The 60,948-nt window shown below is 45.5% G+C and overlaps 7 protein-coding genes across 9 annotated transcripts; 3 read left to right on the plus strand and 4 right to left on the minus strand.

The window, feature by feature from the left end:
- Positions 1–909: 909 nt before the first annotated feature.
- Positions 910–4,733, plus strand: LOC142898648 (protein lifeguard 2-like). The gene is made up of 12 exons (XM_076041694.1): positions 910–1,088; positions 1,652–1,742; positions 1,873–1,961; positions 2,116–2,180; positions 2,266–2,319; positions 2,409–2,459; positions 2,547–2,586; positions 2,864–2,901; positions 2,981–3,068; positions 3,193–3,288; positions 3,526–3,579; positions 3,686–4,733. The coding sequence occupies exons 1-12, from the start codon at positions 1,074–1,076 to the stop codon at positions 3,833–3,835; spliced, it is 831 nt and encodes a 276-aa protein (XP_075897809.1). The 5' UTR covers positions 910–1,073; the 3' UTR covers positions 3,836–4,733.
- Positions 4,734–5,699: 966 nt separating this feature from the next.
- On the plus strand, positions 5,700–12,789 carry senp1 (SUMO specific peptidase 1). Of its 2 annotated transcripts, none has more exons than XM_076041690.1 (19): positions 5,700–6,292; positions 6,500–6,558; positions 6,712–6,860; positions 6,967–7,042; positions 7,357–7,549; positions 7,639–7,777; positions 7,865–7,983; positions 8,267–8,550; positions 8,699–8,762; positions 8,913–8,951; positions 9,036–9,120; positions 9,217–9,357; positions 9,468–9,599; positions 9,999–10,202; positions 11,319–11,398; positions 11,490–11,574; positions 11,765–11,860; positions 11,954–12,017; positions 12,108–12,789. In XM_076041690.1, exons 1-18 carry the CDS (start codon positions 6,159–6,161, stop codon positions 12,014–12,016), a joined length of 2,142 nt encoding a protein of 713 aa, XP_075897805.1. In that variant the 5' UTR covers positions 5,700–6,158; the 3' UTR covers position 12,017; positions 12,108–12,789. The 2 variants fall into 2 exon arrangements, with proteins under 2 accessions (XP_075897805.1, XP_075897806.1); XM_076041691.1 differs by having other exon boundaries at positions 12,243–12,789.
- Positions 12,790–14,626: 1,837 nt separating this feature from the next.
- Positions 14,627–37,824, minus strand: LOC142898728 (RNA-binding motif, single-stranded-interacting protein 2-like). 2 transcript variants are annotated; one of them, XM_076041885.1, is made up of 14 exons: positions 37,576–37,824; positions 30,713–30,918; positions 27,182–27,240; positions 26,382–26,473; positions 22,293–22,450; positions 21,979–22,058; positions 21,666–21,775; positions 21,530–21,576; positions 21,322–21,415; positions 20,850–20,900; positions 20,646–20,756; positions 17,866–17,946; positions 17,649–17,739; positions 14,627–17,478 (listed from the first exon to the last, which is right to left on the minus strand). In XM_076041885.1, the coding sequence occupies exons 1-13, from the start codon at positions 37,648–37,650 to the stop codon at positions 17,662–17,664; spliced, it is 1,242 nt and encodes a 413-aa protein (XP_075898000.1). In that variant the 5' UTR covers positions 37,651–37,824; the 3' UTR covers positions 14,627–17,478; positions 17,649–17,661. The 2 variants fall into 2 exon arrangements, with proteins under 2 accessions (XP_075898000.1, XP_075897999.1); XM_076041884.1 differs by having other exon boundaries at positions 30,713–30,921; positions 37,576–37,820.
- Positions 37,825–39,689: 1,865 nt separating this feature from the next.
- tas1r1 (taste receptor, type 1, member 1) lies at positions 39,690–50,179 on the plus strand. Its single transcript, XM_076042014.1, has 7 exons — positions 39,690–39,704; positions 46,023–46,210; positions 46,289–46,598; positions 47,063–47,833; positions 47,981–48,199; positions 48,412–48,532; positions 49,257–50,179. Exons 1-7 carry the CDS (start codon positions 39,690–39,692, stop codon positions 50,177–50,179), a joined length of 2,547 nt encoding a protein of 848 aa, XP_075898129.1.
- On the minus strand, positions 40,482–44,247 carry rprd1b (regulation of nuclear pre-mRNA domain containing 1B). Its single transcript, XM_076042015.1, has 7 exons — positions 43,593–44,247; positions 43,321–43,450; positions 43,062–43,195; positions 42,776–42,894; positions 42,288–42,414; positions 41,970–42,145; positions 40,482–41,367 (listed from the first exon to the last, which is right to left on the minus strand). The coding sequence occupies exons 1-7, from the start codon at positions 43,741–43,743 to the stop codon at positions 41,218–41,220; spliced, it is 987 nt and encodes a 328-aa protein (XP_075898130.1). The 5' UTR covers positions 43,744–44,247; the 3' UTR covers positions 40,482–41,217.
- A 3,478-nt stretch (positions 50,180–53,657) lies between the features above and the next one.
- her12 (hairy-related 12) lies at positions 53,658–54,807 on the minus strand. The gene is made up of 2 exons (XM_076041905.1): positions 54,731–54,807; positions 53,658–54,575 (listed from the first exon to the last, which is right to left on the minus strand). Exons 1-2 carry the CDS (start codon positions 54,797–54,799, stop codon positions 54,156–54,158), a joined length of 489 nt encoding a protein of 162 aa, XP_075898020.1. The 5' UTR covers positions 54,800–54,807; the 3' UTR covers positions 53,658–54,155.
- Positions 54,808–59,236: 4,429 nt separating this feature from the next.
- LOC142898925 (transcription factor HES-5-like) lies at positions 59,237–60,610 on the minus strand. Its single transcript, XM_076042223.1, has 2 exons — positions 60,460–60,610; positions 59,237–60,334 (listed from the first exon to the last, which is right to left on the minus strand). Exons 1-2 carry the CDS (start codon positions 60,523–60,525, stop codon positions 59,915–59,917), a joined length of 486 nt encoding a protein of 161 aa, XP_075898338.1. The 5' UTR covers positions 60,526–60,610; the 3' UTR covers positions 59,237–59,914.
- Between the last annotated feature and the right edge of the window lie 338 nt (positions 60,611–60,948).

A 60,948-nucleotide genomic window follows, 5' to 3' on the forward strand; every position in this document is an offset into this window, starting at 1 on the left:
TATCTGTTCTCAACACTTGATTGTATTAAAGCGTGCATATTCCACATGACAGCATTTCATTTATTTGAACATAATGTATCGTGTGGCATAATCTATGAAAGTGCACATTCAAAATGAGAGAGAAATTATGTATTTTTAAATATTTCATGGGTTCAGCAACAGTATGTTCACATAAAACACTGCCCAAGCATAATTGTGTTATTTTTTGCTTTCCACAATACCATTAACTTTCTTCCGATTAAAATCTAACATTGTGCCACAGTCCTGTGCACATGATTTTTCAGATTCTAATTTTCCATCCCAAAGTAAAGTGGAGCTGCCTTGCAGGATTACTTATGAATAAATACATAAACTTACATGGCCCTTCAGAAAGCAGGAAATGTAGCCCTCAGTTTACAGCTTTCCACCACAATGCTCAGTTTTTCTGCTTTTACATATTTGGATGAGGCCCAAAAAAAGTTGTTGTGGTGGACAGAAGAAGAATCATCTGGGATGTTATCACTAACCAGGCAGAGGCGTCAGTGTCAGTAAGTATTGGTGCCCTCTCTGACATCACAAAGGCATCGCTTATTGAACTGCATGTTTTAATTGTGTAAAGTGAACATCTCTTGGCACAATGATGCATCTCTTGATGCATCATTGTCGAGGTGCATTTGCATAATGAGAGCGCTTGATCCTTTATGTTTTACTAGAATGCTGTTTAATGAGCGGACAGTTAAATTACACAAGAGGCACAGATTGACTGAAAAAGAATCAGCACCTGCAATTGCTCTCACCAGTTTAAACTCAGACAATGTTTCCAGATTTTTCTGGCCCAATCTGCCATCCTCCCCAGCTGCCCTGGTGCTGTGGTACAGTCCCAGCTTTTTTTATCGATGGCTCAGCTCCTCCTGGATGCTGCCAGAACAGCCCACTGTGGGTCTGGGAGGGGCCAAGCGCACGACTCCGCATCGTTTTTAAAGCGACACCACTGCTTAGTCACCGACTACATAAACACCGCAGGAATTCAGGCAGGCAAACGTCACAGTCTTCACGAGCTGTCTGCTTCCACGCCGAGGCCACCTGCTGCAGCCATGACGCAGGGAAAGGTAGGAGCCCGCTTTTAATGCTGCTGCTTCTCAGCTCATCTCTGTCCCGTGCACGCGACCCTGATTTATGTCAAGAAGCATGAGGACGGGTCTGCGTTCACTCTCGAGTCAGACGGATTCTGGAGTGATGGTCATGCCATCAGTGATCAGTAATCACTTAAAATCAGCGGACAATGCACCGTTTTATTGCTGCTGGTGAATTTAGGGTTATTTCATGCTTAACTGTGAGCTTAGGTCAAGGAAGATGCGTCACCAGTTTAAGTGCCCCCCCCACCCCCCCAGGTTATGTCATTATGTCTTGTCATTATATTATTATTACAACGTAATGTTATGCCACAATGTGATTGCATGTTGTATCAACAAAAAAAAGAGTTGTGCGTGCTATATTAAATATAGTACCTGGGCACACAGCACAAGAACACTGTCCAAAATGAGACGCTCCTGCTGCATGACTCAGTCATCACCCTTCTGATCAGAGGCTTAATGATTTAGTTCAACCTATAATGGGAACAAAGTCCACAGACGGCATCATAACCTGAATTTCTTGTTGTTTGTTGCAACAGCTGCCAGTTGCAAACAAAAACACCAGTGACTCCCTCAGTGGGAAATCTCTGGTGTCGCCTGGTCCTCCCAGCTATGAGGAGGCCACCGCAGGTATAAAAACAGTCCATTCTCCTATTTTCATTGATAAGGTTTTGAGCGTGACAGTTTTTGTTTGTTTGCTAGACCTTTTTTTTTTTTAAATATATATATATGTATATATATATGTAAATGTGTTGTGTAGGCACCAGCTCTCCTTGCTACAATGATGTTGAGATGCTGACAGAGAATAACTGGGATGATTGCAACATCAGGAGGGTCTTCATCCGTAAGGTAAAAGCTTCGTTAATACTTTGTAGTACTGCATTAATCCTTTTAGTTGAGCTGTACTTCACTGTAAATTAATTCATTTGTTCTTATTCATTTGTTAATTTAGGCACTATTGACATCTGCATGCAATATTGTTCTACGAATGTCATTATTTCAGGTGTACAGCATCTTGATGGTCCAGCTTCTGGTCACACTTGTGATTGTTGCACTGTTTACTTTCTGGTAAGCTTTCTATCAGTACATTTTTGGATCATTTATTTTAAAACGTGATAGACATTGCTATTAATAAATGCAATGCAACTTTTAGTGACCCAGTGAAGGAATACATTCAAAACAACCCTGGATGGTACTGGGCCTCTTAGTAAGTATCAGTCCTCAGTGGTCTGATCATTGCTGCACATACTTTGGTTAATGTCACACACATTCCTATGGTTTTCTATTGTTTTACAGTGCAGTGTTCTTTGTCACATACCTGACCTTGTCCTGCTGCTCTGCACCAAGGTCAGTTCATCACCGCAAAACCAAAAACCTTTTTCCAACTTTTGATATAAATCCTTTTTTTTTTTTTTTTTTTTTTCATTTCAACAGGAGGCAATTTCCATGGAATTTTATCCTGCTTGTCATCTTTGTAAGTACAAGGAAGATTTCTGTTGAATTGTAATGCATGTTTTCACATGAAAGCCACGATTTACTGGTTTCTAACTAGAATGGAGAGGCTTGTCTTACGCTCATATTTTGGTTATCATGCTATAGAATATAGTTATTTTATAATATTTAATCAATACCTTACAAACAACTGTAACTTGACGGTTTGAGTGGACTGGGAGAAAAAAAATCATAACTGGGTTTTTATCCAACTAGCAATGTCAGAATAGATTTCCACCAGTGCTTTCATCTCCCTGCAGACCCTGTCGCTCTCCTACATGACAGGAATGTTGTCCAGGTACACTTGTATTTGTTGATATATTTTACTGTTAATTGTGTTGTCTTGCAACTTGACAGTGTTTTACTCCTGATTTTAGCTTCTACAACACCAAGTCAGTGGTGCTGTGTCTGGGCATCACAGTAGCAGTCTGCCTCTTGGTGACTGTCTTCAGCTTCCAAACAAAGGTTTGAAAAACACACTCTTTTTTTGGTTCTTCTTCTTATTTCTCACAGAATGATCGAAACCACTTTGTGCCCAATCATCCTATTGTGCTGTGACAAACATCTGATGCGTTTTGTCTTCATCCAGATGGATGTGACGTCCTACCAAGGTGTGCTCTTCATCTTCTGCATGGTCATGTTCCTCTCTGGAGTCGTGCTGGCCATCGTCCTCCCCTTTCAATATGTAAGTACTCCAGCATAAATGAACCCAGCGAACCAGAAGGTATGAGATGGATATAAGTAAGATTAGAGGCTAGATAGCTGCATCTTCTTCTTCTTCTTCTTCTTCTTCTTCTTCGATAAGTACAGAATGAACAATAAATTAAGGTTGTCACAGCTCCAGTATGTGTCATTACAATTTACTTAGATGATTTATTGGGGTGATATGTAAAAACGTTCATGTGCAATCTTTTTTGTCGAGGTTCCCTGGTTGGATTCCATCTATGCTGTCTTGGGCGCAATACTGTTTACCATGGTAAGAGTGCAGACACTGTTGAGCTGTTTTGTATTGTATTGGAACACACCAAGCAAAAACAAAATACAAGAAGTCCTCTTAACTGCTCTTTGCTTCTTTGTCAAAGTTTTTGGCCTTCGACACCCAGCTCCTCATGGGGAACAAGCGCTACGCCATGAGCCCAGAGGAGTACGTCTTCGCCACTCTCAGCATTTACCTTGATATCATCTACATCTTTACCTTCTTTCTCCAAATCTTCGGTAGAAAGCCTGAGTGATCCACCTTTGACACAAAGACAAGAGATGTGTTATTATATTAGCTTAGTGCTACGTAGCAGGAATCTCCAAACATTTCCCTGGAATGACAGTGCTTTGTTACATTGTTCTTTTGCATGATTAAATATCTAATTTGCCTGAATTTGCTTGAGTGCAAATAGTTTGGTAATTACTTTTAAATAGTTGAGCATCAACAAGGGTCAATGTTCACGTGCATGCTGTGATGTTAGCTCTCCATGATGTTGGCTCACAAGAAACGTGAAGTCATCTGTGATCTTGTCTCTACAATCTAAGAGGAATTTGATCAATCATAAAATTATGCATGACACTTCAAACAGTAGTAGCCGTGCCGAATAGTCAACCGGTTACTGTACCAATGCTGTGGGTGTTTGATTTGGTGATTGAGAGTGCTCTTGTTTTCAATCATGTTTTGACTATGATGTTGTTGTTGAATGTTTTTTATGTTCAAGACACCACATTCAAAGTCAGGTTGACATGTTTGTCAGACCTCAAGAGAAGTGCCAAGTTTTATTTCTTTTATTCTGCTGTCATCTGTTACTGTTTCGAGATGTATTGTGCATTGTATTGTCATGTTGATGTTTAAAACATTTGACTGGCCTTCGCGTTCCAGTTATATTTAAGAGAATAGAACGCTACTTCCCAATGCTAAACCCTTTGACTGAAGATTGTCTGAATACATTTTCTGAAGGAAGACTATTTTTTTCGAGGATAACTTTATTAAAGGCATTTGAATTATTTATGTGATAGAGTCAGTGAGATTTCATGTCACTATTATTATACATGGACTCACACTATTTTTTGACAGAATGACAAAGGCTATTTTAGAGTATGGTATGAAATGGTGACTATAAATCTTCAATAAAGAGTCTTTGGACCACATTTATTCTCCATGCTTTTTTATATTATTTTTTATTATTACTTTAAATCATCATTTACGATTTTATTATATAAGTCTATTAAATTGTTTGTTTGGATTTGCTCATAGGATCTCCTTCATCGTTGATGCAGACCTGCAAACACACGATGACTGACTGCGATGTTGAATGGCAGACAGATGAAATTAGACAGAAACAGGACTTAGATGTTTGCAGTGAGAGCAAGGAGTAAGTTGAGATAAATCTAAAACGATGGAGGTGTGCCATGGAAAGGAGAGGAATGAAAGTTCATTATGTGGTTTGGCTTAGAGATGGTGTGTAAATGTACAATGGAGGGACAGTGAGTATATTTGTAAAAGGATGGTGAGGTCGGAACTGCCAGACAAGAGGTTTACAGGAAGGCTAAAGTGGAGATTTGTGGAAAGAGGAAATGCAGTTTATGGTAAGAGAGAACAGGAGGACACGGTCAGATGGAGGCAGATGATGAGCACGTGCACATCACTGAAGGTAAAAGTCCAAAGGAAAAGAAGTAGAAGATCTGTCTTGAATTGTTATGCAGCAAAACCAAACAACTGAATGATCAGATTCTAGGATCTTTTGTTGGATTTGAGTGAGTTTAGATTAGAATTATGTCTTTTCCCGTTTAAGGTTATGTTAAACACAAAAATTGTTGAGTAATTAAATAAGAGGTCAAGTGCGCCAATATCATTATTAGGACATTATTTCATTTTTAAATCAATATCATATTTAATTCTTTATTCAATTGTGGAAATCTAACATTTAATGATAATTATTTGACTATAAATTTAATTTTGATGCTACGTTTCCATATGAAAAGAATATAATTTTTATATACACGTTGATGCCGGCGAGCGTGACGCGATGTTAAATCGTCTCCTCCAGTTCGCAACCAACCAGTAAACGTCGAGGACACTCCTGCTTACGGCATCCAGCCATCCAATCAGAATGTGCGATGGTCGGGCGTCGGGTTCAGCCATGTTGTGGTTTTGAATGAGGAAGAAGCGGGAGATGATTCTTTTCAACGAGTTTATATGCAATTTAAAGTCACCATAGGGATACTTAAAGGGGCTGGGCAGAGGCTCAAAATGCTAACATTTTTTTCGACCGCGCTGGCTGCGACTCATCGCATTCCTTTTGGATTTTAAGCACTAGTCAACAAATTAGCCGAGTGGCTAACAACGTTAGCTAACTAGGTAGCGTAGTGTGCAAGCTAGGCAACTGGCTAATTTGTAGCTGTTTAGCTAGCTGTTAGCGTGTTTCGTGGGGAACTAAGATGATCTTTGAAAGGACCGTTAGCCTTTGAAGTAGCGCCAGCTAACCTGTCTCGTTGTATTGACAGGGAGACTGTAAGCAACCAAAGCTATCTATCTTCAAAAACCAGCCGCGTCGTCAGCAAAACTTTTGAGCCATGTTGAATAAAATCTACGAATGGATTGAAACGAGCTTTACCAGCCTTCGCAACGGTGAACCAGTTGCGGAACACACGGATGCAAACCGGGCATCGGAAGATGGTCAGAGGAGAAGGAAAAGACCAATTGAATGGTATGAGCGGTAACGGCGTTGTTTGTCGTGCAGTAACACGCGAAGCGGTTAAAAAGAACGCACGGAATATTGTGTTAAGTTTTGCCGAGCTTTCGTGTTTTAACTACACAAATAATAATAGAGTCCATTCGCTCGATTCCTTTATGCGGCGTGTATGCAACAGCAACTCCGGTATGCTTACTGAATTGCGCCTGTGTGTGTTTAAAGTTTGGAAGATGGACCGAACCTCGAGCAGGATGGCTTGACGATAAAGAAGTCACGAATGGGTAAATGCGATTTTCCACACTATTGCATAGAAGAAGAAAAAAAATCAAATGGCCAAGAGCTGTGTAAGTCAGTCATGAAACCACGACCACTGTAAATAGACGACTTCCGACTGTTTGTTTGTTTGTTTGTTTGTTTTAATTGAAACCTTGTAGGAGACCTCATTGACTCGGTAAAAAGTCACAGCTCGACGATGGCGTCGTGGATGAGGAACACCGTCAGTCCCACCCTGAGGACCATACTGCCGGCCTCCCCTGGTCCTCCACCTGCTGAGCCCCAGCCCTCAACATCATCAGCGATGGCGGTAGGGATTAACAACTCTCTGACGGTATGAAGTTCTCATGGTTTTGCCATCCCATTAGTCAACTGGATTTCTGTTGTTTTGTTTATTTTTTTTATTTTTTTTTAAGGCTGTTGAAAAGAACTTGCTGAATGAGACTTTTGCTGCTCCCTCAACCACGTTTGCTTGGAAATCATCCAAATCAGGTATGACTGTTGTGGGTTTATTCCTCCTTGTTTTGTGTTGTTGAGGTCTGTAAAGGAAGAGATTGCACAAAAACATAGAATGCAGTTATCAGAAGTATAGTTCATCAGTAAATTGGGGAAATGGAAGTAGCAACTCTGATGTTGGTCCTTTTTTGAAAAAAAAAACAGGTTGTGTGTTTCTTATATTTATGCAACATTCATTTTGCTTGTTGGCAAATATAGAATGAAACTTTTCATCTTTGACAGAACGTTACTTTTTTTTTTTTTAGAGTTTGAAAATTTACCCTCAATTATTGTTGTTTCCCATTGATTAGAATGCCTGCGGAATGAGAGGACGGTGATGGGATCCAAAGTTTACAGGCGACAAGCGTGCATGAGTCCAGTGCATCGTGAAGTGCCAAAAACAAATGGTCACTCTCTCAGTCTGCCAACCTCAATCACTCCTGAATTGCACACCACTCCGCGACTGGGGCGCCCCCTGAACCTCAAGTCTTACGGAGCTCCCAGGTATTTTTTACACTGCGTGCTGGATGAGTCAAGGTTTTATTTTATTTTCCCCTTGTGATCGTGCCACTTTCCTTTTATTATGTCTTTAGCTTGTTCACTGGCACGGCCAACAGCTGTTGCACCCGCATGTACGAGAAAACCTTCCCCATCAAAGTGGTGCAAAGCCCAACGCACAGCACCTCGTCCGGCCGCGCGCACAGTGTCCGGCAACGCTGCACCGCACAGGAGGTCGGTTGTGAGGACACCGCAACAATGACTGCGATCATCCACGTTTGTTTGTTTCTGTTGACTTTGTTTTGTTTTTTTTTTCTCCAGTCGGTCCGCGAGGAGGAGAAGGACGTCTACCGGCTGCTCCTCACCATGGTTTCAGGTGGTCAGTCGTCTTTTGTTCACAACGGCAGCTCTCACGCCATCGTGAGGTCACACAGAGATTTGTAAGTGTGTATATAAACCTTGTTGTTGTGGTGCAATTTTATTCAACGTTTTCCTGAAATGGTTAACAAAATCACAAATGACTGCGTGTCATGCATCGTTAATGCCACATGCTGCCCTCTTTGCAAGGGCAACGGAAGTAAAGGTTTCATATTATGTAGAATTTACTTCACAGTTGTTTTACAATGTATTTCTAACGCGTCAGTGAACTCCAAGTAATGATGTCACAAGGTGGCACTGATACCTGGAAATGTGTGTTTTACTGGAGCTTTCTGTCACCCTCAGCACCAGCTTCCTGACCACCAGTCGCCGGCTGCTGCAGTACTCCACCCCCAACGGCTCAGCCGCAGGGGAGCCTTCAGGGACCCCAAGCAGCCCCACCAGCCCACCAGTACTGTCCAGCCAGAGCTCCAGCAATGTTCCAAGCCCAGTGCGGGCACCAAACCCACCGGGAACCCAAATGTGGTCACTGGACGCGGACCTCAACTCCAACAGAGCAGCCACTCTGTCCTCAGTTCCCTCGCCCTCTGCTCTGCAGGATTCCTCTTCTCAGGACACACAATCATCAGGTAAGCTGCCACCGCCCCCACACTGGTGTAATGAAATGGAATTATTATTATTATTATTATTATTATTAGTAGTAGTAGTGGTAGTAGTGGTAATATCATTATGACTATTTGATGATCATTTGCTTTGTTTGCTTGTCCTTCCTTGCAGCTCAGGATGGCGATTCTGTAATTATCGTAAATGAGCAAAAGGGCAAAAAGCAGGAAAGCGCAAGGTTGGTTTTCATCTGTCCTGACTGTGTTTTACAATACATTACATCCTACTGCTAAAGGCTTGTAATGTATAAAAGAAGATTTTTGATCAACAAGGTTGACCTTTAAAGTGCCATATATTAAATTTCTTGTTTTGTTTTGGTTTCTTTCAGTGTCCCGTGCTTCAAAGCTGATCTGTGGATCAAAGAATTGTAAGCAAACTTTCATTGCTCATAATCACCTGAAGGTCTTTTGTGAGACCAAGCTGAAGAGTAAAACTTTTGCTGTTGTTGCAGGACGAGTATGTATGACTCTTGGGCGAGAGAGAGACGGAGACAGATTGAGGAGCAGGAGGCGCTGGCTGCTCAGCTTCTGCGACAGGTCAGCAGCCTCTAACTCATCATCTCAGTGTAATCACAGTGTTTCTAAACTCTGCTCTCCCTGACTAATGCCTGCCATGCCGTGACTGGTTTTTAGCGCCTGTCTGAAGAGGGGCAGCGCGGCCCAGACGTGGAGGTCCACGTACGGGTCCCCTTGGAGAAGGAAGTGCCTTTAACCGCCTTGTTGGTGGAGCCCAAGCTCTCGGAGGAGAAACCCGAATTCCCCGAGCTGACAGAGGTGTGGTCCTTAATGGCCAGTCCATGCCACTTACAGCAGCACTGTATTTAAAACAAACTGCAGTACTCAAACTGAGCACCACACTTACTTCTGCCTCTCTGTCTGCGCAGAAAATGGATGCTGAGGTGTGCAGCGCTCTGCGAGGAGGCAGCTCTCACGACGTGCTGAGCGAAGGCTTTGGCCTCCGACTCACTCGCAAAGACCTGCAGACACTCAGTAACCTGAACTGGCTCAATGACGAGGTGAGTCCACGTTGTCCAGGAGGTGGAAGCGCTGGGTGGGTCTTCCTGCGGGTGTGCACACAACTTCAACATCAGCAGTGTGTAAATATTTGGCTTGATTTCTCATTTTGATTTGGACGAAAGCTGAACAAACGGCCCATAAAAGCAAAGTGTATAATTGCAGCACAATAAAAGTCATTTGCTTTTCCTCCCCTGAGCATGGTTTTCATATATATGAGAATATTCATCGAGCAATAAGGGTCTTGTTTCTAGTTTGGCTGCCATTTTTTTCAGGAAGCCCACCTCATGCATACGAACGGTGCTTTCAGGCTTTCTTTAAAAGTTTACACACTGACTTTTAAGACTTTCCTTTGGTGCCTGGCCAAACAATTACATTTCCTCTTCTCCTCAACGTCTCAGGTGATCAACTTTTACATGAACCTGCTGGTGGAGCGCAGCGCCGACCAGAAGCTCCCATCAGTCAACACACTCAACACATTCTTCTACCCCAAGCTGTGCAGCAGTGGCTACTCTGCCGTGCGCCGCTGGACCAAAAAGATGGACATCTTCTCAAAGGACATCCTGTTGGTTCCCGTCCACTTGGGGGTGCACTGGTGCCTCTCTGTGAGTATGAAGTGTGTTTTTGCCTTTGGGAATTTGGCCTTGTTCAGACTGCCAGCCAAAGTCTGATTTTTAGCCCATCCGGATTGAAAGCGCACGGCTCTGTTGTAGTCTGAACAGTCACAAAACACACAAAATCACATTTGTGCAAGACGGATTGAGAGCACATTCGGGAGGTGCTTTGAGATAACATTTGGACAGCTCCAGTGTGAACAGCTCCAAACACCTTTCAAGCCAAGCTCCAGGCCATGTATCACGGAAAACAAGTGCCGCTGTAGCAATTACATGACGCCACACACTACACGCGCTGGATGACGCCTCCGCTTCGACGTCGTTGCTACAGCAACCTGTCAGATGGGGCAATAATGTGGCCCAGTCTGAACAGAGCCACATCCCATTTGGACATTTGCTAAAAAACAGTGTAGACAGTCAGCCCTAAAAATCAGAAGGAAGGAATCTGTTTGGTATTGGATCCCCCTGCTGAGGAAACTAAACTCCTTTTGATATCAGCAGACATGTTTTATCAATCTTTTATTGAGTCTCTTTGAACTTTTTCTTTCATCTGCTGGTTTGGAGGTCTGTCCATGAAGGATGAGGAATGTCTAAATGACATAACTAGAGTGTGGTCCAAAATGACTGGAGTCCATCTTGCAGACCTCGGCTCCCTCTGGAAGATACGGGTGGTCTAGAAAGCAAAAAGACGACTCTGACCCAAGTCACATTCTGTACAGCGACTTTAAGATCCTGCCCTCGGGGCGGCAGTGTAATGACGTGCCGGCGTGGAAAACAAACCGCTTTGCAAATTCTTTTATCCCGTCAGCCGTAAGGCAGCTGAATGATCTCTGAATTGTGATGATTGCTTTGTACTTGCAGCCAGGTGAGCTGACTGTGGATGTTAACTGTGTGTATCTCTTGTCTTACCCTGCATCGTTGTGTGGCCTCGTCTTGTCTTGTTGTGTCTCTGCTATGGACAAGTGACTGTAAGAGGAATTGCCCTTAAGGGATAATTAAAATACTCTGAATCTGATTGGAATCAGATTTGCCTGCCTTTTTGTTGCTGCTCCTAACTGCCCAACATTTCTTCTTCTTTTTTTTTTCTTTTTTTTTTTATTGGTGCAGGTGGTGGATTTCCGGAAGAAGTCGGTCCTCTACTTTGATTCAATGGGTGGAAACAACGATGAAGCGTGTCGGAAATTGTTGTAAGTTCATCGACACGTTTGTTTGTATAAGGAGAGTTTTTCATTAGCTTGTCAGATGTGTGACCAGAGGAAATCATTTTAATTCCCACAGTCATTACCTGCAACAGGAGAGCAAAGACAAGAAGGGCAAAGAAATGGATACCTCAGGCTGGACTCTGCACAGCAAAAAGCGCAGCGTGAGTTGCATTTTGGGCAGGTTTTACAACTGAAGAGAATCTCAATTTCAAAATAAAATAACATTTAAACATAAACACACTCACACAAACGGTGAGTGTGTGTAACTACTATGATTATATATTCTATTCTATTCCATTCTATTAATCACACTTTCTGAACAATGCCTGCTAACGTCTCTTTCTCCTTTAGGAAATCCCACAGCAGATGAACGGTAGTGACTGTGGAATGTTCACCTGCAAGTACGCAGATTACATTACCAAAGACAAGCCAATCACATTCACACAGGTACACAGAAGGACTGCACAAACATTAGATAAGATAAGTCATCGCCACAATGGACAAAATAAAGTCTCACCTGACCTCTGCTTTCATTTCCAGAAACACATGCCGTACTTCAGAAGAAGGATGGTTTGGGAGATTGTGAACCGGAAGCTGTTGTGATGTGAGACGTGAACTCATTTTTGATGTAAAAAAAAAGAAAAAAAGAATTAAACAAGAACTTAAACAAGAACAACGGTGCTACGTTTGACAGGACCGACCTACTCACCAGCTCACAGCATCAGGACTCACTTCCTCTCCCGCTCGTCGTTGCTGATGTGAAAACCATACTCGGTGGCAATGTTCAGTTTGATGCTGAAGTACAGTTTACATGGTTTTTGTCTTACAGGGAGCTGAGCACATGATGCTGCAAAGTTACAATGACTGCACAATAATTACTTTTTAAGAGAGTGGAAAAAACCCACCTGCACGACTGGAACAGCATTTTGGTCTAGAAATCTCTGTATTAGGCTGTGGGACTTTTTTTTTTTTTTTTTTTTTCATACCAACGACCAGAAAAATTATTATTTTTGTAGACTGTCTTGATTCCAATGCACAAAGTCTTCAAATGTGACATTGCCTCAGAGTATGTTTCATGATGAAACACCATTACATTGCAACAGACATTGCAGCACCCCAAAACTGCAGGATTAAAGAGTTGCCATGTCAGTGCTACCCTCAACTGTTGTAAGAATGTAAAGTAAAGTGGAAAGTTTATTTTGTGTATTTTAAAGTTAATTTGACAGCAACTTTTAGGAAAATTCAATATATTTTGAATTTTGTACATACTTACAAAAAAAGTTATACAACCTCTTCAAAAATGTAAAATACATTTTTTTCATATTTCTTATATTTTCTAGTTTCATGTCTGTTTTAGTAATAAATTTTCATGTTTGTGTCTGTTCTTGTTATGTTCTCCTAATAGAGATTAGCAGGTTAATCAGCAGAAGAGCCTCATGATGTGCAGTGATGGGGTGGTGTGGGACCAGTTTAACACTAAGCCAAGATGGAAGTTGGGCTTGAACATGGGAAAGCAGTGGATTGTTGCACGGACAGATATTTGGACGTGTCACTTACAAGTGAGCCAGCTCCTCTCGGCAAGCTTGGTCTCTGTAAAACGAAGCAGAATTATGTGGTCTTTGTGCTACTGCTGCTGTACACATGCAGTGGCTGAAGATGATAAAAATGCTGATAGAGTTTGGGTGTTTTTTGAAAAGGAAGCAACTGTTCAAAAAAAAAAAAAAAAAAAATCGAAAGCATCGCCTGTAAATGTCAAAGATCTTTAGCCTTTAACTTCAAAATGTTTTAAAATTCCTTTTTATAGGGGGAATCCAATTAGAAAAAAAAAAAAAGCAGCACAATCACAGGTGATTAAAACAAACAAACCATACATTGCATCAATATTTCTCAAATTTAAACACTATAAGATCCTGACAATGACCTTAGCAGGGCGAAATACTCAGGATGATAGAAAACTGACATGATCCACATCAACCATTTGCCATTGCCATGCTGACATAAATGCTGTACTTACTATTATTATTATTATCAATAATGACATCAGCTGAATCAAGGCTAATTTATTTACGAATACTATAAAGTAGCACTAATTATGGCATTTAGTTTGGCTGAATATCTTATGCATTATTCATTTGTATTCATATTGCTGAACAAATTAACCTTTTACTGTTCTCATTCGTTAAATTCGATAGATAAACAAATTTAATCAATAGACACCAAAGCTTCAGATCAATGAGTTCAGCCTCATCGACCTTTTTATTTCTAAAAAAAAAAAAAACCCACCAAACTATTACTTACTCTAAAAGACACACCGATGTCCCCCAATGGCCACACATGGTATTGCAACAACAGAAATCCAATGTGGCCCAAAAAGTATCTTTCGCATTGGCCGCAAAGGCAAAAGAGTACCAAGAAAGAGAGAGGGCAATAAAACTGTTTGCTGGACTTCTTCAGATGCAGAACACTAGTCTTTGTATTGTATATTTTTGCGCCATGGACCTTGCGTATTTCCAAAAAGTGCAGGAGCCCCCAGAAAAGTGTGATATCCGCTGTGACGTCAGAGCTGAGCACATTGACTGCCAAAAGCGCGGTCGCGGTCTCGTGAGCGAGGATGCCAAGGATAATGATAGGCGCCGTTGTCAATCCTGCATTGCGGTTCATGTGACACATCCACGGTGCGTACAAGCAGGGCGACATCTGCACGCCTGCTGAGTTTTGCATGCATTTCGCGGGAGCGCGCACCGTTGTATCGCAATTGTGCTTCGGCAACACAGAGACATCATTTATTTCTTTTGTCAATTATCAAACATTTAACACTGTCAAAATATTGAGTCATCAGTGTTTCGTTAAAGTTAGAAGCGCATAGTTACAATGATTTATATTGACTTAATTATATTGATTGATATTTAAATGTTTCCCCCCCCCCTTTCCAATACTTCAGTACCAATGGAGAATGTGGTTATTTTAGCGATATGCGCACACAAATTATAACTCAAAGTGAATCTTAAAAATCCACACAGGTAAAGTGAGGAGCCGTTTGGGGTCGAAGAGCTGACTCTTCTTGGTGAGTTGGGCCAAATGGCTCAACAGGATTTTCACATCACTTTTGTTCTCTGTATTTTACCCCTTTTTTTAAAAAACATGTGGGACAGTTTGATAAGCAGATGAGATCCAGGATGTAAGTCACTGATACAATAAAATCCACGCAAACCATGATGAAAAAAAATGTATTTAGGATAAAAAAAAAAAGAAGAAAAAAGACAAGTTCAAAATCAAACCAAGATGAAAAGTTTGATAGATTTGACAAAGGGAACAGATCATGGCACAGACAGACATTTACTGAGGAGAAGCAGTTTGATGCACAAACGTGACTTAATACATTGCATGACAGCAAAAAAAAAAAAAAGATCTCTAAATACTAAGCAATCCAAAATTAGCAGCAATAGTTCCTTAGACTCAATCAGACACCATTCAGTTATTCTTCAACATCTTACATGTAAAATAGTCATTAAAAGTTGCAAATATCTCAGCTTCATAGATCTATTTTCCGAGTAGCTTGGTGTAAAAAAAAAAAAAAACAACACAACTTTTTTTTTTTATATCTGCAGTGCATGAAAAATATATTCCAGTCTGAGGTCAAGCCCAACTAATCTGAGTAGCACTTCACTGTCCCTTTCAGTGGAATCTAAGGCATTTCTGTGAAGTTGAGTTTTCTCCCGGAAACGAACTGTCTCAAAAGTTTAAGACAATAAAACGGAGCAAAGAAGCAACATGGGACAAATTCATTGAAAAAAAGAAGAGGAAAACATTGCAACTGGATGGAAGAGACACCTAAACTAACAGTAAGAGTTTACTGGCAGAGTCTGTGACTCGCCTTCATTCACGTAAAGCACACCTGTGATCACTTTCTCTATATACATTAAGAAAGACAGCTCCACAGTCACTGTAACACCCATGTTTTGGTATGAAATAGTTCCCTTTTAATGCAGCAGTTTTCCTGACAGTGGAAGGACAGATAAATGGGGGACAGCTGGAAAAACAAGCCTTGGCGTACGGTGAGGAAAACTGAAAAGCCGTGAGGCGAAACGCCATCAAGACGTTCGCTGTCTCTTGGATACCTGTCGTATTGCATCTACGAGGATAATAAATTAATTGCATAGAACTCCAGACCTCAGGCGCGGGTTTTATTTTCTACAAGTGTTGGACGGAAGGAAGAGACACAGAACCAGCTGTGAACGGCCGTGAAGCTCCCCCCCCCCGCCCGCCGTGGGGTTGCTGTGTCTGTGGATCCTGACGCACAGACTGAATCTACGTTGCTCTAAGCAGGATGAGGTAAGTTTGGATCCGTACGCCTCCGACGTTGGCAGTTGTGGCCCACTACTTCTGCAGGGGCGACAACTTTGGAACCACGCGTCTGCAAACCAAGCCGACATTTCCACGTTACGTTTCGCAAAGCCACGACTTTGCGGGACACGGACGAAGGTGAAATGTCTTTTGGAAACATTAAAGCCTCTGACACGCAAACACATGAAAACGCAAAAGGGGGAGATAAAAGTGAACATATAAAACAACTCACAAGTGAAGAAAAAAAAAAAGAAAGTGTTGAAACACACTGCACACTATCAAAAATAAAACCGTAGCTTCTTTGAAAAAATAAGATCAGTCTTACAAGGTATTACAAATTTTCTTGAAACAAACAAATAAAGAAATTGCTTAAATTAGACTTAAAAGACACACACACACACGCACACACACACACGCACGCACACACACACGCACTCACTCGGTGGTTGAAGAGAGGATGCAAACAAACAACACAATTGCCGATACTAATGAATCTCTACACTGGCCATTTTATAGTTTACCTTTATAGACTTGTGTGAGGTTAAAACGGGGGCAGAGCCACACTTTCAGCTGCTGATCTCCACATGCACGGAGTCATAAAATCCTGCTTGCCAGAGTGGATCATCCAAATCTCGCTTCGGGAAACAGGTTAAGGATTTAGAGGCAATTCGTCTTCACCCCCTTTATAAAAGAGGGCAAAAGAAGAAAGCGCAGCAGCGCGCACAATGCCATTCTGGAAACAATTTGGTATTGTGATGTGTCTAAAATCAGCTGCACGCAGAAGACAGTCGATTGAAAGGCCCAATAAATGTACATCTCTTATTTACAGGCAGCTCTGTTTGAGACGCGATGCCCCCTTCAGCAATTTTAGATTGCTCCACCCAGAGAAAAGGAGCAGCTCGACCAGCGTATAGAACTTTCTGGAATGCTAGGGATCTCCTGTCGACCATCATCTGTTGTCAACGATCACCTCTGAGCTACGTCTTATCTCTAATCACCTGATTGTCTGAGGCTTTGTCGAGATCCTCGGTGGGTTTTTTTTTTTTTAAGATGACCAGTGCCGAAAAGGACCACGCCTGTCTGGTTTCTAGGGTTTTATACCTGATGGGACTACGACTGTGGCAGAAGCTAATCCCTGTCAGCACCATATCTGACCAAAATAGGAGTGATCTGCTCTGCGAGCAGCTTCAGCTGAGGCTCCTGCATTTGAAATCATCACAAACAGGACACAGAGAGAGACAGAGCAATTATGTACACGAGAAGGCAGGTTCGACGCCTGAAGGTATCGGACGACAAACAGAGCAAAAGGAGAAAAGAGAGAGAAAGGAAGAGAGGAAAAAAACTACCTTGGAATAAATGTGTTTCAATGTCCTTTTGAAAAACTGCGTGTGTGTGTGTGTGTGTGTGTGTGTGTGTGTGTGTGTGTGTGTGTGTGTGCGGGATTTGTTTTCCTAAATGGTTATCAAAAGAGATGCCCATTGTTCCGGTCTTCCATTTCCCCCGGCCTGGGGGAGGGGCGGAAGAGTTTTGTGTTTGTAAAACGTGAGTTTGGTAGAAAACATTTGTCCGTTCTGTGTAACAGTCCACGCTCCTTCTCCAAGTTGTCCGGTGCCTGGGACTCCTGAGCGTCAGCACCTCGGAGGCTCGCGCACTCTCCGGGAGGGGGGTGTGGGGGTGAGGGTGGTGGAGGGGGGTGGAGAGGGGTGGAGAGGGGAGGCGACCTGGCACAGGGACCACAACACAGGGAGCCAATCAGACGCGACATTCCTCTGCTGCAGAGTCTCACTTGGCAGCAACGTCGCGGTATGAAAGATTTGATTAGTGTTTGCAGAGCCGCACCTCCCCCAAACACACACGAGCACAAACACAAACGAGGGAGACGATCACCCACCACTGCCACCTCTTCACTTGTTATGCTGGTAGGAGTAGCTTGTGTGTTCCGTGGGCGTCTCGATGGCAACGGGCTGTTGGACGGCGCTGTCCTGAAAGCAGGGAAAACAACAAACTGTTAAAATTATTAACAACAACAACAACAACAAAAAAATAAATGTATTAATGAGGGATTTTAGTCCACCACTTTGGGTGAGAGCAGCGCAGGAGGAGCCTACCTCGACTGAGATGTTGGTCCCAGGCACTTGGGTGTACTGGGGGATGTAGGTCCCCTGCATAGATGTGTTTGCAGGCATGTACTGCAGGAGGACGGAGACGCACGTTTTATTAGACGAGGCGGCTGCAAAGGCAGAAAACGCTGGCAGAAATGCAGGACCAAGTCGGATGAATGCGAGCCGTATGTGTGATCAGGCACTGGTAGGAGTGGGCGAGGTTTTTTTTTTTTATAGCGGTGCTCCATTCCCAGTGAAGGCGAGTAATCCATTACTAAGTAATCCACTACTATAATTAAAACGACTTTTTTAGTAATAGCAAGTATTAGAGTAATGTAACTGGATTACTGTGGCAAAACTGGTAATTATATCACAATTACTTAATCAAGTGACGATTCCATTACTTTTGAGAAATATTTTGCATGCTCAAAATATCTTTTTATCCACAAAATGTCTGAAATTGAGAAAAACAACCGAAAACGATTGTCGTAGATTAATGATGCAGCCGTGCATGCAACACCAATGATATGCAACAAGGCACCAAAATAAACATGGCAGTAGTTGGACTACTTTTATGGAGTAAACCCAGCAACACTATCCATTCCGTCACTGCTGCTTTTACCACAACCGGGAACCATAGTCGCTTCACGTGTTGCACGGCCAAGAAACCTTTTAAGAGTCTAAAGCATTCCTGACTAATGGAAGCTGCATGTTGGGCTAGTGTTGGGCTAGTGTTAGTGCTAGTGTTGGGCTAGTGTTGGGCTAGTGTTAGTGCTAGTGTTGGGCTAGTGTTGGGCTAGTGTTAGTGCTAGTGTTGGGCTAGTGTTGGGCTAGTGTTACTGCTAGTGTTACTGCTAGTGTTGGGCTAGTGTTACTGCTAGTGTTACTGCTAGTGTTGGGCTAGTGTTAGTGCTAGTGTTGGGCTAGTGTTGGGCTAGTGTTAGTGCTAGTGTTGGGCTAGTGTTGAGCTAGTGTTGGGCTAGTGTTAGTGCTAGTGTTGGGCTACTGTTGGGCTAGTGTTGGGCTAGTGTTAGTGCTAGTGTTGGGCTAGTGTTGGGCTAGTGTTAGTGCTAGTGTTGGGCTAGTGTTGGGCTAGTGTTACTGCTAGTGTTACTGCTAGTGTTGGGCTAGTGTTACTGCTAGTGTTACTGCTAGTGTTGGGCTAGTGTTAGTGCTAGTGTTGGGCTAGTGTTGGGCTAGTGTTAGTGCTAGTGTTGGGCTAGTGTTGAGCTAGTGTTGGGCTAGTGTTAGTGCTAGTGTTGGGCTAGTGTTGAGCTAGTGTTGGGCTAGTGTTAGTGCTAGTGTTGGGCTACTGTTGGGCTAGTGTTAGTGCTAGTGTTGGGCTAGTGTTGGGCTAGTGTTGAGCTAGTTTTGGGCTAGTGTTAGTGCTAGTGTTGGGCTAGTGTTGGGCTAGTGTTAGTGCTAGTGTTGGGCTAGTGTTAGTGCTAGTGTTGGGCTAGTGTTAGTGCTAGTGTTAGTGCTAGTGTTGGGCTAGTGTTGGGCTAGTGTTGGGCTAGTGTTAGTGCTAGTGTTAGTGCTAGTGCTAGTGTTGGGCTAGTGTTGGGCTAGTGTTAGTGCTAGTGTTAGTGCTAGTGTTAGTGCTAGTGCTAGTGTTGGGCTAGTGTTAGTGCTAGTGTTGGGCTAGTGTTGGGCTAGTGTTGAGCTAGTGTTGGGCTAGTGTTAGTGCTAGTGTTGGGCTAGTGTTGGGCTAGTGTTAGTGCTAGTGTTGGGCTAGTGTTGGGCTAGTGTTGGGCTAGTGTTAGTGCTAGTGTTGGGCTAGTGTTAGTGCTAGTGTTGGGCTAGTGTTGGGCTAGTGTTAATGCTAGTGTTACTGCTAGTGTTACTGCTAGTGTTGGGCTAGTGTTAGTGCTAGTGTTGGGCTAGTGTTGGGCTAGTGTTGAGCTAGTTTTGGGCTAGTGTTAGTGCTAGTGTTGGGCTAGTGTTGGGCTAGTGTTAGTGCTAGTGTTGGGCTAGTGTTAGTGCTAGTGTTGGGCTAGTGTTAGTGCTAGTGTTAGTGCTAGTGTTGGGCTAGTGTTGGGCTAGTGTTGGGCTAGTGTTAGTGCTAGTGTTAGTGCTAGTGCTAGTGTTGGGCTAGTGTTGGGCTAGTGTTAGTGCTAGTGTTACTGCTAGTGTTACTGCTAGTGTTGGGCTAGTGTTAGTGCTAGTGTTACTGCTAGTGTTAGTGCTAGTGTTACTGCTAGTGTTGGGCTAGTGTTAGTGCTAGTGTTAGTGCTAGTGTTGGGCTAGTGTTGGGCTAGTGTTAGTGCTAGTGTTGGGCTAGTGTTAGTGCTAGTGTTGGGCTAGTGTTGGGCTAGTGTTAGTGCTAGTGTTGGGCTAGTGTTAGTGCTAGTGTTAGTGCTGGGCTAGTGTTAGTGCTGGGCTAGTGTTAGTGCTAGTGTTGGGCTCGTGTTAGTGCTAGTGTTGGGCTAGTGTTGGGCTAGTGTTAGTGCTAGTGTTAGTGCTAGTGTTGGGCTAGTGTTAGTGCTAGTGTTAGTGTTGGGCTAGTGTTAGTGCTAGTGTTAGTGCTAGGGTTGGGCTAGTGTTGGGCTAGTGTTAGTGCTAGTGTTGGGCTAGTGTTGGGCTAGTGTTAGTGCTAGTGTTAGTGCTAGTGTTGGGCTAGTGTTAGTGCTAGTGTTAGTGTTGGGCTAGTGTTAGTGCTAGTGTTAGTGCTAGGGTTGGGCTAGTGTTGGGCTAGTGTTAGTGCTAGTGTTACTGCTAGTGTTGGGCTAGTGTTAGTGCTAGTGTTAGTGCTAGTGTTAGTGCTAGTGTTGGGCAGTTCTACTGACCGTCCCGCTGCTGCCCATGGAGAGATGGCTGAGCTGCTGCGCCAGGGGCCCCATCATGGAGGTGGGCTGGATGGACATGGTGTGCTCCAGGCCCGGTGTCAGGACGGTGCCCTGCGGGAGGAGAGGCAACACGGCACCGTTGGTGGAAATCAAATGGAAGGGCGGGAAACAGTCTGCGAGTCAGAGCGAGTCCAAGACACTCACTGTGGGCGGCATGATGTACGACTGGTGATGTAACCAGGAGGGATTGTGCACCTGCATTAACACAAATGACGTCCATAGCTTCAAGATGAGATTACACTGCACTGACTTGAAAGAGTTCAATCAAATTGGAACGTGAGTATGTTTCAATGGATTTAGAGATGTTTGTTTGACAACGAAAGCCACTTAATAGATCCCACACTGTGAAAAAAAAAAAACCTTTAACAATGTTTTCAGTGCTAGGTCACGTCATGATGCAAAACAGTCAATGTATATGGAAGCTGTTGAATCCTGTTTATGTCTTCCTTTCCATATCAACATGTGGAAGGTTCAGCAAAGCCTCAGTTTTAGAAGGAGGCTAAAGCCTGGAGGCCACAAGCAGAGGGATCAATAGGCAGATCTCTTTAGTGATCACATCAGGAAAAACATGGGGCCATGAATGAATGGCTGGACATTTGACCATCTCTAATAGTACCTGATAGGTGGACACAGGCGAATGCATGTAAGGGGTGAGGGAGGTCGGTCCAATTATCCGGTTTGGGGCGATGCTGTAGGGAGTGGAGTAGAACCTACAGGAGAAGTTGTGTACATGTTAGTCAGAGTAAGAACACAATGGCACACAATATATTTCTATTTTTTTTTTTTTTTTTTTACAAAGGATTGATCCCACAACTTGTACAAACCCGTTCTGTAAGCCAGGGGTGGGGTCATAGGTGAGAGTCATTCCTCCCTTTAGGTCGAACGAGAAGAAAAAAACAATCTCAGCGTCAACGTGGCCTGTCACTGTAGCAGGGGTCGCAGAACAAGCAGAGAACTCACAGTGTCTCCATCTCTGGTCCAAGGCCGGCCATTCTGCAGATACTTCCCTTGGCTCTGACGCTTCTTCTGGCCTCCATCAGCAAATTTACATAGCAAGGGCTCAGACGGCACTGCACAAGGGGGAAAATATAATAATAATAATAATACTTTACTCTCACTTTATTGTTTTTTAAAAAAAAAAATCAATAATAACACTGATAATTATACTACTACCGCTACTACCACTTCTACCACTACTACTACTACTACAAATAATAATAATGATAATAATAATAATGATAATAATAATAATGATAAAGATAAGAAACCTCACCTGGAACTCCAGATGGAGCCTTGATATATTTCCCATTAAAATGCTGGATGATGGCTTCACATTTCTCTGTGGACTCCATCCTGAAGGAAAAAAGTTCACAAGTCACGTGGTATCCTGCAGCAGGTTCAAATTTCCCTGAGGGAGTCGTCCCAAGGGGATCCATAAAGTCTGTCTATGTCTATGGGAATGGCCACCAGAGGGCTCACTCACCCACATAAATACTGCATATCGCTGGGTTTTTTTTTTGTTTTTTTTTCTGTGTTTCACTTTCTCGTGCGCCCCGGCGCCCCGCTGAGGACAACCAAAGAGTGTACCTGGCGAAGCCCACTCCTCTGCTGGTCCCGTTGGCGTCACGCAGGATGCGAGTGGAGATGGCCTGGCTGAAGGGCTTCAGCATGTTCTCCAGCTCCTGCTCGTCCATGGACATCGGCAGGTTGGAGATGTACAGGTTGGTAGGATCCTGCTCCTGTTGCTGCAGGCGGGGAGCGGATGGGAGAGCGAGGTGTCATCAGGCGTCATTAGTACGACAGCTCGGTGCTGTTGAGCAACACTTAAAGTTCCAGTGTGTGAAATTTTTAAGGAGGCCCGGTGTGTCAGAAAGCCTGTCGCATCAGGAGGACTTCCTTAAACACCAGGCTCCCTTAGAAAATAGCAGAAGCAGCATAAGATGGCAGCTAACTAGCAGCAAGGCCCTTGCTCTATGTATATTCTAAATTATATGAGAATCGTTGTCAAGGCAGGAAAACCAAATGACTTTTATTGTGCTGCCAGTTTTCAATTTTACTCATGTATTTATAGGCAGTGTGTTACATTTACCAATATCATGATCATATAATCATAAACCAAGCCCAATTTTACACACTGGACCTTTAATGGAACATATTAACAAAAGTCAAATAACAGGCTTTCTCCAGCATTAATTAAATAGGGACTGGACTTTGATGGAGTCCACAAGTAGGAAAAGCTACCAGACTAGAGTCTCCACTTCCCTCTGTGCAAAGGGACTATGAAAGAAGAAGAATGCACCTGTTGCCAGGAAGACCTATCGTTGGTTACTGTCACAACGATCCCAACCACGCGCTAACCACAATTTCACTATAAAATAAACATCTTTACATGCACAGCAGAAATGCGTTCTCTTAAAAACCAAGAATCTCACAGCAACTGTGCCAGAGCGGGCGATACTTCAATTCCTACAGATGGGCTTGCATGGTTGAGCAGCAGACACACACACACACACACACACACACACACACACACACACACACACACACACACACACACACACACACACACACACACACACACACACACAGCGGTGGGATCGATGACAGTCCGGCTCAATTAGCGCTTCTTTCTTCTCCTCGCGTACCCTCTTTTTTTCTTCCACCCATGCTTTTCCTATTGCAGTTCACTCACACTGCATTGGCCCGACTCTGTTGACGCAGGGCCGAAGGACAAGCCCAAAGCTGTGACCTGAAACAGTTCTGTGCACTCTGGGCGGGAACGCAGACAGGAACCTTCAGGGAGGGTCTGCGTGTATCCGCGCTGTGCCTTCATCTGTATCCTCCGTAACACCGCGTCGCGTGCGTTTAACGCATTTGAAACATTCTGACCTCGGAGGCGGGCGTAGCTGCCGCCTCTGTCAGCGCTGCGTTAATCAGGACGACTTTTGCAGATTTTCTCCACCTCTGCCTCAAAGTCGACTTTCCTCTTTTTTTTTAGGAATTTCCGCGATCAACAGTCTGCCTTTTAAACACGGCGCAGCACTTTGGTTTCCTCTCCTCTCTTTACCTCCCACGCAAACAAATTGAATTCATCCAGCAGCAGCAGCAGCAGCAGCAGCAGCAGCAGCAGCAGCAGCAGCGTCTCGGAAGAGACGCGATCTGTATCAGCCAGCAGCCATCATGCATATTCATGGAGCGGAGACGTGATTAAAAACCTGTAAACGCCGCTGCGCAAAATTCATTTCCATCTCATGAATAATGCATGTGGAAGCGCGACCTGCGCTGAAGGTGATTTCTCCTCCTTCGCCCCCCTCTCCTCTCTCCCTCCCCCGCTCCTTCCCTTCCTTCCAAACGGATGGGGGGGGGGGCAAAAGCCCATTTGGGGTGAAGGAGCGAGGAGGGTGCGTGTGGGTGGCAGGGTGGGAAGGGGAAGCGGGGGGGGGGGAGGGAGTTGGAGGCAGTGGCCTTCAGTGAGTCACACTTTGAGTCAGTCAGGGAGAAATGTGAACTGTGTGACGCAGACATGAGCCCGGTTGTGAAAGGGAGAGCGAAGGGGCGAGAGTGGGAATGGAGTTATTTGCGAGTGCCGGAGCCGTTTGGACGTCGGTGATCCAGATTAGCGGGAGATCGGCTTTCCCAGGGTGTCGGGGGCCGAGCTCACGCGTGTGCATGCCCGCGGGTGTGTGTCATAATCCGGCTGTGGCAAGAAGGCTGGTGAGGTGTGTGTGTGTGTGTGTGTGTGTGTGTGTGTGTTGCCTGGGCGGCTGGCTGGGCACAGGGCTCTGCTGACTGTATGTGTGTGGAGCTGCTCAGACACTGAGTCAGATGCCACCAGGGAGAACAGGCAGGTCCTTTGTAGCGGCAGCTCAGGGAGCAGCTCGGGGACACACTCCCTCCTCACCGTCACCGCTTTGCGGTACCACACACACACAGAGGCACATGCACACGGCCGCACACACGCACGCACACACACACACACACTTTCATATGTACCTGCTTGCAGTTGTGGAGTTGCGGAAAAATAACCCAGGAAAAACATAAGCCACGCAAGTCTTGTTATGTATGTTGGCGTGCATTTACATGGACTCCAGTGACCAATTTGTTGTTTGTTTGTTTGTTTTTTTTGACCATGTAATCATCATCATCATCATCATCATCATCATCATCATCATCATCATCATCCCCACCTGCTGACTACCTCCACAGGCGTGCGCCCACTGATGGGTCAGCACAACAACGGACATGGCAGACTTCTAATATTTTCTGATGCTATAAAGATCAGAGACTGTTTAGAATGGACATATTTAGTTTTATTGCAACCAGCACAAAGACAAAAATGCTCAAACCAAAATGCTTTGCTGTTCTTGTTGGGTTTTTCTGCCCCCCCCAGGAATCCACTTAATTCCCCTGGAACATGTTCCCAGGACTTTGGGACAGTGACCGGCCCCCGTCTGCTAACAGAGCAGTTGATTGATGCTGCTTCACACACACCATCATAAAACTTGGCGGCTTTGAATTTCTCAGTTCTTCACATGCGAGAGGAGGATGAGGTTCGCCACCCTCGGAGAAACTGCGTGGGAAACAGTCCAGCATTTGAGAGCCTCTCTGGAATTTCACCGTTAACGATCAATAATATCATTAGAAGATTTAGAGAATCTGGCGAAACTTCTGCCAGGAAGTAATATTAAATCCCCATGACCATAAATCCTTCACAATTCAAAAATGACATGTTGATTGTACAAAGGGTTTCACTCCACGGGTTTGGAAATACTTAGGGGGAACCAGTGTCAGTAAACACAGTTCATGAGTGGATACACAGATCCAAGTGAAGACCAACACTCCACCGCAAGCATGCCAACTCCCCTGGGTCTGGGAGCAGCGGAGGAAAAAAAAACCTCCAAAGGACTTGCAGAGTTCCCAGCTTCCAGTTGCATTGTTATCATAGGGGTGTGTGTGCTTGGAGCCAGAGGAAGAAACAAAAAAAAAAAAAGCCAGGACACAATTTGCACAATTCAATATTCAATGTCCGGCTCGTCTCTGACTGCGGTGCAGTGTGACGTTGGACCGGTCCTCAAGATCTTCTGCCAACCATCACCAGTGGTGATGGATTCTCTCTCTGCTGCAGGTATGTATTCAAAAGTCAACAAGTACTGTTGACAAAATCAAAAATGTCACGTTGACAGTAAGGAAACTATTCCATCATATTACAACTCCAGCAAATGGACTACATGAGTGTGTGTGTTTATATATGTACATAAACACACACATATGTATATATGTACCTATATGTATATATATTACCTCATAAACGCGCGCACGCACACACACACACACACACACACGCACACACACACCCCCACACACACACACACACACACACACACACACACACACACACATGTTTACACACACCCTCACCACCACTGGGAGTGGATTTATGGGTCAGTGTCTTGCCCAGGGACACGTGGACAGTTGCAGTTGGGATTGAAACCTCCAACCCCTCTGTGATTGGCCACTCTACCGACTGAGCCGCAGCCGTCCCATCGTCCGGTTGACCCGAACCCCCCGGCCACGCTCTTCTTCAAAACACTACATCCAGCACCGTGAACGGACCCGGCTGTGTCTGCGAGAGTCAAACCCCACAGACGTTGAAAACGTGACGCACGCGCTTCTTACCTTGGCCATCTGAGCCTGCACACCGCCAGCCTTCAGCGCCGTCACGGCCTTCTGAGCCGAGGCCGGACTGTCAAAGTCGACAAAGCCGTAGCCTGCGGGGACAGGGAGGAGGCAGAGCCAGGTGTGAGCGTTCTGACGATGGTAGGTGCTCTTCGTGGGATTGAAGGGTGTTTGCGGCCTCCGTCCTCTGAGGGCAGCCGTGTCCAACCTGCGCCAGCCCTCATCGTAGCGACTTGCATTGAAACAAACTGTGTTGCGCTGCGTCCCAGTAACTATGGAGAAGATTATCCGCGCGGTGTTTGTGGTGCAAAGAGTCACAAAGTGACACAACGTGACGATGCGATGGAGCTACACTGGCTACTCGAGCAATAAAGTTTAAATTTAGTGATGTTGCCCCATAATCTGCAAAAATAAATAAATAAAAAATAAAAAATAGCTTTTCGAAGAAACTAATGAGAAACATATGATTCCATTGAATTAAACAAGTGCCAGAATTCTTGGAGAATTTCTAAGCAATATTTCATCACTAACTTTTTCAGGCTATCCCTAACCCTAACTATTAGCAGTTGTCACACCATACTGAAGGCTCAACCTCAGAGGTTGGACAAGCGCTCCAGAAATGCTTGTGTTTCTTTGACTGATGTAAAACGCTGCCTCTTAACATATGAATAATAAATATTGATAAATAAATCAAAAAATTCATTTAATGTCACATAAAGACCGCCTGCACGTGCACCTGGAAAATCACTGGTTTTGTGTGCCTTGACATTTTGCCATGGTCTCATTCTGTATCACCTCACCTTTGCATTTGTTGGTAGTCTTATCCAGTATGGCCTTGGTTGACACGATCTTTCCAAACCTGGGGCGGGGGAGGGAAAAAAGTGATGTTTACACTCTTGTAGAGTAGCAACACTGCCTTAGCGTGGTTGAAAAGAGCTACAGCAGAGTAACTTCAACGAGAAGAAGTTAAGCATAAGCTTCTAATTCCTGCTGAGTTCCAATGAAACCATGAGTAAAGTGTATTGAACCTTTAGAACAAAGCAGTGACTGAGTCTGACTGGTTTAATGTTCATATTTCACGTTAAACCCAGCAGATACATTGTTGTTATAGACAGTAACACCATTCTGGTTATAAATGATGTGCATGGGGGAGCGGGCAGAGCTTTGGAGGAGGAGGGGGAGGAGGGGGGGGACGGAATTAAGGTGGAATAAGTAACGCCTCATGGGTTCCTGCGTGTGAGGGGCAACTATAGATTTCCCATAACTTAATCACTCCAGCTTTCACACTGCTGTCAGCGCCGTGAGCACAACTCAGTCGACAGAAAGAGACTTCGTCGAGATTTTTTTTTTTAGCTACAAAGAAATTCCAGCTATCCGTACAAACTGTGCCGATACTGCAGAGGAAAGCAGCAGGCGGGCCGAGCAGAATGCTTGTGTGCGACAGAGCGTCTATCAGCTCTCATCTCTCCAGGCATGTGCATGCAGTGTAATCTGATACGTCTCTCTCTCCCCCCCCCCACCCCCGCCCTCTCTCTCTCTCTCTCTCTCTCTCTCTCTCACTCTCTCTCTCTCTCTCACTCTCACTCTCACTCTCTCTCTCTCTCTCTCTCTCTCCCTCTCTGTCCTGTCCAACGCTGGCCGGCAGCCACACTCCCATTCTGCTAACAGCCTCTCTCTAGGCACAACGCCCGCCGGCTCGGCCTTCCGCTGGGTCTTAGTGTCCCTCAGCTCAGGCTCTCATCTGGTGACCTTGTCGCTTCCTCACTCCAGCCAGGAGTGAGGATTAAACCATGACTTGGTCAAGATGAAATCTAACAACAGGGCTGTTCAAAATAAAAAATAATCTTCAGGAGTTACAGAACAGTCCACATAACTTTCATGCAACACATTTTTTTTATTTAATTTTTTTTTTTTTTTGATAAAAACAAAAAAACTTAGTGTATCCGATTTGAATTCAATCTGTCATCATCACCAGGTGTAATCCAAGACAATGTGTATTGGTGCAGCTCTGTTATCTACCAATCATGCACTCACACTTCATCTAGTTTCACCTTTTCAGTGGAAAAAAACCACTCAATTCTTCCCACTCTTGGGTAACTGGATGGCTGTTGTATTATGCATTCCTCTTTCTATATAAGATTATTAATGCATGATGCTTTTCTGTTTCTCGGCCACAGGGTGCCACCAACTGGGCCGGATGCAAATGCCAACGCGGGTCTCCAACACGTTTTCCGATAAACGTGTTTAACTTTTAAGATTGGGCGCCAGGGCCAGCGCTGCTCCTGGAACTGACGCTGGAGCTGCGAGACGTGTAGGCTGACACAGCTGTGACACATTCACTTAATTGCACACGGGAACTCTGATTACATGAGCGAGGGGAGGAAAGAGGGGAAAAAAAAAAAAGAAAAACAGGGTGGTGGTGGTGGTGGGAGGGGTGGTGAGATTCAGCCATGTGTGAGAGAAGGCAGCAACGTATCCAGCAGCAGTGGTGGACCGACCTCCGTCCCTCCTCTCCAACCAGCAGATCCCTGAGCGAGCACGCACACGAGCACTCTGTCAGCGCAGGGGGAGGGGAGCGGTGGCATCGCCGTGTCCCGGCACACACACACACACACACACACACACACACAGAGCGGCTGTTCAAACTTGGCTTAAACAAGCCAAAGCGCAACCCTCCCCCCCTTCCCCAACACCAACCCCCGAGTTGTCGACCAGCCGCAGTTTCCGGCCCGGTTCTGCTGAGAACGATCACCGGGCCGCCTTGATGTTCTGGACTCACAAGGCAGACAAAATATATATCATGCAGCGATTTCTATCTGTTCCGCGGAAGCAGAAACATGAGAAGCTCCCCCACAAAACACCACCTGACACACAAACCCTGAACTCTGTTCACTCCTCCCCCTCCCATTCTCTCCATCCAAACCTTTTGCGCACACACACACACACACGCACACGCACACGCACACACACACACACACCCACCTCAACCTCCACCCCCTCTCCCCCTGTGCCACTGCCCTTGTTTGTCTTTCCCTTTCCCCTGGGCTCGCCATTTCCTGTAGGGTTGGGCAGCCTCGTGTGAGCCATATCTTCCAGACAGCTGTAAAATAGCAAGCAAAGCTTCTCCCCTCCCTCCTTCTCTCCCTCCCCCTCTCCCAGCCTCTCTCACTCAATCCTTCAGACCCCCTTTTCCCTCCTTTTCCCTCCAGTCCCCCTCTCCTCTGCTCTTCTGGTCTTCATCAGCCGGCTACGGAATTCAATTACGGGAGAGCAGAGCATTCATCTTGGCTCTGCTCGTGTGGAAGCCCACCCACACAATCCCACCCCGCCCCGCCCCGCCCTGCCCTGCCCTGCACCCCCCCCGAAGGCTGAGCAAATACGCCGGACAGATTGTACAACGCTGATGTCGGAACTCCCGACTTCGCGGCCGCCTTCGCAGAGGGAACTGCGGCGCTCGCGCTGCCACAATAAAGAACGGAGGGATCTGGGTTCCTGCCTTCACCGAGCACCGCCGATTAACAAGGCGAGGCCACGGAGGACAAATGAGGAGAAATGAAGAAAAAAAACAGTTCAAGAAAGAGGGGGCAAATTAGCGCGAGACAGGGAGACTAAACACTCTCAGGTCACCTGTTGGAAAAATCTGTGCGCCAAACTAAACTAAAGGCTCCCAGTTTCACTCTCCAAGCGCTTGTTGGTCTTTCCACCAGGGGGACGACGTGCCAGGAGGCCTTGGAAAAAAAATTAAAGTCTGGATCCAGAAATACCTGTTAGCGTGCGGCGCAGCGTGCAACGCACACCCCGAGCGTCAGAGAGAGAGGAAGAGAGGGGGAGAGAGAGAGGGAGAGAGAGAGAGTGGGAGAGAGGGGGAGAGAGAGAGAGAGAGAGAGAGAGAGAGAGAGAGAGAGCGGGAGAGAGTGGGAGAGAGGGAGAGAGAGAGAGAGAGAGAGAGAGAGAGGAAGAGAGGGGGAGAGAGGGAGAGAGGGAGAGAGAGAGAGAGGGAGAGAGGGAGAGAGAGAGAGTGGGAGAGAGAGAGAGTGGGAGAGAGGGGGAGAGAGAGAGAGGGAGAGAGAGGAAGAGAGGGGGAGAGAGAGAGGGAGAGAGAGAGAGAGGGAGAGAGAGAGAGGGGGGTGATTTATTGATGCATCAAGCCACTACTCCTGTCCATCCACGCTGCCATCACTCTGTCCAATCTCAATCTCTGCAATTGCAATCTGTTTCATGGGCCCAGTGGGGCAGGCGGGAGGGAGGGGTGGGGGGTTGGGGGCAGTGCCAGAGGGATTTATTGTTTGTGCGTTTAGAGATTGGAGCGGCTGTTTATGTGGATGACTTACGGCTGACAGAGTTTGACCAGGTCCTGGTCGCTGGTCCCTGGGTGAAGGCCGCGGATGTACAGGTTGGTTTTGCTCAGCTGCTCACCGGCGCTGCTGCTGCTGCTGCTGCCGCCGCCATTGCTGATGGAGTTGCTGTTGCTGTTGTTGTTGTTGCTGCTGGGGCTTGGTGGAGCCATTTGATGGTGGCTGGAGGGGGACACATACGTCTGCTGTGGAGGAAGGGGAAGGCACAAGAGTCAGATTGGGTACTGGACGGCGTTGAAAGAAAAAGAAGAAAACGACGCGGAGGCCTAACCGGGTGCAGCAGCTCTTTATGGGCTGTTTACATGAATACGGTTTATTTTGAAACCGCACATTTTCGAAACCGCACTCGAAAAAAAAACGAGTTTAAACGAAGCCATATTCCAAAAAAATTCCCATTTACACGAAAACGCTGCAAACGACTGAAAACAATGTAGTACCTATGTCCAGCCTGGTGTGGCGCTGCAAGGTTACTCCTTCAATTAGGAAGAAGAAGAAGAAGAAGAAGAGCTGAAGCACGCTGTGTTTAAAGACGCTGCAGCTCGCTAGCAACATGAGCACCACTGAGAACAGAAAGAAAGATCGCTGGTGAAAAGACGGTGTGGATAAACGACAGAGTTGAACTGCTGCTTCGAATTATTTTAGAACACAAAGCCTTAAAAGCTCCACGTTAAGGTTGACTGGGAGTCGTGCCAGAAAAAGTTTGGTAAAAGTTTATTTTCACTTTGCACACAATCTGCGATCGATCCACAAGCGCCTTGTGTTATTGTTCACTGTTGTTTGCGGTTTGTAGTGGAGGTGAATGGGGAGACTGCAGGCTGATCAGTAGCAGTAAGTCGGCTGCCCGACGTGGTTGTTGTTGTGAGTGGTTGTCTGAACCTCACGGCCGCTCAGGTTGCAGAGCAAAAAAGGTCGGTTTCAGCGTTTACACGAATCCGCGAGGGGCGGCGTTTAAAAAAAATAAAAATAAAAAAAACACCCTGAGGAACGTTTTCGAAAAAGTACGGCTTCGTGTCAACGCAAAGCTGAACCGCATAAATATTTGTGCGGTTTCGGTGAATCTCGTATTTGCGTAAACGGCCCCTCTGTTTTCCCCCATGACATGAGGAGAGAAACGGGCCAAGACGGAGGAATATCAGGGACAACGACGGGTGATAAATGAAACCGAGTCGGTGGCCCTCCCCGAAAGGTCAGCGTGTCGACTCCATCAGCGGCTTCATCTTGTTTGACGAGTGTGTGTGTGTGTGTGTGGGGGGGGGGGGGTCCATCTACACATTCATTCGCTGTCACCGCTCACCCTGCACTCAGGGTCGCTGGAGCCCATCCCAGCCGTTTCAGCACGAAGGCTGGGTCGCCCCCCGGCCCAACTCCCCCACCCCCACCTGGACGAGTGGCCGGTTCATCGCAGGGCCAACATATTGAGACAGGCAGGCGTTCGCACCCTAACGGCCAAGTTCTCAATCAGCCTGACGTGAGCGTCCTTGTGCAGTGAGCGGCAGCCAGAGTTCGTGGAGAGAGGAGCTCCGACATACAAAGTCCACCACAGAGAAAGACCCGCGACGACATTGTCTTGCTGTGACTGCGAAACCACTGCAACACATTCTTGTCCAAATGAAGGCAAGTGTTAATTGGAGATAATTTTGTATTTTCGTGTACGACTATGTGATAGAAGATTAATACAGTGCAACGGACAAGTGGTTAGACCTTGTATGCTTCTCCCTGCAATAGTATTTGGTGTGCTTGAGATTTACCATCGAGTTCAGATTGTTTTTTCTGTATGTTAAAATAGGCAACCATACTATCACCATTTACAAGGCAATTCAATCAAACATGTTTCTGTACAAAACATTATTCGGCCATCATTTATCTCAGCCAGAATAGAAATGAATTGACGACCAAACACACTCGTCTCAAGTAGGCGGACTGATAATTTTCTGTAATACTAATCGTGTTTTTCACATTATGGGACTGAATAAAGCCAATCCAAAGTCAGTATCAGGCTACAAATCATTAGCTAAGTGTGCTATTCCAACACTCAAACAGAACAAGATAAAATAGAAAAAGATTAAAGTGAACAGAATGAATTGCCACTGCGATGCATGTCACTTCCAGCAATAATAATTGTTGAATGTTTTTAATATTGTGATAAACTGTTCCACGGAAATTGGGCACATTTTTCTGGAAATGTAAATTTGAAACTGAAACACACAAGTTTCTTCTCATTCACACATGCAAACCACAAAGACTGCAGCTTTTTACTTGGTTGGAGATACAGGAGTGTGTGATAATAAGGCAGAGTGTGGGTGCATTTTGGTGTGTGTGTGTGTGTGTGTGTGCATTCTGATGCAACGCAACTACTACTTTACTCAATGTTGCGTTGAAAACAACACTGCCCAGAATAGATTCATCAAATTGGAATGGAGGTGAAATGTCATCTGGTGCCGAGGGAGGAACTGTTTGATTAGTCAGGGTCAGTAGGCCTGGCCCCACGCAACAAAGGAGTGGTTTGTTGGACACCACAAGGTCAGCGCTGGAGTGTCAGCTTATTAACAGAGAGGCACCATCAAAAGACCTCCAGAATCAAGCTAATTGTGACTGCGCCGTGGATCTGCTCCAGATTCAGGAAGTGACCTCATGATCCGCTAAACAGCTCGGGGGCCGTAACATTTTCAGGAACTGGGACGATGTGGAATCGAGCAACAAGTTTCAGATCAAAGTGTCGGGTGGAAAGTTTTCGAGTGCGGAATTGTAAACACGTGCAATTAGTCTGTGCATTACTCTCATGCGTGCAATAAAGCAACAGTGCCGCTCTTTACTGCCGCAGTTGCCTCATGTTTTCCAAAAGTGTTTGCAATAAAAACAGGCTTCATTCAGCCAAACTGTCTCAACTGTCCCAGTGAGTCATGCCACCCATTCATCTCGGCCCTCTCCTCTAATCTCTCGCGATTCATTAGGATGAGAAGCGCCGTGTGTTTGTTTGGCTGCAATTTTCCCCGCTAATAACAGCCTCTTCCTGTGCCTCTCGCTGCAGGACGCTGGCACACTCTGTCAGGAGGGATGCACCTGCGGAGGCCTGGGGAGATACGATCTGACGGAAGAGCGACTCTGGGCCTGAGCCTTAGCTAGTGAGGCCTGTCTAATTGGGATCTGAGCTTGTTAGTGGAAAGTGCTAATCCCTCTCATGTGCTCTGGAGTCAGAAGGCAGTGTCTCATTAAGGCCGCTCTGCTAGGCGTCTTCTAAGGAAAGGATGGCAGCCAGTCAAATCCACATCTTCTCCCCATCCGCACCAGTGCCAGGCTCCAGGTGTTTGGCTGCCCGTGTAGAGTAATGCCTAGCGCTCGGATGCAAGCGCACGCAGGCATGCGTGAAAAAAGGGAACACGAAGGCTGCTGGAAAAGGAAAGGTCAGGGCGCACGGCAAGACTCGCAAATGAGCGAGACAAATTCGTACCCACCGCCGTTGGGATTTCGCCGATAGTTTGCATCCCTCCGGGGACGCCGCCTATCTCCTCTGGCGACCTCTTACTTTTCAGTCTACGACCTCCGACGTATCCTCTTCTACCACCGCTAAACTACGCGTGTGTCATCTCCAGGGAATTCTCCACATTCCTCCGTGGCGCGTGCATTTTCTCCTGCCGAGCAGCGCGATGGACCGCACGGTGCATGGGGAGCGGGACGGGCATGTGTTTTGGCTTTGGGATGGGAGCCTGAGCCGTCATCGTTAAATCAAAATACGCTCCTGGGGAAATACAAGCTCTGTGTGGAGCGAGCGGGCCACGCCTGACACGACATGATGCGATAAAGCTGGACAAATACAGTAAGTCTCCTCGCGCGCATGCAACATTCATGTCCACAAGAGCCAGCAGCCGACATCTTTTACAGTAGGAAAGATGACAAATGGGTCCCGTCCTCTTCCCTGGCAAGGGATAGATGGATGGATAGATGGATAGATAGATAGACAGACAGACAGACAGACAGATAGATAGATAGATAGATAGATAGATAGACAGATAGACAGATAGATAGATAGATAGATAGATAGATAGATAGATAGATAGATAGACAGATAGATAGATGGATAGATGGATGGTGTTGTGGCTAGAATGTAAAAATGCACAAGCAATGTTGTGCGGCCGCTAGTAAAGCCCATATCACTGGTCACATTCACAACCCCTGCAAGGGCAAAGTTGTCATCATATACGCAACGCAACAGATATGCGCAAACTCAGAGAGCAACCAAGATGACACGTGCAGTCCTACCTGATTGGCTAGAGAAAACCTAAACGTCTCGGTGGAGAAGATCATAGTGTTACAGTCACAATCTCCGTTAAATTATGCAGCTTCGGGGATTGGGGGGAAAAAAAAAAAAGAAGGCGAGGGGAGAAAAGAAAAAAAAACCCCAGCAAGGTGATGAATGTGATGAGCGATGAGAATCTTCAGAGTCTCGCAGCGACAACGCGAGCTATCTTCTTTTATCAGCCGCTTCAAAACCGCCGAGGAAATCCACACAGATGGTTAGGAAAAAACAAAAAGAAACGTCTCTTTTAAAAAGTGTCATGCACCCCGGGGAGAGAGTGCATTCTTGGGGGAAAGGGAATTATTAGCTGGGAGGAATGTGGAGCCTTTTTCCTCTCTGCGAGTGGACTGACAGATGAGAAATCAAGGTACGCCAAGCACACCGGGTGCAGGGGGGTGGGGTGGGGTGGGGAGAGAAAGGGGGAGGTTAATGAAAAGGGGGGAAATCTCTTAATCCTTTATTTTCTCCGCCCTTTTCCCCCGCGGAAAAAGACAGAGAGCAGGGGTTACCACTTGACGCAGGATTTACAAGTCCTCTCTGTGTGACTCTGGCGCTCCAACAATGCTGCGGCAACATGTGCGCGCGCGCGCGCGCACACACACACACACACACACACACACACACACACACAGAGTGGTGTGCGTGTCCTCTTTCAAGGAAAAAAAAAAAAAAAGGTTTCGAGTGTGCAGAGCACCTTTTGAAGTGAGCACATTGTCAGTGTCCAGGATTCCAGGAATTCCAGGTCATTAATCTCAGCAATCTGTATTCCTGCCAGCCGTGAGGCGGGGAGGGAGAGGTGGCGAGAGGGGAGGGAGAGGTGTTTGATTTCAGCTCTCAGATTTTTGCAGAAAAATGCTGAGACCCAGACATCAGCGCAATAATAGCCCGACATGCACCGACTGTCTCACTGGACTTGCATGACTTTAAAGGCCCAGCGGGGGTTCTGGGGGAGTTCAAATTGTTTGCAGGAAAGTTTGCCGCAAACAATATAAACGTCAATTCGAATTTTCTCATATTGTGTCCTCTCATGGCAGCTGTGACGTCAAGGTTTTAAAAAAAACAACAACAACAAAAAGGTTGAAACTTGCGGAAGATTCACGGTTCTGTCCACCACCTCTCAAGGGTGGAGCTACCTGGTGGCCACTGGTGGCTTGTGCTGACGCCCCTCCCCCAATAGGCTTGATAATCAATAGCTTTGTTGATTGATGTAATGGAGTATCTTTTTAAAAAAAAAAATATATATATATATATATATATATGTATTTCATATGTATTATGCATTTCTGACTTGATGATTGGCCCAGATTTTGTTCTTGGTGGAAACAAAGGCCCTCAAAGAAGAAATGTAATACAGCACTAATCCTGTTCTCAAATTCATAGGAATGGTAACAGGCCGACGGTTATAAGGTCACCCAGGAGAGATGTAATAACTACAAACAGCAACAATTAGAATGCAACAACAACAACAACAACAACAACAACAACAACCATGTATTGATGTCAGGAATCTACTTATTGCCACTCCTGTGTGAGTCATGATCTCACACTGTGGCCACACCAAAGACATCTCTAGCTCCACCACTGGCACCTCCTAGCAAGTTGAGCAGTTTTTTTGTCTTTATTTTAACATAAAGAATTAAATCACGCCACTTTACCACCACTAAGAAAATATGCATTAATTTTATTTTATTTTTTTCATTCAACGTTATGCCAATAGATCCATTTGAAATAGTCAATGTGGAGCCTTTAGGTCCAAATTGAAGCATATCTCGAAACACTTTTGATGCAACACACACATCAAGACGCGCCGCGATACGACGGACAAGAAGATAACAATCACACCGTGAATACGATCTGGACGAAGACTTGCCGGTCCGCTTTGACCGGTACGCACGTCACCTTCTCGTCTGACTTATGGACTCGCCTCTCCTCTATAGACACCAACCCTCTCTGCCGGTCACCATCAGTGGGGCTGAAGGGGTGGGGCGTGTCGGTGCGCGTAAAAGAGAGGAGGAAAGAAAGGAAGAAAGAAAGAAAAAAAAACTTCGCCAAGTTGCGTTTAATTCGGGAATTGCTCCATCAAAGAGAAAAAAAAAAAATATCCCGCAGTCGTGTGGCCGCAGACTACAACAGATCACAAGTGCAACAACCCTGCTCGGATTGCGTGTCGGTGTGGAGCATCTAGAGCCGGGCTGGGACTAGGAAGAGAGGGCAGGAGGAGGAGGAGGAGGAGGTGGAGGAGGAGAAGTGGTGGTGGGCAGCAAACTGCGCGCGACAGAACCGTGTAGCTCTGCCGTACTCGAGTATCCGGACGGTGCGTGGGAAGGCTGCGGAGTTGAAGCGTCGCCCGCCGCCCCGGAAGCAGCGGCGGGCGACGGCACTTGGTGAAGGACGCGCCGCGGCTCCAGGAGGCGAAGTAGCCGCACGGCTCGGTCGGACCGGAGAGCCGAGCACAAGGACCGAGGTGGGACAGAGGTCGCCCCCCACCCCCCCACCCCTCTCTACCCACCACCCGCCACGACCCCGGAGCGCGCGCTTCACTTACCCGCTTGCTGTTTTTGCCCGTGAAGCCGTTGTAGTGGCTGGTTGTTCCCGACCGTGGCGGCACAGAGAGCAGCATTTTTTCCACGGCGCCGTGTCCGGAGGAGCGGAAGGAGAGAGAGAGGGAGAGGGAGAGGGAGGAGGAGGTGGGTGGGGGAAGAGGTGGGGAGGAAGGGAGAGGAGGGGGAGGAGAGAGCCGGGCCAGTCAGCTGACGTCAGACTGAAGCTCCAAAGCCAGGAAGCCCCTCATATCTCACCCGTGAGTGGACTTCCTCCGACATCATAACACGGCCCACACATTCCACGTGAAAGACATTAAAAAAAAAAAGAAAGAAAAAAAAAAAAAGAGAGAGAGGGAGGGAGGGAGGGAGACAGGAAGAAAGAATTCATTTTTCCTCAAGATAGTGCCTTAGAATTTGTTCCACATACATACAACACACAGTTGACTTGGAAACAGGCCCTTTGTGAAGTCACAAAGCACACCCCGACCTCACCCAGGTTAGTGTCAACACCGCCCCACCCCAGGTGTGTGCTCTGCCCTCCCAGGCCACCTGGCTATTGTCTGCCTCCAGACACACGAGAGGCTCAACAAAGCGTCGCGTTCGGCTAAAGCCGAGTGATTAGCCTCACAACTCAGAGTTTGAAAGCCAACGTGACGTCGAATTCAAGCCTATTCAAATTCTATTCCGGGTCTTTAAGCCAAACAAAGTGACATCAGGTGATAAACAAAGGTCTGAAAATATGTATAACTCCCCCTCCAAAGGTGTCAGTCTCTTAAATCACAAATTGCATTTCAAAGAAGAAAGAAAGAAACTTTTTTTTTTTTTTTTAGATAAAAAGAAATGTTATTGGGAAATAAGTAGTGCTATGTAGTTGAATGTGAATACATGTGGGAAACAGATTTTTTTCAGAAAGTATCAGCTGGCATCATGATTATATATGTTCAAAAGGAACCAGAGACACAAGTGGCAAGGTCGTCAACCCGCGAGAGATATATCGATCATGTGTTTGCACCCTTTGTGACATCACAAAGAGCAGTAAAGGAACACTGCGTGTTGCAGCACATGCATTCTGAAAACTGGGGCCCATCAGTTCATTGACTCACACAGTGGATTCCGTTTGGCGCAGTGAACTTTGCAGGTCATGACAGTGTTGGTGCTTGTTATCCTTTCATTTAAGCGGATGCTGCTCGTACCCACTTGGAAATAATTGTGCCCACAGAGGCCAAAACCCTGCCTGACGGTTCGGTTCCCCTGCTGGCTGTGGGTTTTGGGCGGGCGCTGCCTCTCACAGCCTGGCAGGTTAATGTGGCTTTCTGCGTGTTTTCACAGAGACGTAATTACTGAGCCAAGCTATGCTAACAACACCTGAGGAATGCGGAGCATGCAGCAGCAGCAGCAGCAGCAGCAGCAGCAGCCTGTGTGCTCGTCACACTCGCACACCCATTCACCCCGGCTCACTTCTCCCCCGTGTGCCGCCCCTCCCCCACCGCCCCCAAATGTGCAAATGTTTCTCAGTAAAAAAAAAATCCAAAAAATCCAAAAAATCTGCAGTCCAACAGGGAATTTGCACTGACGCACGAGCACACGCACACACAGTGCTTGATTTGTGGCACAGGTGCTGCTTATGTAATATTTTGGTTGTCTTTTTTTTTTTTCTCTTTAGAATTACAACGCAAACATACTTTTGACTTGTTCTTGCTGGCCTCACAAGATGTATGGCATTTATGCGGCTTCACTCACACAAGAATAACGCAATACTTTCCCTCTATCTCCAAACGGAGGAAACCCTATCTGCAAGCCGCAGCTCCCGCAAGGCCTCCCAGTTCCCGTCACTGGTGAACTCACTGCGTTTGCTGGCTGGCTCCAGCACTCTTGCTGACTGACTCACTCACCAAACTGTCCTTGAGCTCCGTGGAACTCGCAGCCCATCTGGCTGAGCGCTTACACACACACACACACACACACACATACACACACATCAAAACATTGCATAGATTTAAAGGGGGGGCGAGTGAATAATGCTGCGTGACCTATTTACAGTCAGGAAAACGATCCAGTTGGGGGAGAACGAGTGCGTCGATACCAGGCAGCAGAAAATGACAGCAATGCTATTTTCATGCAAATGAAATTAGTGCATCAGGTCTGGCTGTGCATGAGGCGGCGGATGTGGAGATTATGGGATTCTTGCTGCCTGCCGTGTCTGTCTGACTAGGCCGCCATGATGAAATCAGAGTGAAATCCCTGGTGCAAGCTACTTCAACCCAGATCTGACCTCTTGTCTGTCGGTCTGTGCGGCTGTTGTCGTCGCAGCAGTTGTAAAGCCATGTATAGGAAACACACACACACACACACACGTACTGCATGGCTGACTGAACAACTGCCAGCCGTTTTCTACACGCTGGAGAGCTAATCAGTGCGGGTACGCGCAATGAGGCGGAGGGGTCAGGGGATTTGGTTGCCAAGCAACTTCTGTGGATACAATTTTTTTATTTTATTTTTTTTAAATTCACATGATGAGTAACATGACAACTGATGCAAAGACGGAACCTCTGGGACATTATGCCTGAGCGGGGTTTGGTTGTTGGTTGAGAAAGTCGATAAATAAGGCATTTCTTCTTGTGTTATGAAAACACGTTTAGGTCATGTGATTATCAGGGGGCTGAACGTTTGAAAGGGCCCAAATCCAGCAAAAGTGAACTTTATCAATGTTTTCCAACCCTTTACCTGCTTTCTTCCTGCACTCAGGGTCACAGGGGTTAGCTGGAGCCCATTCCAGCTTTCATAAGCTGCCAAATTTTTCCATCTTAGAAATAAAATGCTGTAAAGAAAAGTCCTCATTTACTTCTTCTTCTCCTACAAGCCTGTTGCACTTTTTGGAAACAATAAAAAACATCAGTGTTTAAACCACTTCACCAGAGTTTTCTTTATTCTACCCACCGCTACACACGCCAATAAATGAATGATCCTCTTCACTTTGCTCAGTTAACAGGGTTTGAGATTTAGCTTTTTTATTGAAAACAAAATTGGTTGTCAACAGTTTTTTCAAACTCCCAGGATTTATTTTCAAAAGGCTTTTCTCTTGTTATTTCAGATATCTGAACAAACATTAAATTACCATCCGTGTTACTGTGTGACAGCTGAAGTAACTTAAATGTAACATACAATAAAGCCAACCTGGACTCTCATCCCATAGTATATTCACACATCAAGACTGTCTGAAAAAACTATTTCTCTATTATAAAAAGAAAGCGAATGAAAATAATGAACAGTACATTCTCGTGACAGTGTTTGTTCAGCCGAACTAAAGAGACACCTGCGACTGGCATGTCCTCGACAGTAACAGTTATGCCTGTCTTTTCTCCATCCTGCCTCCATTAGTCGTGTTTCCCAGAGTTCAAAGAGTAAAAAATAAACAGAATCACACCATTAACCTTTTTTTCTCCTTAAAGCTGGTGGAGTGGAATCCTTGTTGAAGTGCTGGAGAGGTTTGCAGGCTTACAGAGTCTCTGTCAAGTGTCCCTTTCCTCTCAGCGGTGGTTGCATGTCCTCAGCAAGACTATCTCATGAATCAAACTGGAGTTGGATTGTGGGGTTGAAGACAGAAGGGCGGGGAAAAGTTGAGGGCGAGGATGCGTGGCGCCCCCTCAGTCAGTGGAGAAGAGGTCTCCGGCCGAGGGCAGCGGAGCCAGACCCCCGGTGACGTTGGGCAGGAGGGAGAGGTCGGGGAGGCTCTGGATGTGGGACTTGAGCTCCTTTCTTACCTGCGTCACCCTTGCCAGTTTCTGCTTGTACTCCTGCAGGGCACAGAGTGACATGGCATGACATCGCTGATGCACCAAATCAAACATTCTGTTTCCAATTTAGTCGGACTTCAGCAGTAGCCCCATGTTTTATCCGCTTTCAGAACTAGGACCTAAAGATATTAGAGGTTGACTGTGAGCCAGAGGTTAATGCTAAACTTTGGGGGTTTTAAATATACAAAAGGTGACTGGCTCTGTAATGCCATTTTGCATACATTAAAACTTCCACATGATTTTTTACTGAAACAGCTATTAAGAGGAAAGGGAAACTTTGTTCTAAAAAAAGACCAATACACTAGTCTTTTAAATATATAAAAAGGAAAATTAATGTAAAAGCAGTATATTGTATATTTGAGTAAACACTATTAAATAATCCAATCCTTATCTAAATGTAATTGTGTAGATATTTGTCTATTTCAACAAGCTAACACACAAATTTTACTGCCAGATGAAACATAAACTGGACAGAACAACAAAAGCCAAGAAAGTAAACAAAAACATGACCTCAATTTCCTTTAACAGAAACCACCATAAGAAATCTTCTGAACATAAGGTGATGCAATTAATGTCAGCTGTCTGTGGGTGTGAAGCCTTGCCTCCAGTTTTTTTTCCCTCTCCGAGAGCGCCTCCCTCTGGCTGCTGATGTACTCTGTCAGCATGCGTGCCAGCTGTCTGCGGTCCTCCAGCTCTGCAGCCAGTCTGCCGTTGTACTCGGCCAGCAGCAAACACGCTTCGTCCACCGTCTTTGACAGCTTGTCCGCTGCTTCCTTATCTACACGAAATAAACAAAACAAAAAAACATGTTAGCTTTTTTTCAATAACAAAAAAAAAACAATAATACTATAACTGTAACCAATTCCATTTTCAGGATTGCCTTAGAAGATTTCTGGCATCCCAATCTTTCAAAATCTCACCCGTGATTTTCTCCAGCAGAGAAACATCCTGAACTTCCTGTGGCAAGGATGCAATTTTTTGACGGACTGCTGCATCTCCTGAAGCAGCGTTCTCCAGGTCCTGCAGGGCCTTCACCAGCTCCTCAGTCTGAAAATGAAGGACAGAAAAAAACAGAGAGAAATCAATGCAATTAGAGAAAAAAACAGAACAGAACAACCCCTTGAATTACACCTCAAACAAAAACCTTTTTGACTTAAACATATTTAAACACCAGAACCTGAAGTAGATACTTCTGCTATAGCTTCATTTTTGTCTTATTCTTTTTAATCTAAAGTGTCGTACATATGCCATGACAAAAAGTTTTCCTTCTTTGACCCTCTTTCCTTTTTCTTTATCAGTTTGTTAAATTATTAAAAAAGGTGCCTGCTGACAATGTGGGGTATAATAAAGGTCTAAGAGAACATGTTTCATCCTGTTCTTGAAATCAAGTGACACTGTGACATCCTACCAGATGAGTTGCGGAGGACCCTGTATTGCGAGGGGATATGTGGCTTCTGTAGTCGTCATCTTCATCCTCCTCATCCTCCTGGATCTTTTGATAACTTCTTTTCACAGGGACCTTCTCCTCTGCAGAGTTAACACAGGGCAGATATACAACCACTCTTATCAAACTGCAATAATTAAAAAAGAAAAACGTCTCAGTACTAACAAATTAATGCAACTAAATTGCTTTTTAAATATATTTGACAGAACTTTCATATTCATTGTCCATTTAACATTTTCAGTGGCACTACCTCTCTGAATGGGGCTGTTGTTGTCCTCTATGGCCAGTTTGAGCTGCTGAATATAATCGGCTCTGTAGAGACTCCTCTCCTTCCAGATGTTCAGAAGTCTCTCCATTTGCTTTTTACAGCTCTCATCTGTTTCACTACAAGAAGGCATGTAGTCAAGAAAAGAGGAGTTCATTTAAAAAAAGACCATAAAAATCAATAATATATATATATAGATATTAAAAAAAAAAAAAAAACCTCATTTCACAACTCAGACAGATACCTTGCAACATGTGAGCAGGCATCAACAAGGACAGACTCAAAGTCTTTGGCGAACTCTGGTCCTTTCTTCTTGCTGTTCTGGATTACATCATTGGCTAGATACAAGAAGGTCAGCTTTCTGCTGGTCTTTGCTACAGGACAGGGAAAAATATACATATTTTTCTTCTTCTCATAACCGTCACTGCCCAGAGTTATACGTTATACCACCAATTTCTAGCATACTAAAGGCTTCCTCATAGTTTACAAGTGATAGAAATGAATAAACCACGTTACCTTTCTTCAGCTCTCTGTGCCACACTTTGACAATGAGGGCCGAGTGTTTCCGGTGATGGATGATCCATAAGGACAATGTCTGGACGCTTTGCTGAGAGCTGCTCAGCTCAACCAGCTTCTTCTCCAGGGCTGATTCGGAGAAGGACGACATGTCGGTGTGCAGGTGCGCGATTCCCCGTGAAGCCGACTGATACCGACCCGCTCTGCAGCGGCAGAACTCGGACCTGTTATACTCGCACCGTCAACAGAGCTCGACGTGTAATGCTAAATTACCAACACAAGGCATCACCGGCTTAGCTTTACGTTTAACAAAAAAAAGTTGATAATTGCGAACACAACTATACTTAGCCGAACTGAAAGCCAGCGCCTGTCTCTTAGCAGAGTGTGCTGTTTGTTTACAGCCACGGCTGACGTTAGCTGGTCGAGCTAAACAGCCATCCTGCACATTGAAAGCTAAGTAAAGTCTACGCGTTAAACGATTTCAAAATGCAATACTTGCGCGTGATCCCTCTAAATGAGGCTTTTCCCCTGAATCGGCCAACAAATGAAATAGTACGAGAGAAGACGGACGACGAAACTTACAGTTTGCATCTACTTGTCTAACTATGCGGGAAGGTTCTGGAGGGGAGAAAAAAAATGGCTGCTTGCACTTTCACCTCAGCGTGCGCGTCGCACCATAGTGACGCAATCGGAGCGAGCCGGTGTATTGTCGAACAGACATAGATAGATAGATAGATAGATTGATAGATGGATAGATGGATAGATAGATAGATTGATTGATAGAAAATGCTACATCTATCTATCTATCTATCTATCTATCTATCTATCTATCTATCTATTTATATTATATATCAATCTAGCCTTCGTTCGTTCGTAGTTTGTCCTAATAGCGTTGCCATATGCGACGCCGTCGATTATCGCCGAACCCCCGAACAGATCTCGTTGCCTTCCAGACACCGCTAAGCCAATGACAGGTTTCTACGTCATTGAAATCGCCGGAAATCGCGAGTAAAATCGCCGGAAATGGCGGACCCCGGACAGATTCCGTAGGCCGGACAGATTTTGTACCTACACCGGCGTCCAGTGTCACGCTGACCATTTGGCAGAGTTGGGCTACCCCCTGGACTTTGCATACAGCCTACAAATTATTTCCTAAGCGATCCTCGTTATCTCTAACAGTAACTCCCCTTGACTAAAATGAGTTTTCTTGACGACATGATGGTTAAAACAATAGATCCATGAGAGATCTATTCAAATGATAGAACATTACTTTATGAATAATATGATGTGGAAGGACTCATAGCTTCTCATTCATTTCATTATTCAACCCTCAGGTTTTCTGAGAGATTGAAGTGAATTGTAGTTTCTGTTGTAGATGTCCACTAATTGTTGCACACTTATTTTCGAGTCATCCAGCAGGTGAATAATTTCTGGCAGAAGTGTTATGTGAAAGGAAATTCACTCGATATGTGTTTGTTCAAAGTCTTCACATCCATTGCATCCACGCAGCTGCTGTCATCGTGCGTGACGATCTTTTCAAAAATAATGGTTTAGAGTTGTTGGAGAGAGGTCAGCAGTAGGCAAATTGTTCATCCTTCCAGCAGGTGCGTTTAGCAAAATAAAGCTCAAATATCTCCGGAATGCAAAGTCAGCCACGCCTGCAGACAACTTTGTAACTGGCATTATAACCAAACAGCAAACACACAAACTATATGGCACAATTGTATTTTATTAACTTTAATAAATCGGTTTTACTCTCAAAAAACAACAACAAACAAGAAACAGAAAAAAAACAGCATACATGTTCAAGTAACCTCAGTCATTAGAAGCTTTGTATTAATGTTTCCTTAATTTTCCAGTGTTACTAAAAGCAAAATAACAATAACAACAATTTGGAAAAGACAAGCCTGTATTAGTAATGCAAGGGGTCGGGGCTGTCATTTTGTAATGGAGATGTAACGTAATGTAGAATCTGTTTTTGATGAAGGTTAAATGATTTTATGCACTGTCAGTAAGTATGCACAAAATGCTGCCATTTAAAAAAGAATCTGCATAAAAAAAATAATTCAAAATATGTCTATATATCAAAACAAATGTTTTGTAACCAACACAAGTCAACATCAGGGAACACTCTCTGGATTTGATTTGTAATTTTATGTAAAAAGCTAAATAAAAAAAAAAAAAGAAGGTGTATAAGCAGATCTTTGTTTCACAGCTTCATTGTCACTCATTTTAATGGGATTCAAACGTGTCACACCACATGCAAACAAAGCTTACTCAAGCAACACTCCCCGGAAAGATGTAAAAGTGGTCCTTCCCTCTTTCACTCCACAGGTCAATAAAAAGAACGTCTCTGATCCATTTTGCAAGTCACACTGAGCTTTCGCAACAGCAGCAGCGGCTGTCTGACTCAGGTGGAGGCACAATAAGAATATGTTGACTGCTATACTAATTTCCTTTGGCTGCTTAATGCTGCCCAAAGCTGATGGGAAACTTGATTACAATATCTACGTGCAGGGGATGCAACTGGAAGGCGACTTTTCCATTGCTGGTTTCTTCCCCCTTCACTACTCGAATAACCCAGATGGCTTATATCCTGGGATGGATTCATGCAATATGTGAGTTTGACGGACCTCAAGCTGTTACATTAATGTATTTTCAGTTCACATGTGCTAACACACCCGCTCCTTTCCCAGCGGCCAAAAAAATGGTCACGGTTTTCACCTATTGCAAGCCATGAGATTTACTGTGGAGGAAATCAACAACAGCTCGGGGCTGCACTCTCTTTTACCAGGACTGAAGCTCGGCTACCAGATGTATGACAGCTGCACGGTGTCAGCCGCTCTCCTCTCTGCTCTTGATGTACTAAATTTCTGGAGGCCTTCTACATCTGGGCTTTACCCAAACTACAACGGCAGCCAAAGACCAGTTGCTGTGGTTGGGCCAGACAGCAGCAGCAAGACCTTTACCTCTGCAACATTGTTAGGGTCATATCTTATACCACAAGTAAGTGTTAAACTTCCCAAATGATGCAAAATTCACATTAACAGTGAATAACAGTGAAAGGTGTCTCTAGCCTGTCAAATATAACTCAGTAGAGATGTGAGAAGTCCTTTTGCTTATTTTGCATTGCTTAATTTCTCACAAAGTGTGTGCTAAAAAGTTCTGAAATCAGCACTTTGACATGTCACCAAACGTCTATTTAGCAGGAAGCCAAAACCAAAAAGGGTCAAAAAAATGTTTTTAATATATATTAAAAAAAAAAAAAAAAAACAGCTTTATTGGTAATTGATCCATTTTTTAAATTTTCTTTAACATCAACACTAATTTAAAAAGCTGTTCAACTGAAGTCCAAGATGAAAAATAAATATTTGGGTGTAATATGTAATGTATGTAATATATGGTACTACTACTACTGAAATCACAACGGATACTAATACAATTACAACAAAAATTCTCTTGACTTCTAGATCTCTTATGAAGCATCCAATGAGATGCTGAGCAACAAGTTCCTCTATCCGACCTTTTTCCGCACAATTCCCAGCGACAAGAACCAGGTCGCGGCCATGATCCACATACTGGTTCGCTTCAACTGGACCTGGGTGGCTCTGCTAGGCAGTGACAACGCCTACGGCCTGGAAGGGATGCAGGGCGTGCTGCAGGAGGCGCCAGCCCACGGCATCTGCATCTCCTACCAAGGGGTCATCCCGGCCTACCGAGAGGACACCATCCAGACCATGAGGGACATTGTGGACAACCTGCTGAAGGCCCAGGTCAACACCATTGTGGTCTTCTCCAGCAAGTCCAAGCTTTCCAAATTCATGCCGTTTGTCATTGAGCGGAAGTTGACGGGAAAGGTTTGGATTGGGACGGAGGACTGGTCGACCTCTTCCCGCATTTTGGAGATACCCGGGATCGACACCATCGGCACTGTGATCGGGGTGTCTGTCAAGTATGCCACCATACCTGGTTTCATGGAGTTCGAGAGAAAAGAGTTTGAGGCGTCATTGCAATACAGCGGCCACAACAATGGTTCTGGTGTTGCCACCAGTGCTGATAATGTTTGTCTGCATGGCACAAATCTGTACAGTTTAGCCAGGATGGACTTTCCCTTGGAAACGTATGACATCACCTCCAGTTATAATGTGTATCAGGCAGTGTACGCATTTGCTCATGCTCTGCACATAGCACTTGGCTGTGACTCTGGGGTTTGCCAAAAGAGGAACGTCTTTCCATGGGAGGTGAGCAGATGTGCACCTGTGTTTGTGCAAATAACAGCACTGATGACATCTCTCCTCATGTCCAGCTTCAACAATCTGGGCTGCAAACAGGAAGAGGGAACCAGTTTGACTTCATCTGATGTCATCTTTTTTTCTTTTTTTTTTCAGCTTCTGCCATTGCTGAAACAGGTGCGATTTTCTCTGGGAAATACACCTGTGTATTTCGATGTGAACGGTGATCCACCCACAGGATATGACATCATCAGCTGGGTTTGGAAGGGGACAGACTGGTCTATCAGACACATTGGCTCCTTTAGCCCGGATCCTGTTGCGCTCACGATTGACCCTGATCTGATCGAATGGCACGATGTTGGAAATTCAAGATCCGTACGTTTCTTTTATCAAGCGTGTTTTCAAGTTTCAAGTGAAAAATTGCATTAGAGATAGCAAAGCATAGATATTGTCCTTATTGATGTATTGACTCCTTAAACTTCTCATTTTGTGTATGTTTGAGAAACCAATCTGTGTCATGATATCTTGAGATGTTGAGCTCCTTACCATCAATCTCAGTGTACTTGCATGAGCATTTGTTTGTGTAGGTGCCAGAGTCCATCTGCTCGCCACCTTGTCAGAAGGGCCACAAGAAGCTGCTGACCGGGCACCACGAGTGCTGCTTCGACTGCCTGCCGTGTCCCCCTGCCACGTTCCTCAACTTAAGTGGTAAAATCAAGCAATAAAACAGTCAATCAACCAAAGCAGCGGAAATATATTTGAACACAGAAATTACTTTGAAGATGAGATGTCATGTGTATATTTCATACAGACTTCCATCATATGTGGAGGAAAATGAAAAAAAAGGACACCGTGGCAAGTCAGGTGAACTGTGCCTGGATTTATCTCACAACGTTTCAGTCTGATCTGAAGTCCAGAGAAAGTTTTTTTTTTTTCTTCTTCTTCAAAGCGGATGCAAAACAAGAAAGCGATTAGTTCAATCGTCTGTCTGTCACGTTCAAGTGGAGCCATACAGAGGGAGAGAGAGGGAGAGGGAGAGAGAGAGAGGGAGAGAGACCGAAGAAAAGCTGAGCAATTCAACTGCTATGTTTGGATTCCACCAGCTGGTGGAGCTAAAAACACACATTTCAAGGAGGAACTCCCACACGCAGCTGCCTTCCCTTCCTCTGCAGTGGTGATGCAGTATTACACTGATGAGTGACCGAATTATACCAATACTAATTTGTTGTAGTGAACCATATATATACATATATATATATTTTAATAACAAGAAACCTGCTCACTTCTCAATATCCAAGTGTTTAAGTTTATGTGTGTTGCTGTACGGCCACCTCCCTCTTTGTTTGTTGTTGTTGTTTTTTTTTACTTTGCCTTTCAAACACCAGCCAGGCTTTAAAAAAACAAAAACAAAATCCTCTTTCTTCTCCTCCAGATCCCACCACATGTCAGGACTGCCTGTCGGACGAGTGGGCTCCGGAGAACAGCGAGCGCTGTCTGAAGAGGACGGTGCTGCTGCTGGCTTGGGACCACCCTTTCTCCGTGGCCCTGCTCTTCTTCCTGGTCATCTGCCTGGTGCTGACCTCCAGCAGTGCTGCCATCCTCCTGGTCAACCTCGACACGCCGGTGGCCAAGTCCGCCGGCGGCCGCACCTGCCTCCTGATGCTGGCTGCGCTGACTGCCGCCGCCGCCAGCTCCCTGTGCCACTTTGGCGAGCCCACCCCCCTGGCCTGCGTCCTCAAGCAGCCCCTGTTCATGTTCAGCTTTACCGTGTGCCTGGCCTGCATCACCGTGCGCTCCCTGCAGGTCGTCTGCATTTTCAAGTTCGCCTCCAGGCTGCCACCAGCCTACGACCGCTGGGCCAAGAACCATGGGCCAGAGGGCACCATTCTGCTCCTGTCCCTCATCATCCTCCTCACATCGGTGGTCCGCATCTCCATCAAGCCCCCGCAGCCGGCCCAGGACCTGGCCTTCTACCGGGACAGCGTGGTGCTGGAGTGCAGCGACACGCTGTCGGCCGGCTCGGCCCTGGAGCTGGCGTACGTGTCGCTGCTGAGTGCACTCTGCTTCGCCTTCAGCTACATGGGCAAGGACCTGCCGGCGAACTACAACGAGGCCAAGTGTGTCACCTTCAGCCTCATGGTCTACATGATCTCCTGGATGACCTTCTTCACCGTCTACTTCATGAGCAGGGGCCCCTTCACCATGGCGGCGTACGTGTGCGCCATCCTCATCAGTGTGATGGCGTTCCTCGCCGGCTACTTCCTGCCCAAGATTTTCATCATCGTCAGGAGACCGCACATGAACACCGCGGCACATTTTCAGAATTGTATTCAAATGTACACCATGAGCAAATGATATATTTTTTCAATTATATATAATGATAAACGAGTGACAATTCTCCTTGATGCCAGCAGAATAATTTGTTTTAGTAAGTTAAATAAATCTATCGTGTATCGAGTGTAATTTTTCTTTTATTCAACTAACAATTGGTATATAGTATGTATGTTATTATGATTTAAGTGTTTATGAAGTTTTTCTTTTCACTGTCTTATCAGTTTTACTCTCTAGAATGAGCTTCGACTCGGTGTCAGCGGAAACTCAGCAGGAAACTCAACAGCTTAGAGACAGCTCGCAGGTCTTGTGAGCTTTATATGAATTAAATGTACGCTGAAATGCTGCCACCTAGTTCATTACTATTGAAAATATTTCTTCAAAAGTAGTCAAAAAGAAAGCAAGTAATACAAAAAAAAATATGACAACAAAGGACAATTAAGAATTCTCTGGAAAAAACAGATACAACTATCTTCAATTTGGAAGTGATCACACTACATCTGTTTATGTATGTATGCATTACACTATTGTAAATTGGCATGGCAGATTAGCACCACCCAGTTGAAGGGATAGAAAACACCAACCTGGAACATATGACGTTTCACAAGAATTTGAAATGAACAGCAGAATTTACTTGTAGATTTCTGTCGGCTGTAGGTCTACAATAACTGATCTCTCATATAGCAATTTGTTGAATATGTTTAGTCAGTGCCAATCAAATAAATTGCAGCTGAACTGATCAATTTGCTAACAAGTCAGTCAATCTCACACTAGATCTGCATTATTAATTATTATTTATAAATACTTTATTTTGTAACCTACAAATTTCACAAGTTGAAATTAATGTGAGATGTAAGATGGCAAGAAACACAATGCCGCATATCCAGGAATAGAAAGAGTGGCAGGTGAACGCAGTAAAAAGTTGCGGTGCAGCATGATCAAAAACATAATTGGCCTGTCTTGTGCCTGTGTGCAAGTGCGCGTGCGCGCCTACACACACAGACACACACACACACACACACACACACACACACACACACAGCGCCCACAGGCCGTTGTTTGAGATGGGAGATGAAAAGGCCCTTTGTGACTGGGAGGTCAGCGCTATTGACCAGTGGATGTGTGAGTAGAGTCCGAGCTGGGCTTTCCCACAGTCTCTCCATCCACTCACAGCTTAATACCCTCAGTTAACAATAGAAGTGTGCCATGGGTGAACAAGCAGGAGCTCTCTTATAAGCACACCAAGGTGCCGGGGATTGGGAGGTCTCAGGGGGCTTTCTTTGGTTCATTTTTTTCTGTCTGATTCATTGCCTTTGAAAAGGCATTACTTACACAACATTTAAAACATATATGTTTTCTCCTGTAGAACTAAAGGCCCACATTATATTTGAAATGCTTGTATTCTGTTTGTCTGTACATGCAGCAGACACAACAGCCCTGTGCAGACAAGACCCAGACAAAGGGCTATTTACCATGAATGATCATTTAAAACGTCTGCCGTATGGTGTTCATATACATGTATTTCACAAATGACAATTATATTTTCCTTTATTATTTTTTTTTTTACTTCAGTGTTGAACAGCCTCATTTGATTCAAATTAATTTGTAAATATTTAGATCAAAATGTATTTAAAAAACAAAAAACAAAAACACAGTTGGCCATTTTGTTGAAGCAACACAAGAGGGTGCAAATTCAAATGAACCAATGACATTTCCAGCTCTTCCCAGATGAAATTGCGCCTAATCATTCCCTGGTGGGCTGTGACTGTGGTCCTTGCCGTTACTGGAGTGTGAGATAAGCAGAAAATGCTGATAAGAGTCTGACAAGCTATCATTTGCCACCTGATATTTATCTCGGGAACGGTTTTTATCTCTGCTCTTCAGCCTGTGATTACCTCACCTCCAGTTATTGATGAGGAAGCCATTGTTTCAGTTCCCTCCACAGTTAGGAGGCTTTGTGATGCTAATTACCTGCCATCTTGCTGAAGGTGCTGAAGGGGGGTTCTCACGGGACAGTGCAGGGAAAGGTGCTCATTTTACCTGCACTGACATGGTTACTGGTCCCCTGGGAGCCCTGTAATCACCACATTAGGGTTTCAGAGAGAGACGCCACCTGAGGAATCACTGCAGGCAATGATCAGGCGGGTGAAGCAGCAGCAAACAACACACAGTTTGTTTAAGGCTGAATGTGAGTCCTTTTGTGGCCGGATGACTTTTATGGCAAGGTGCGCACAGGAGGTGACCCTTCAAGGAGAAACCTTTCCCTTCCAGCGGCTTCAGGAGAACATGGTGGTGCACAAACCCACAATGCAGCAGCAGCAGCAGAAGAGCCTCCACGTGGGCAGTTTAATTAACGCCGCAACCTTAAATCTTCTTACAAATATTTCCAGTATGCTTGTCTGGGATGTGTGGGGACGCTTTTCAATGTTTGAAAGTACTGAATGTGTGCATGGTGTGCATGTCAGTCTCCCTAGATTTAGGGTCCTTTCCCTACAATCGCTGCATTGTCAGCTTTCATGCAACTGCTAGAGCTGCAAGCACGTGGGTGAAACTAAATTCTGGTATTTCAGATAGGATGAGATAAGATGAGCCTGTTCTGTTACGCAACAGGAAAATTTGCAGCGTATACAGCAGTATAAAGTACAGTAGTCAGATTGATGTTGTGCATACAAAGACATTTTGCTCATGCAAAAATAAAAATAACATGAGCAATATGCACAGGATTTAAGGTGCATACTGGATCCAATATAAGTTGGATTGGACTATTTTAATGAGAAAAGGGGCTCAGTGCATACTCCAGTAGAAAAGATGAGGCACATAAAAAAAAAACCACCCAAAGAGAACCAGTTGCTGGTTGAAAACAGTGAAAACTCACAAGAAAGTGTTGGCAGGCTGATTCAGGGAGACAAGACAAACTGATGCAGGGGTGAAGAAACACAAGGGATAAGTGCTGGGAATGGAGGGAAGACAATAGGATGTAGGTGTAATGCAGGAAAGGCAGGTGATCACACAGGTGGGAGAAAAACAAAGGCAGGAAGTAAGCTGAAACACAAGGGGAAGGGAGATGATACTGAAAAATAAAATAGAAAGTGTAAAAAAAAAGAAAGAAAAAGAAGCTGAACACAAAAACCTCTGACCTGAATGAGAATATGGCATGCATGTGTTCGTCAACACTCCTGTCAGCATCAATGCGAGGTTGTTCTCAAGAAATTGTTGTCTATTATGCTGCTGAAAACACTACAGTGAGGAAATGTTGGAGGGTCCAAAAAGGACGAATAAAGTGAGAAAGAAATTGTTGGACAAACTCCAGAAGAACAGAAACTGAAGACTGTTAGCACCCTGCGCTCATCTTGGATTCTTATTATGTGTTTACCTTCACATCCTGTTGCATCTTAGGAAAAAAAAAAAAAGTTCCAATCAAGTCTCACTGAAAACACAACTTAAACGCAGTTCATGAGTGGATTAAAAAAATGACCCAAGCATTTTAGTGATTGTTTCTTTCCTTTTCTTTTTATTAATTGTCATTCAAACGTTGGGAATGAGTTTAAGAGCATAACTTTGATAGCCAAACAGCAGATTCAACTGTCCTTGAAAAAAAACAAAAAAAACAAAACAAAACCATACATCATCATCAGCATTCGTAAAAATTTGGCATGGAAAATAGAGGAGAAATATTCTCAACAGCAGCTCTCAGTGTGACACAGTACGGTGGATACTGTTACATCAAGCAGACTAAACTCCACTGGAGTAAACAGTCATTTCATAGGACTTGACCAAAACATCAACCAGCCTCAATCTCCAGAGGAACAGCGAGCTGAAACCGAAGGAGGAAAATCTTCTAAATGAGCGTCAGCCTTTCGCCCCTACTACTAGCAGTCCATCAATGTGATGACAGTAAAGGACACCCGCTGCGAATGAGCAGGCTTGGAAAATACATTTCCTACGTAATGAGAGAGGAAGAAGCTCCGCTCAGGTCTCACAGTATCTGTGGGCAAAGTCTCTACCAGGGCCTCCACACTGCATCTCTGCTGCTGCTGCTGCTGCCGCCGCTGCTGTTCCACTCCTGCAGCCTGGTGGGCCTGACGGTGGAGAAGCCTGCAGAGACACTCTGATGGAGCTGCTCCTGCTGCTTGAGGCTCTGAGGACAAGGAGCAGGAGGAGGAGGAGGAGGAGCCGCAGTGGCTTGGGACAGGAAGTGCACCGAGTCCCTCCAGCAGTGCGAGAAGCCCTGGCTAAAGAGGCCCGGCTGCAGCTGCAGCTGCTGCCTCAGGAAGCTGACGGTCATCTCCAGGATGTCAGCCTTCTCCAGCTTGGAGTTGGGCTCCTGCTTGTGGAACTCCTTCTCCAGGATGACCTTGAGCTGGTCGATGCAGCTGTTGATGCGATCCCGCCGCATTTTTTCCACCACTGGTTTTCTCAACTGGAAAAAGCAGAAAATATATCATGTAAATAATTAAACAAACACATAAATAAATGAGGTGGGGGGTGAGGATGGGGGGGGTGGGCGTTACACATGGTGTCGTTAATGCACACCAGTGCACGCAGGAATGCATCCTGTCCATAGTGGCTACTTACTCTGATGTTGTCCCTCTCCGACATCCTGAGGTGGGGACCGGAGGAGTAGCTGCTGGAGCAGGGAGCCATGAGTCTGTGCAGGTTAGGGCGCGTGCGTGCGTGCGTGCGTGCGTCCGTGTGTGTTCCTCCCTCATCGAAGGCAACGCGAGCTGTGATGTCTCCGGGCCGAGCCGCTCCTCGGTTTATATACCGAGGCATTAGCATAACAAAGGCATGAGGCGCAGGCAGCGCTGCGGTTCCCACAGTCGGACCTGTGGGACTGCCGCGCGCAACAATGGGAGCCACGTCAATAACTCACTGGCGCATTTATCTATACTGCGGGAGGAATGTTTCCCAAGATAAGCCACGAGTCATTAAGACTTTTATCAGGTGTCATCTGAGGATTTATCACGGAGTGCAACGCGGGATTGAATCGTTTGAGACAACGACAAAAACAACAACAACGACGACGACACCAAGGAAGTTGAAGCCACGACACTAAATGGGGCAAATGCCCCCCCCCCAACCCACCCCCATGCAATAAAACAATATAAAGTGACCAAGGGCTCCTCTCATCTCACACTTGGAGGAAGGCAGACGGGCTTTGAAGCCTCCAAAATTGCACCGCGGTGCTGCACAAACGTCTGCCTTGAAATTATCCTGCAGATTCCCACATTTCAGGCGGAGGAGGAGGAGGAGGAGGAGGAGGAAGAGGAGGAGGAGGAGTGGAGCATCGGGACAGACGTTCAAATCTCACACCTGTTGATTTCACCCCTGCGGCTTCCGTATTTGCCCTATCATGAAATCAACAGATGGAATACAGGGGTTTAAAAAGAGACAAGTTGAGCCTCCACCGGTCCGTCCGTCCCTCACCGCCTTACGCCCCCCCCCCGGAGCAAGGAGTGTGAAAACGCGCTCCAGGGCACGCTCCCGCCGGCGCGAGGAGCCCACGTGCTGGGGCGCCTCGTGCTCACCTATTGAGACCCAGCGTGACCGACTGACGGGTTGTTTTCATTTCTAATCTGCAGCATTTCCTGATGGAGGTCACACGGACGACTGCTCTGCGCGTGCGACGCAGCAGAGGGACGGTCACGTAATCAGAAACCATCACAAAACGTTGTTTTTTTTAAAAAAAAAATATTATTATTATTATTATTATTTATTTTATTTTTTTTAAAGAAAAGAAAATCTATGTTATTGGTTTGTTTCGCAGGGATCGCAGAGAGCCCGTTGAATAGAAATAGAAAACGCAGAGCAGAATAGAAAATGTGACTACATTTAAATTCAATAGGCAAAGAAATGATAAGATAACAAAGACGTGAGGGTATTTTGAATAAAGACATTTTCAGTTTCGCAGACCTTTGGCGGATGCACGCTTCCTACTGTCATAGGGACCAGTGTGTTGTTACATTGTAGCCACATTAATGGCATCATGAGCAGGTTGGCACTGGGCCCACGCAGGGCCTCCATGGCTGGCCCCCCAGATGTGAAGCCAGGCCCACATGGGTGCTGCGTGTGAGTAGTCCCGTCTCTCGACTTTCCCACCAGTCCCCAACATCAGGGTAAATGAGCTACAGAGGCCGCGCTGCCCCTCAGTGCTCCGGCAGGAATGTTAATTGATCTTTTGTAGCCAGACAAACAGAAAAGTCTGTGTCCCAGTTCATCTGGGGAAAAATCAAGTCAACTGTCGTGGTTGCCAGGCAGAGGGCAGCCGGTCTGCCTGCAGTCTGTGTTGACTCTTAAATTTTGCCTTTCAGACGTCTCTGCCACAATGCTCTTCTGACACAAAAGTCTGTTAATTTAGTTCCGCCAGAAATGAGCTAATGGCTGAAAGTCATGCCAAGCAAAGAGCACGCACTCTGGGAATGTTTTCACCCAATCAGAGAAAGCAAACGCAATGCTTTTCGGAGATGTAACTATCCAATTCAGTTCATTCCTGCTTCTTTTGTGACAATTAACCCTTTCGCTACAGTCGTGGAAATGACTGCGCATACATTCAGAAAGTAGGTGCGGTTACATGGACCGTAAATAATGGGATTAAATGCCGACCCGATTACAATCTCTTCATGTAAACACTCTGGTCCATCGAAGAAGTGGTGTAACTTTGTTTCTAAAACGGAGTCCATGCAAATGACTCATGACAAAAAATAAATCTTCAACATTAGAAACATTCAAATAAGAGGGCCAGCAACAGGTTTACATTCAACAAGTGGTTTAATGCGAATGAATGTATACGGTACGTTGTATAAGTATTTACATTCTATAATAATTATTATTATTAGGATTTCTATTATTAGTGCTAGGAATATTGGGGGAAACACAATAGGCATGATGTATATGTAAATAAACAATCATCATCATCATCATCATCATCATCATCATATTGTAGTATTTTGCTTATGTTATTTGCTATTTGCATACCTTTAAGTATTTATTTCATTATGGTCCCTATAATCCTCTCTGCAACAATTTCCTTTTACATTTTGGCCTAATGACAAATAAAGCTATCTATCTATCTATCTGTCTGTCTGTCTGTCTATCTATCTGTCTATCTATCTGTCTATCTATCTATCTATCTATCTGTCTGTCTGTCTATCTATCTGTCTATCTATCTGTCTATCTATCTATCTATCTATCTGTCTGTCTGTCTATCTATCTGTCTATCTATCTATCTATCTATCTATCTATCTGTCTATCTGTCTATCTATCTATCTATCTATCTATCTATCTATCTATCTATCTGTCTATCTAAATAAGAAAATAATAATTTGTGTATTCACTGTTAGAGCAGGAGTCACCTCCTCCATCTCCCTCTCTTGTCCACAATCAGGGCCGCAGTGGCCGCCGATGCTCGTCGCTCCTTTGTCGACGTGTGTGCGAGTCTGTGGCGCCTGTGAAGAGCGAGGGTGTGTGCACGCTGGTGGTGATGGAGGGGATGGTGGTGGTGGTGGTCTTCTCTTTGTCAACAAGTGTGTGCAAAGACAAGTCCCCCTCCCACTGGCCGCCCTGAGAGCTCTGAATTCCTGCCATAAAAGTCTCGGCCATCGTTTCAGGCCCGCGGCGGCGTCGCAGAGCGGCTTCCCGTCAGCCATCTCTCTGTGAGTGCGGTATCTCCCGTTTCCCACACTCTGCGCCCATTCACTGGGCCCGAGGAGGGGACAATGGAAGTGTGTCTTGTTACACATCACATTAGCTACGGTGTTTGATCTCCTGTTGAAGAGGGGAGGGAGGAGGGGTGAGAGGAGAAGGAGGAGGAGGAGGAGGTTGGGGGGGGGGGGGGGTAGGCCTCAGCCAGACCATCTGGCCTGGCCAACGAGACCCTGAGAAAGTCCAGGCGAGACCCCCTGAGAAAGGCACGCCACATTCTCCACAACTTTTGCGCACACACAAATAGTTGTGAAAGACTTTTGTGGCACTCAGGGACATAATTCAGGCTTTTGGACGGCGTGCCATGACCACAGGCTGCGTTGGTCAGGCACGTGAAGTGCCTGCGGGCGGGTGGGCGGCCGGCCGGCTGGCCGGGCCGTACACATCCTGGTTTTTAGAAAAAAAAAAAATCTTCTTTTCTGAACACCTGTCCACGAGCGAGGTCAGATAAGATAAACCTTTAATGATCCCTGTGGGAAAGACTGAGGCAGCACGATGATACGGCAATGAAAAATAAACAGGAGAACGGTGGCCTGCAGCTGATTGGGACCGTCTTCAAGCAGCGTTAGTTAGAAATCACCCCATCCCAGGGTTTGTGAAGGGGCGAAATCTTAGAATATCATATCTATATATATATCAGTAAAAAAAAAAAAAATAATAATACATTTGCACCAATGACACTTCTATAATACCCAGATCATAGATTTACAAAATATAGCCTGTGATTAATGTGAAATGACTTGCAACCCAAATCACATAAATTAAACATGTACACAAGTATTGAAGAAAGTTTGTTGTTATTATTTTCCTTACATTGGCGCGAGTGAACTAAATAAACACTTTCCGTCCTATCCTACTGACTCTCCTCGAAGAAGTAGTTGGCCCAATTTGCTCTTGGGGTTTTTTGTTGTCTTTAGAGTTAAAAGATGCGATAAAATCCATCCGGTAGATGGATGAACCTCACATGACCCAGGCCAGACAAACTCAGACATCGTTTGCGATTCGCGTACTCAACGACGAGGCACGTCTGAGTCTCTTATCAGTCTTTGTTCTTGAGCGCCAGTCAGTTTATTTTTCGGCGTAGCACTCGATGCAAAGGAGTGGGAGTGGCGGCAAACAAACGGAGGCGTGTTTCTGCGTCAGATAAGGCTCTGATTGCTCGTACGGTAAAGACACATTTGTACATTTCAGCTTTAGTCAAACAGACAACAGGTGTCTCGAGTTCCATGCTGCTGTTTACCCTTCTTAACAAGACTCTCGCTAATCTCTCACCATTTAACTGTCAAACTGTTTACACTCACTGACTGTTGACAATTCACCCTTTCTGCCAATGCTGGGCTTGTTTGCGTTGGGTTGGAAGAAGGAAAAGCACAACTGTAGTTTTTGTTTTCAACACTTCACACAAAGTTTTCAATTTATTATTTGAGGCAAACTTCTCAAGGAAGCGGTTCACAAAATTCTTTGCAAAAGATCAACAGATCAACGCAGGAGAGCCTTTACAAAAGGCAGAGGTCCGATGATGACAAACATCCGGTAAGAACATAGCAACTGATCAGTTTACAGCAACACATCTTCACACTGGAGACACAGAGGTTACAGTGAAGTGAGGTCGTGTACAATCAAAACAGATCTACAGCACAAGTGGATCCGTGGGATCCAGTAACGGGACGGCCTCCCCGAATCATGGACGCACAAAGTCGATGAAAGGTAAGAGGAAGTGATACACAGTATCAAAGAAAGAGGTTTCAACACGTGAACTGTGTCTCAGACACAAAGTTTTCACTTCAACCCAATGTGGGTTTGACAGGATCGTTCGGCAACGTTTGCGAAAAAACAAACAAACATTAAAGATTTCGACGTCCCCAACGGGAACAAACGCAGGCTGCGTACACACGGTGTACGTTCTTTTTTCCGGTAATAACCCACAACGGTTTCAGTCCTTCTGAAGGGAAAAACGCCTCCGGTCAGGTCGCTGACTCGGTTTTGAAAAAATGACTTCAGTGAGTCTTCAACTTCTCCGTCCGTGACGTTCGCGGACGCGGTTCTTCTCCTGCCCTCCTACCAGGGTCTCCACAGAGCTCCGCCGCTCGGGCTCGCCGCCCCTTTGCCCGAGTTGATCCGGTGGGGCGGAGAGCCGGGCGAGGGGGGGGCCACGCCGGAGGAGGGCGGCTGCAGGCCCTGGAAGTGGCTGAGCAGCCGGCGGTGGGCCTGAGTCTGGAGCCGGCAGTGGGACAGGAAGGTGACGGCCTCCCGTAGGCAGCGGGAGTAGCCATCGCCACCAGGGGGCGCAACCTTCTGCTGCTGCTGCTGCTGCTGCCAGACCCTCAGGTAGGACACGGCCATCTCCAGGATGTCCGCCTTCTCCTGCTTGGAGTCGGGCTGCTGCCGGTGGAATTCGGGCCCCAGCAGGGACTTGAGCTGTTCGATGCTGGTGTTGATGCGGTCTCGCCGCAGTTTCTCCACCATTGGTTTTCTCAGCTGAACAAGGAGAAGAATGAAAAAAAAATGATTAGGATATTTTTGTAAAGCAAAACCGAGACTGCACAGAAAACAAATGGATACTTTAGAAGACTGCTAGGTGGCTCTCAAGAGATGAGATTTACCTTGTGAGCGGGAGTGAGGCGCTCCTTGGAGAAGCTGGCTGATGGTCCGAACACAGTGGGGGCCATGAGTGCGGAGGGTCTGGAGGGTCCTGCTCGCTGGAGTGTCTGAGCTGCCTTCTCCCCGGCCCAGGCCCTCTATTTATACACCCCAATCTCCATATGAATGTGTGGGTCTAAGGCTTGTTGGACTTTCTCACAGTCCGCGGGCCAATGGGAGCGCTGGGAAGGGCTTTGAGTAACGCGGGGCTGCCACATGCTCAATGAAGTGTTTATAGCCGCGGGGGGACAATGAGCGTGTCTCCGGGGAGCAGGTGGAGGAGTAGGACTTGCAAGAGAAAGAGCCCAGGGTGGCGGTGGTGGTGGTGGGTGGGGGTGGGGGAGCCGGGGGCTTAGAGGGAAGGGGGAGGGTGTCGCAGCCAGGCTGACCCCTGCGCTTGTGTTGATATGGGAAAGTGGCGACCCCGGAGGGAAGCACGCCGCTCTCTCATG

Source organism: Nelusetta ayraudi, unplaced genomic scaffold (genome assembly GCF_046127955.1).
Source record: "Nelusetta ayraudi isolate G7.1 ecotype Tasmania unplaced genomic scaffold, CSIRO-AGI_Nayr_v1 ptg000070l, whole genome shotgun sequence".
Lineage (NCBI taxonomy): Eukaryota > Metazoa > Chordata > Actinopteri > Tetraodontiformes > Monacanthidae > Nelusetta > Nelusetta ayraudi.

Excerpts from the sequence above, each read along its gene's own strand:
- senp1 (XM_076041690.1), top strand. The coding sequence starts at position 6,159 with ATGTTGAATAAAATCTACGAATGGATTGAAACGAGCTTTACCAGCCTT. Across the intron at positions 6,559-6,711 it reads GATAAAGAAGTCACGAATGG|GAGACCTCATTGACTCGGTA; the intron begins GTAAATGCGATT and ends GAAACCTTGTAG. Across the intron at positions 10,203-11,318 it reads GGGTGCACTGGTGCCTCTCT|GTGGTGGATTTCCGGAAGAA; the intron begins GTGAGTATGAAG and ends TTATTGGTGCAG.
- LOC142898728 (XM_076041884.1), bottom strand. The coding sequence starts at position 37,650 with ATGCTGCTCTCTGTGCCGCCACGGTCGGGAACAACCAGCCACTACAAC. Across the intron at positions 22,059-22,292 it reads AGAGGAGTGGGCTTCGCCAG|GATGGAGTCCACAGAGAAAT; the intron begins GTACACTCTTTG and ends TTTTTCCTTCAG. Across the intron at positions 17,947-20,645 it reads CCATGGGCAGCAGCGGGACG|TACATGCCTGCAAACACATC; the intron begins GTCAGTAGAACT and ends GTCCTCCTGCAG.
- tas1r1 (XM_076042014.1), top strand. Across the intron at positions 46,211-46,288 it reads GGGATGGATTCATGCAATAT|CGGCCAAAAAAATGGTCACG; the intron begins GTGAGTTTGACG and ends CTCCTTTCCCAG. Across the intron at positions 48,200-48,411 it reads ATGTTGGAAATTCAAGATCC|GTGCCAGAGTCCATCTGCTC; the intron begins GTACGTTTCTTT and ends TTGTTTGTGTAG.
- LOC142898925 (XM_076042223.1), bottom strand. The coding sequence starts at position 60,525 with ATGGCCCCCACTGTGTTCGGACCATCAGCCAGCTTCTCCAAGGAGCGC. Across the intron at positions 60,335-60,459 it reads GCCTCACTCCCGCTCACAAG|CTGAGAAAACCAATGGTGGA; the intron begins GTAAATCTCATC and ends CTCCTTGTTCAG.
- her12 (XM_076041905.1), bottom strand. The coding sequence starts at position 54,799 with ATGGCTCCCTGCTCCAGCAGCTACTCCTCCGGTCCCCACCTCAGGATG. Across the intron at positions 54,576-54,730 it reads CGGAGAGGGACAACATCAGA|TTGAGAAAACCAGTGGTGGA; the intron begins GTAAGTAGCCAC and ends TGCTTTTTCCAG.
- LOC142898648 (XM_076041694.1), top strand. Across the intron at positions 1,962-2,115 it reads GGAGGGTCTTCATCCGTAAG|GTGTACAGCATCTTGATGGT; the intron begins GTAAAAGCTTCG and ends TCATTATTTCAG. Across the intron at positions 2,587-2,863 it reads TTATCCTGCTTGTCATCTTT|ACCCTGTCGCTCTCCTACAT; the intron begins GTAAGTACAAGG and ends ATCTCCCTGCAG.
- rprd1b (XM_076042015.1), bottom strand. The coding sequence starts at position 43,743 with ATGTCGTCCTTCTCCGAATCAGCCCTGGAGAAGAAGCTGGTTGAGCTG. Across the intron at positions 42,146-42,287 it reads TCTGCTGGAGAAAATCACGG|ATAAGGAAGCAGCGGACAAG; the intron begins GTGAGATTTTGA and ends TATTTCGTGTAG. Across the intron at positions 41,368-41,969 it reads AGAGGGAAAAAAAACTGGAG|GAGTACAAGCAGAAACTGGC; the intron begins GCAAGGCTTCAC and ends TGTGCCCTGCAG.